Below are 62348 nucleotides of genomic sequence, written 5' to 3' on the forward strand. Positions count from 1 at the left end.
TATGTTCAGTTCTTATGGTGGGACACATGTCAAGTGCCCTCTATCCTGGAGCCCTGCAGCTTGAAGTGCTGCTGCTTCTTGTCCCTGCTTTTCAGGTCCTTCACAACTCACTGCTGCTCCCTTGTCTTCTCTTCTGCTAACTGAGCTTTTACCATGCTCTTTTGTGCAGCCCCTTATATAAAAGCATCTTCTTTTATTACTCATAGGAGAAATAGCCTCTTTTCCTTCAGTTTCTTCACTTCCTCTATGACATCTACGTGTGGTCAGTCAACAGTGATGACTGATGTGTCAGTCAAGAATTATAGCTATTTATTTTCCTGATGGGAAGGAAGGGAGGCTGAAGAAGAATTGCCAAATATTCTGAATGATCTCACTGTATACAAAGGTAGCTTATATCTTACTGAAGTTACACTTATCCTTCCTTCCTTTCCCTTCTATTTTTTTTTTTTTATTTTTTTTTCGTGACTCTTCCTGTTGCCTCTGATTGCAACTCAGGCTATGAGCTCTTCAGGACAGCACAGCTTCCTGTGCATTTGAGTGATGCAGGGGACCACAGTTTGGCACAGAAAATTAGATAAAACGTAATCTAATGTTAGGATACCGTGTTCCCTAATTCGAATTAGTCTTACAAAATGCAACCTATTATCACTACTCCCATTCTTACAGTAAAAGTGTTAGCGCTTAGGAACTGTGAAGTAGGTAGTAACTAAAGGAGTTGCCTTCCAATACTCACATGCACCCATTATTGTCAAGCATTAACATGTATCAGTCATGCATATGAATTTCCAATAAAACAGTAACTTGGATGTATACACCAAGAGAAAAAAAGTTGGTTAAACACATTTCAAATGGAAAGTCATTAACGCAAAAAAAATTAAAACATTGGTCTGTGCTCTATATATTTCTATAGATACTATTAAAAAAAAACACTACTGCAGTATTTGCAGTGGATATTTTTGTTGTTGTTGACTGAGTAGAAAAAAAAAATCTATGGAAAAGATATAAAGGTTTTGAATTTGTAGAGTAGTTTTAGTCCCTGTTTTAGACAGGTACTGTAGGGATGATTGGTTAGGAAGTTTTAGGAGCTGCTGACCAAAGTCCTTGAGTGGCTGAGATCATAAGATGCACAGCACATTACAGAGTTGAAGGGCAAGTGTCAAGTCAGAGGGAAGAACTAAGGGATGACTCAGAGATAAGAGGTAAGTGGATTCCCATGATCTCATGTCTTCTCTGGGAAGATGGGAATTGCAGCCAGGTTTCAGACCACTGGTCCTAGCAGTCCGTATGGACTTCTTTTCTTCTATGGCCGTTGGTTTGGGTTCCCCATCATCTTCTGCAAGGGGAGGCATTTGCTTACCTTACTCCACAGGTTCTGCTTGCTCACTGCCCCAGGCAGGGGTAAGTGCTGTGGTCAAGGACACAGGCCACATGCAGGCTACTCAAAGTTATTTTAAATGTTTTGGCAGCTAGGCGTGTTAGAGATGAAATGAAGAAAAAAAAGACATTAAAGTCCTGAAGTGGAGATGCTGGATGGACTTGATAACTTTGTAGACAGAAAGGTTTTTGTTTATATGCTTTTTTTAAAAGAAAGAAGTAGGGTGTAAACAAAAGCAAGATAACTGCAGAAGAAGGAATGGGAAGAATGGAAAGTGATTTTTCATTGCAGTTCTTCGTGAGAATTGTTATGGTCAGCTGTATCAAGAATATATCAAGTGGGTATAGTTAATGTGAAAAAAGGAGCTGTTCAAATTAGCACCTAGAACTCAAATAGTTAGACAGGTCATGGCAGTTCTTTATTGCTTTTGCAGATCTTCCCTAGATGAGGCAAGCTTGCTCGAAATATGTTCCACAGACACTTTGAAACCTTTATCCTCTCCTTTGTACTGTGTGCAATGAAATAAAGATAACCGTAAAACATATTAGCTGTGTACACAGCCACAAGTCTTTAGAGTATCCCTGCAGAGTGCAGTGACTTATGCCTTTTTTTTTTTTTTTTTTTTGTGAATTCATCAGTCTATTCCTTGAAGCTTGGGAACTGAGTTGAGTGTTGCGCTAAGTCTGATTTCTTAGGGAAGTAAAGCTTATGTGGATTAGATTGTTTGTCTGTCAGTCCCCTTAACAACTTTTCAAGCCAATCACGAGAAAAGGTCATCAGTATTCCATGGCTGTACGTTTTTTGGTAGTGTCCAGTCAGCACACCTGCCTAGTGTATATAGTAGGCTGGCTCATCAGTATGCATGTGGGTCAATATAAATTATAATTTGCACTGCTCCTGATCCAGGAGAATATTGTAAGGACTATCAGGAAGCTGGGGTTATTCCTTTGGTGGTAAAATTCAGGAGTTTAAGGGAGACAAATCCTTAGAAATCAGGATTATCATTAACTTTGCTGCTCACTGAACAATTTTCTTACGTACAAGTTTCGAGCATAAAATCTAATTAATAAATATTTATTCCTGAAGAAAGTCATAGTTTACAATATCTTCTGAATAAGCAAAGGTGTTTACAATGCCTTCTGAATGAGGAAAGCCATTTTCTCATTGACTTTTCTTCTAACACGCCTGAAAACACTCGTACAATAATCAAGCCCTTCACTTTTTTATCTTTAATTTGAAAAGATAAAATTTTGAGCCAAGGTTTTCTAGACCAGTCCAAAGATGCCAAGGAGGCAGCAGAGATCTTATTCATTACTTTGGGGATATTCTAATAGGCCAGAAATCTTAAACATTCATACAATCAAGTAACACAGTTTGGGTGGTCTCAACCAGGTCAAGACTTACTGGCCCATGTGGTTTCCAAGCTTAAAACTTCATAGTATTTGCAGTGCTACATGTTCTGGTTATTGCTGAGTGACAAAGGATTCTTGGGGGCTTGCTCTGGTTGCACCCTAAACTAAAACAACCACCTTGCTTGCTGGACAGATTACCAAAGAGGTGAAGCTGATTCCTGTAATTTTTCTTGCACTGTCACCATTTCCAGGCAGTCTGTACTCCGCTGCACTTAGTGGAAATTAACTGCTGTAGAAAGTCTGTCTATTTTCCTGTAACACGTCCAATTTATTTATTATTCCTACAGTGTTTTTCAGTTCCCTTCTTCCCCTCCTAATTCCATTCACAACAGAAGAAATGACATAATAGATCAACTGTTGGCTTTATGTAAAATATTACATCAAAAATGGTGAGTCACTAGAAGAAGATTTCCTACAGTGAATATACACACAAATATTCACTCAGGTCACAAAAACAAAAACGTTATCAATAAGGACAAAAGAGGTTGTTATGCTGGTTTCCAAACAGTCTTGATTCATGCTTCCTGTCATTCTGCTTGAAGGCAGACAAATTACTATTCCTAAAAGAACATAAAAACAAAAGTGCCAGAAACTCTTCAAATACCTAGAACAGTATAATCAAAGATAAAATTGTAGTGGAAATAAGTTGCTCCCTCCCGCTGTCCCAGATGTTTTCATGTACACACTTTGGATGCTACATGCTACATATCAGGTCATGATACTATATAATGGATAAGAATCCACCATTTGTTTGGCATATTCTGAAGATAACCATATTTCAAAAGGATCTCGGATGGGACTTCTCAGTCCTTACCAAATGGTGCAGGATCATTTCTCTGAGGTTTGCTCAGTAGGAAGCAGCAATTTTGTTCCAGTTCTGTCAACGCAGGGAGGTGCTGCCTGCTGCTTTCACAGCCAAAGCCTGTGGCAGCTGCTCCTTAGGAAACTAGGAGGACGGGGAAACATTTGTCACCGCCAGCAGGGATATGGGGATGCTGCATGGCTATAGTCCCCCCCGAGCTCCCTCTGCATGAGTCCACTGGGAAAAGCGATGGAATGATCTCTGTCACCTTTGCGGGTTTTGTGGCTCAAAAAACCATGAAGCTAGACAATGACTTGAAAGGTTATTTTAAGAGCTGGTGGCAGAAAGGAAAAAAATCAATTAGCAAAATATTTTGCTATTGACATAACACCTTTTTTTTTGGTAGGTTTTCAAGCACTGTTGGAAATACTCTGAAATTGTGTATAATTTTTCCTCCCTTTCTCTTGCTTCTTTTCCATAAAGTAAATGTACTTTATGAGTGAATCAAATGCAGGGAGAGAGACAGGAAACCGTTATGCTCAGTCTTTTCCTGCTGTTCATTTTATAACTAAGGGATTCAAATAGTTTTCCTACCTTTGGCCCTGATTCTCCTTAACCTTCAATTCTTTCATACTTCCTTGGCAGATTGCAAGGTCTTGAAAACTTCTCACTATCTCCTTGTACAGAGAATGGGAGCTGACCTAAGTAACTTCTGTCATATGGAGAGTGAGAAATGTCATAACTTTTTTTTTTTCTTGCCAGTGAATAAGTTGTTTCTTCTTCTCCAGTCTAAATCCTTCTTTTCATCTTCCACAGTGCCTGTGACTGCCCTATAACTTGGGAAATTTCCATTTGTTCAAATTTCCATATTGCAAGTATGTAGACAATTATCCTAAAAATAAGGAAGGGAGAAGATTTCACTGTATGTATTTTCTTCATAAAGCATCGTGTACCGTGGTAACAGAAAGATAAAACTCATGCAATATACATGGATTTAGAGTTCCCATTTCAAAGCTTTGTTTGTAACATATGATGCAAAGTGATTCTCTCTAGGAACAAATCGGTGTTGAACGATGTTGAATCGGTTTATCGGTGTTGAACAAATATATAAATGATTTGGGGTTATTCTTTTGGGACTAATGTTCAATAGAGTTTAAGGGACATGATATGTATATCATGTATATATAAAAATAAAAGTTGGAGGATATACCAAAATCTCTTTAAATTTCTTCCTAAGTACAGATCAAAGACGGTGAATTTTTGAAAATGAAGCATTGTTTAACAGAAAGATGAATTCCTTTGTCCTTTCTTCAATGACTGCACGTAGAAGTGAAGCAGAAAACACTGTTTACGTGGACTTCAGCAGTGTTTGGAAAAGTAAAGCTTTGGTATGCTTCTTGCCCTTTTGCCCTTGCCAGGTCTTATAAAACTTGTCTTCCTTTATCTAGAGCTTCTTTCTGCTGAAAATTTAAATATCTACTTTCTTTGTGTGAGATTTTTAAAAAATAGCAGGTAAAAATACATGTTTTTTAATAATCTTGTCTGGCATCTGAATGTAAGAAACTCAAAAATAAGCAACATGGAGTTAAAAAAAGGAATTTTTTCAGGGCAAATGAAAAATCTATACGTCACTTGCACGCAGCAAGCAATCTGCTTAAATTTGAGCTCCTGCTTTGCTAATTTGGAGATTGTAGAATTTAACAACCGCTTGCTAGGTGGTGTGTGTTAAACATCTCCTTTCAAGGAGATTGTTGTAATTCTGAGAGCTTCTCGGCTGCGAGCTGGGGCAGGGAAATTATTTTTGTCACTGTCTTAGCGAGGGACCTGAGTATGGAGCAGTCCTGGATTTTGTTACTACAGCTGTAGTACGTATCAGATGCCAAAGTACAGCTGGGTACTACATTTGGAGAATTTGCTGTTTGCACATCTGGGAAGTGGCCACATGTCCTCTGGGCTGCTGCAATGGCATAGGTGGCCAGCCTATGATGCCAGGGCAAAACCTAGCATTTCTCAAACAACCCAAATGTTTGAGTGGCATCACTCAAACAACCCTATGGTGTCGTGCTCTATTACATGAGATTATGTAGCCACATTATTAAATTCCATAGGGAGTAGAATGTATCTTACCATATAGAAGTGAGATGCAAATTAGGGTAGCGAAAGGAGACCATAATCGTGAAGGTAACAGAGAAAGAGAGGGAGAAAAACCCCTCCAAGACTCAACCAAGGGGAGGAATGTTGGCAGAAACGGACAAATTCTCAATTTCCCTACGTGGGTGTGTTTCAGTTCCGGAATTTCCAGGCACAATCAGTCCACTGGAGGAACTCCTCCCAGCTTGGATGCCGTTTCCCACCCTCAGTTAATCAACAGGTAAGTCCTTGTTTGGCCTAAAGAGTAAAGAAAGAGGGTGATTTCATGTATGAATCTAAGATGCATTTTAGCTCTGCACTTTGGTGCTGCCTGTCTGTGGCAGCCCCTGCCATTGACTTTAACTGGCATAATATTATGTGCCTTATCTCTGTCACATTTCTGACCTGGTTATCCCACCCATGCCCGCAGATACAGTTAAAGCAATAAGGGCTGGGCTGAAACATATCATTAAGCTGCTTTCCCCTGCACCCCTACCCTCGCAGTTTTTTAAGCCCAAATATATAGAGTCACACTGAGCCAGAGCAATGCCAGCACCTAGGAGGCTGCCTTCAAGTGGAATAAAACTGTCTTCTAATATTTCCAAAAAAGGGCAGTGGAGAGGTTGAGGTAGGACAGAAGAAGCAGTACAAGTGGAGGAGTGAAAACTGCATGCATTTTTTTTTTTCCCAGTACATGAGCAGGTTGGTGACCTGCTCAGTCACAGAAGTTTCCTGTACTGGCTGCCAGGATGTTTTTTCCCCTCTCAGTTTTTTAAATGGATTGTGATTCTGATGCCAGCAGTCACTGCAATTCTAGGTACTTTACCAGAGGAGTTTATTAAAAGTCAACAGATTGTGTCACTTTGGGCACATAGCCGAAAAAGAAAAAAAAAAAAAAAAAATCTGTTCCTAATTTAAAGCCTGTGCCATGTTCTGAAGCTAGTTGTGAGCATAGTTAATAGACAATAAGTTTATTTAACTAAGCCTTAAGTTTTTTCCCATGCAATCTTTCAAAATGCCTGCTTACTTTTAAGAGAGAGCAGAAGAGTAGGAAAGTTTCTAGTCTCCTCTATTTTATATTCAGAGAATATAATTTATGTTATATTTCTATCTCTATATATACCTCTTATGAGGAAAGACTAAGCAAGCTAGGCCTGTTTAGCCTGCAGAAGAGAAGATTGAGATAGGATCTTATCAACATGTATGTGTACCCAAGGGAAGAATGTAGGGAGGAGGGGGCCAAACTCTTCTGGGTGGTGGCCCGTGATAGGACAAGGGGTAATGGGTACAAATTGAAAAACAGAAAGTTTCATCTCCATGTGAGGAGGAACTCCATGTCACATCCTTACTGTGAGGGTGACAGAGCCCTGGCACAGGCTGCCCAGGGATGCTCTGGAGTCTCCTTCTCTGGAGGTCTTCCAAACCTTCCTGGATACCGCCGTGTGCCCCGTGCTCTGGGTGTCCCTGCTGGAGCAGAGGGATTGGACTAGAGGTCTAGAGGTCCCTTCCAACCTGAACCGTTCTGTGGTCCTGTGACATTTAATATAGAATTTATTCTATATTATTTTATAGAATAAAAAAATATAAATTACTCTCTTGAAAGTTTCCTCACCTGTTATCTGATCTGCAGGAGACCTCAGCAGCTCGATACCTGTATATATTATATATAAGTGTGAGAGCAAGGCAAACTGCTGTTCGTTTTTGTCTCTTGTTTTTTTTTTTTCCTTCCTGGCAGTTCATGGTATGGTGCTGCTCTGGGGGAAAGATTTATTTTCAACACCATACCACTATTAGCTACTTCCCCCAGCCAGGAAACTGGACGCATTTGGGCAAGGTGATCTCCATGTGCCTCAAAAGCATCCCACGCTCGCCACTGTCACAGGACTGGATGGTTCTTCTCACGGCTGAGCAGCCCTAGTGATCGGCCAGGATCCAGAGGAATTTAACAATTTCTGTAGAGCTTTGGCAGAGCTGCTTGGTTGCTGGCGGCAAAGACCCTGCTCCTGACAGCACTACCAGTGAAACTCTGCTCTGAACAGGACTTCCAGGGGAGGCAAATATGCTTGCTCTCAATACTTGCAGGATCCAAGAAGCCAAATTACGCTGGAATCCCCCAAATGTGCTGTCAAAGCCATTGGTGTAGGTCTTTAAGCCAAGATCTCCAAGTAAACCAAAGTCAGAGGTCCCTCTGGGGTAACAAGCTGTCTTCTTACTATGTTTTTGGTAAGACTGTTTCTTTCATCTGGCACCCTTGTACATGACAAATGCTAGAGTAGCTCGTTTCCAGCATATCGGGAAATACTTAAAATTATAAACAAAGAGAAAAAATTGTAGAGAAGAAATAGTTTTGTGGAGGCCATATGACTGTGTTTTATTTGGAGATGGTCTGCTGTACCAACAGATTTTAATGAGTATTGTATTTTGCTTTATTCATAGAGTAGGGTGACTGTAAGTTACTTTTCTGCCTTTCTTTTTGTCTGTCAGAAACAAAGCCAAATGTTTTGAGATAATAAGGATTATAAATGTTCAGGAGACAGTGTGCCATCCCACTCACTCTTTTACTGTGGAAAAAAAAGCTCTTTAGACTAGTACCCACTACTCTTTCAAAATAATTTAATGTGATTTATTTCACTTCAAAACACCTTATAATAAAGTTTTTGTGTGTTTTAGTTAAAGGGAATAATTAGAATTTCAAGCCTGGTTTGTCAGGGAATGACTTGCATACCAAATCAGAATTGTAGAACAACAGAGGTACTTAAACAGGAAAATACATGATCTTGATTTTCTTTTAGCTATTCTAGGTAAAGCTTACATGCATGCAGAATATTACATAGCTCTGTATTTTTACACTGATACCTAATTTCTAGCATTCTCTGTGTGATTAAATATACACACACACAATACATTTTTATGTGGGAAAAAGGTAATTTTCATTTACAGTGAGTGAAATGAATATAGACATGTTTTTCTTTGAGTAGGAGTTAGGCTGAGAGTTTAGAAAGTTTGTCACAAAATCTCTTTACGCCAGTAGACAATAATTGTGTGTGTGGGCGCTATTTCACAGAATCACAGAATCATTAAGATTGGAAAGGACCTCTAGAGATCATCTAGTCCAACCCCCCTGCTCAAGCAGAGACACCCAGAGCATGTGGCACAAGGTGGCATCCAGGCGCGTTTGGAAGACCTCTAGAGAAGGAGACTCCACAGCCTCCCTGGGCAGCCTGTGCCAGGGCTCTGTCACCCTCACAGTAAAGAAGTTCTTCCTCACACAGAGATGGAACCTCCTGTGTTTCAACTTATACTCATTGCCCCTTGTCCTATCATGGGCCACCACGGAGAAGAGTTTGGCTCCATCCTTCTCATATTCACCCTTCAGGTGTTTATACATATCGATCAGATGGTGGATGACAAGATGACCACGAGGCATAAGGGTGCCCTGGTGGCCAAGAAGGCCAACGGGATCCTGGGGTTCATTAAGAAGAGCGTCTCCAGCAGGTCTAGGGAGGTGATCATCCCCCTCTACACAGTCCTGATGAGGCCACATCTGGAGACTGTGTCCAGTTCTCGGCTTCCCAGTGCAAGAGAAATGTGGAGCTGTTGGAGAGAGTCCAGCGCAGGGCTACGAGGATGACCAGGGGCCTGGAACATCTGCCCTGTGAGCAAAGGCTGAGGGAGCTGGGCCTGTTCAGCCTGGAGAAGAGAAGGCTGAGGGGGGACCTGACCAGTGTCTATAAATACCTCAAGGGAGGCAGTGAGGAGGATGGGGATGGCCTCTTTTCAGTGGTGGCCATTGATAGAACTAGAGGTAACAGTCACAAATTGAAGCACCAAAAGTTCTGCAGGAACTTAAGGAAAAATTTCTTAACAGTGAGGGTGCAGAGCCCTGGCACAGGCTGCCCAGGGAGGTTGTGGAGGCTCCTTCTCTGGAGATCTTCACAACCCGCTTGGATGCAGCCCTGTGCCACGTGCTCTAGGTAACCCTGTGTGTGCAGTGGGGTTGGACTAGATGATCTCTAGAGGTCTCTTCCAACCTTAAGGATTCTATGATTCTATGACCCCCTCTCAACCTTCTCTTCTCCAGAGAAAACAGGCCCAGCTCACTCAGCCTCTCCTCATACGGGAGATGTTCCATTCCCTTAATCATCTTGGTTGCTCTTCTCTGGACCCTCTCCAGAAGCTCCACGTCCCTCTTATACTGGGGAGCCCAGAACTGCACACAGTACTCCAGGTGCAGCCTCACCAGAGCTGAGGAGAGGGGCAGGATCCCCTCCCTTGACCTGCTGGCAACATCCTCCTGATGCAGCCAGGATCCCACTGACCTTGGCCACGAGGGCACACTGCTCACTCATGGTTAACTTGGTGTCAACCAGGACTCCCAGGTCCCTCTCTGCAGAGCTGCTTTCCAGCAGGTCAGCCCCTATTCTGTCTTGGTGCCTGGGGTTATTCCTCCCCAGGTGCAGGACCCTGCACTTGTCCTTGTTGAACCTCATGAGGTTCCTATCTGCCCAATTCCCCATCCTGTCCAGGTCCCTCTGAATGGCAGCACAGCCCTCTGGAGTGCTGGCCATTTTACTCAGTTTAGCTGTGAATCAGGAGAGTGACAATTTCTCTTTTTCCCTCGGAGGTATTACTAGTTCTTTATGTAGAGTTATAATGAAGCTGTTTGTTAGTTTTACACTAACTCAGTGTATTCATCTGCTGTTAATGGTATTCTCCTTTGAGATGTGAGAGATCTTTTCAGTACTCATGCTATTACTTTTTTACCTAACTACCTCATAAATTAATTAGTAATTTTAGTTAATGCCAGAGTAGCTTAGTCACTTTTTAAGTATTTAGAGTAGCTGCAAAGATGACTCAGTAACTTTAGTAATCAAGATTTACTCTTATTCAGGATATTAACTCAAGTGAAAATTCACTATGACATTGCATTTTGGCTTGTGTTGTCTTAGGTCAGGGATTCCCCCAAACCCAAGTTTATAAGACTGCCAGTTATGAGTGTCCAAAAAATTTAATTGTGCTTTGTATCATTGTGATTGAAGAAAATATTAAGTGGAGAGGGGTTAGTTCGTGACATGACTGTGACATTCTGTACTGGTATTTTTTACTTATTTTATCTGTGGGCTAAAAAGGGAAATCCATCATTTTGGTTTGAGAGATTCGCAGATTTCAGGTGGGTAGTAATTTTATCATGACTCATAATACTTCATAGAAGTAGCTTGCCAAGAAGATGTATTTCCATAAAATTATGAGGTCCCTGAGTTTGAGATATAGCTGGTAAGGAAATCATTTTGACAGAAGAGCTCATAAAAGCCCAGCTCAGGACTTTTGGTGATAGCAATGAAAATCATCACCAATGTCAATGATCTCAAGTGCTTATGGATTCACCTGTGGTAATGCACCATGTCACCTTAGACTCCTCTTTGTTGTGAAGGTCCTGGGCAAGCACAAAGTGAAGGCAGAAGCAGGGGAAAAGCCAGCTGTCCACAGAGTGTCGGTTTTGCCCTGTATGTAAAGCTGGGACCATGGGTTAAGACTTGCTGGTCTGGAGTGAACTGCTTGTAACTTGAACATGTTAACGTGTTCCAGAAGATTAAATGACTGAGAACCATTTGTCATGTTTCTCACCAATTCTGTGATGCTTAAAGGAAATTAGTTTGCTGTGAACTGCTGTGAAAGTAGTTTTGCGTGCTTATGCAGTCAAATTAACACTCTCATGCACAAAGATACATTATAGGATACTGGATAAAATATCATGTCCTGTTTGCCACTGAAGTTTCCAGAATTTATCGGCATTTTAATGATCTCATTTAGCTTTTGTAATGGAAAAGAGCAGGCCCCTTGGAAGCAAGCAGGACTGATCACGTAACCAATGGAAGGATAACTTAGCTTTTATTTGCAGTTGTTTCTCCTGACTGATGGAGGCTCCTGCAGTAAAGCCCCTGTTTTATTTCATTGGGCCAGAAAGGAGAAAATACCAAACCAGGTGCCATTGCAGCCTGTGTTACTGGCTAGGATCCCCTGTACCTGTATGAGTGACTTGACTTCCTTCATCCTCCCTCTCACCCCTCTCCTTCTTAAGATAAATGCATGTTTTCTGTTGAAGCACTGTGCCACTGGACGCAGTGCTTGAGAGCAGGAAGATTTATTCTTGCTGTTTTTCCTGCTGCCTAAGAAGGACCTGTGTGATGGAGGCAAAGACAAAAGTCCCAGAAAGCAGAACTAGCACAGAAGGAGGAAAAAGTGCGAGGAGTTAATGAAAAGGCAGTGACAGAGGCTGAAGATGGCTGGCACTTGGGAAAGAGAGGAAAGATAAAAATCTAGCCATTAAAGGGTATTCCTTCAAATGCAAAATTATACAAAGCACCCAACGTCAAGTAGATTGATAAAATCTCTTCCAAACCATCAGGGGAAGTATGTGATCTTATAAATCAAATAAAGCTGTAATACATAGGTGTAAGGAAGCTGAATTTGACATGAACAAACTTTTTGGTATTTCCCTAAATTCTTCTAATGCAATATAATTTTCTGGAAAAAGCATAAGTTCAGTTATGAGGTTCCATGTACCCCCAAATAAATGCTTATACATCAGTCTCCACAGTAAAGTACTGAAGGCAAAGTGCCAGCAATAATTGCATGAAGTACAAAGTAAACTTACTTCATCATAAAAAGAAAATTATAGATTAGCATCTCTACTTGTTTCTCCCTCTGTATTTCTACACCCACTGCACCCAGATCTATCCGTGCTTCTTATCTGTGGGTGTGCGTATTTCCTATGGCAGGAAGAGAAAAGTTCTTGAGGGGTTAGTGTCATACAGCATATTACCTGCCCCTGCGAATTGCACTATCTCTTCCCGGGCATGGACTATAAAAGTGCAGAATTTCTAACCTGCCTTGCATAAGGTAGGAGTTAAAAACAAGTATTGACAAAATAAGCTAAGCACAGTCAGGCACTCAGATTTGAAATTACACTGATCATCTGTGTGTGAGTTTAGACTTGGACTCTCTTCCAGCATGAAGAAATCTAAAAGTAATCTAATGTGATCTTTTAGATCACATTTTTCACATGTGGAGATAAGCAGAAGTTAACAACATGTCAGGCATCATCTGCTGGCAGGTCAGCTGCTGCACAAGCTGCTATCCTAAAAACAGGTTAGATGGCAATGGAGAGGCTTTTTATGAGTGTCACATCTAGTGCTTTCTCTCTTTCAGTTTTGTTTTCTCAGGGGTCAGCCAGGAGTTAAAATTAAAAGCGGGGTGGCTATCTAAAATAGGCAGGCTAGGGTATGTGTTGGCTGGAATGTGACAGGATTTAAGTAATCACCTGCATTTGAATTGAGAGTCAGATGGGAAGTAGGAAGTGCTGTACTCAAGCTTCCTGTATAAATAAATGCAGCTTTCTCACAGCTACTGCATGCAAGCTGCGACGTGCTTTTAAGATATAATGGCAGCATGCTCTTAATAGCAGGGAGGGGATTCATTTATCAAAGTGGCAAAAGGGTTGGGAGGCAAGTCCTGTCGCAGCCCTAAAGAGTGTGCAGCTGTCAGACACACGGAGAAGAGGGAAAGGGTGTGCGAGAGAAATCTGCCTCTGCTGCTGGTTGTAAGCTACGGTGCTTGTGACATGATTCCTGGGAGCACTGAAGTCTGAGTGAAGCTACTGAAAACTCAAACTGCTGGGAGTGAGTGCCACCCTCCTTTCAAGGTATGTTGGAATATAGCTTTTTGTCTGAGCTTCTTTTACTTAAAAGAAAAAAAATAAAGCAACAGAAAAGCAGCATTTGCTTATAATGGAAGAAAATTGGAAAGGCTTTGTTAACAGCAAAGGTAAGAAATAGTATGATTAAAGAGCTAAAATAAATCTTACATGTCGGTTGGCTAAAATCTTTAACTGTGTGGTGCTTTGCCCTGAGACAAAAATATTGGAATCTAGACTATTAGTGACTTTGAAAATGAAGCAGTCATCTAGTATTTTCCAAAAGGGGGGAAATTATTTTGTCAGTGTAACTTTTAAAGCAGTATCTATATGAAATGTTTGAAAACACTGCAGTATTAAGACCTATCTGTCTGAAAAGCAGTTGCTAAGATGACATACTCTCAGTTATATATATGTTGTAGCTTAAATACAAGAACTCACTTTATACTGAAAACACATTTGATGAAGCTGCGGGGAGTCAGGATTTGAAACGCACAGATTTCCTCCTGCTTTAAAGGCATTTCTTACGGCTCAGTCTTATGCAGCTGATACTGTAAAGCAAAATGCCCTGCTCTGCTGATGTGCACTTAAAAGCCCAAACCTTGAACAGATTAGGAGTTTAAGTAAGCATGTTCAAAAGGTACAATATGTTTGTTTCCTAATCGGGATTATTATTATTATTTTTTTTAACATTAAATAGAACAGAGAATGGCATGTTTACCAGTACATTCATACTACTTTCTCTATATAAGGCTTTCTCAGCACCAGACTACTTCAGTAACAAAGATGTTTCACTCTGGTTTATTATAAGCCTGAATATTTTCTTAATACAAAGGTATTCTGCTTCCTATGATTATATCAAATGTCCCCCTTTATGGGGTAATATAAATAGCAAAATACGTAAAAGGACTACAGCTAAGGAAACGGTGTAGTGTAACTTCCCCTCCTTTTCATAAATAGACACCGAATGCTTTTGAAGTGAATTTTAGTGCAGATATAGGCCATGACTGAAATACTGCTGTGCAGCTTTACAACTGCCTGTGAGTAGGCGCGGTAACGTGATATGCCTGGCTACTCTCAGACTGAAGGGCAAAATGCTCCCAGTTAAGGGCAAGCTTTGGGTCTGGAATACCAATATTTCTGGAAACTGAAGTTTCAAAATCCTGCCCTTAAATGTTTTCCAAAACAAATACATTGGCCCATTTTTCCACCCCCTGCTTAGGACTTGTCTATGCCTGAAATTTGAGTGGGTGTATGGTTTGTTGTCGTAGTATGAAAGTGGCTGAAACGTTTCTCTCTGTGAATGCCAGCTACGTTGAGGGGGAAGAGCACACTGAAAAGGGGATTGCTGTAGTTATGCCGTTGGAAACAGTTCTTTCGGTTATATATTAATAAGAACGTGCTTGCAGAGCATCTAAAGCTGCAGTGAAGTGGGAGATATTCCTCTTAAAAATAAACTGGAGCTATTCCAAGGCCAAGCCAGTGTGACAAGAATCAGACTCCTTTTGTCCCATGAATCTTACTGTATGATGGGAATATTTAACACAAAGTGCTGTCTGCTCTCCCAAGGGCATGGAAACCTGCCTGAGCATCACACAGTAACAGCATTTGGTTGTATGGTTTATGCTCTTCATGTTGAACTGTACTCTGCGTGCTCCTTGCTGCCACTCTCTGCCCTTTCTTATACATGGTGACATTTTAGGGATTTTTGTTTATGTGGTGCTATACTTTAGAGTTCAAGTCAATAATGTAAATAGCCAATCACAGAATCACAGAATGTTCAAGGTTGGAAGGGACCTCTAGAGATCATCTAGTCCAACCCTCCCGCTCAAGCAGGGACACCCAGAGCATGTGGCACAGGAAATATTATGGAGTTGTTCCTCGCTTATGAGGGAGCTTGGGCTGCACTGTTATCTAATGCTTCCTAAGCTGTATAAAAATAAATACCATGAAAGTGGTTACCCAACCTTTCCCTTCTGTTGGTGAAGGAAAGTAATTTGTCCTACCTGTGATCTTAATAAGTTTAAAATGCAAGTGTAGAAAGAAGGAAGACACTTTAAAGGGAAACAAGTAGTGATAATACTTAACCTAGTTCCCACTTCATTAGGCTACCTCTGATATTATCTATGGCATTAGTCTGAGGCATATTCTTCTAATCCACCCTGTCCACACTTTTCAGTGACTTTTAGTGGTGAGTCCCAGTGAAGTATGTTGCTTTGAGTTGCTTAAACTTCTAAAGACTTGCTGTCCCTCTTCTACAGCACAGAGCTTTCTTAGATGTGTCTCGAAGTACACAATGCCTATAGATCTATACATACCATATCCATAAATATCTCCTGGGCTGGTAGTACTGAGAAGCCTGAGACCATAATTACATATTTAGACCTGTGGATGTCACAAGCCCATGTGAACAAAACACTGTGGCAGGCCGCCTGTATCACCACAAACTCAATCCACTGGACCTTGTTGCACTTATCAAAACAGACCTTTATTTTCATGAGGTTGAGAAGGATCCCAAATGTGTTCTCTTTGCCTGTGTGCTCCCCAGGAGGTGGGTACAATCACCCTCTCTCCTGCCAGCTTCACCCTGCCAAGCCAGGCCAAGTGTAATGTGCATCACAAGCTTTCTTTATTACCTAGGACAGCCAAGAATAATCTTATGTTCATTTCATCTCTTACAAATAATAGTCTTTCTGTTTGTGAAGGGGAGCAAAACCAAAAAAAAAAAAAAAAAAAAGAACAAATCCTGAGAGAGAGCAGTGATACTATGCTTGACTTCCCATTTTCTGTTTCTGCTGAAGCACATCTGAGTTCCCGTGCTAGACTATGATCCTCCTCACTCAACAGAGAAGAACGGGTCTGAGGGCCATCAAACACTGCAAATTTACCCAGTCCTGGACAAATATTTACAGAGGTGCTTGTGCCAAATAACTTTGTGCTGATCAGTAAGAAAATAGTATTCAGTAAACTTTCTCTGTGACTCTTGCAAATGCTTTCAGTTCGATGGGAACTGAGTGGGCATTTTCATAAAATAGATCATTGTTAGCAGATATTAAAACACTCAGAAAAAACACGATAAGATATCAAATTACAAAGGATCTTATCCTGCTCTTCCTACTGAAGTGGGACTCCAATTTCTTTCCTTTTTTTGAAGAGCAGATCTGACTGCAACGCCACAGAACGGAAATTTCAAAGCATGAGAGCACAGCTAGGTTAAGTATGTTGTAAGCACACTTTCAAATGAAAAGCGTAGCCACATACGAAATTTTACGAATGCAATTTCTTAGATCTCTCTGCATATACAAATACTTACCCACAATGACATAATTGTTCCCCATTTCTGGTTCCCCTTGTTTTCTTTTTACTAAAGAGACAAGGTTATGGTTTGCCCAAGACCCAGGTGGTTTTTGCTGTGTTTCTAGGGGAATCTGCTCAGGCTCCAAGGGAAAATCCCTTGGTTAAGCACAGGTGTCAAACAAGTACTGTGATTAGAAAAACCATCAACTTACCTGATTTTTTTTTTTTTTTTTTTCAGTTGCACTTGCAGACATCAAAAATTAACTTGAGTGGAGTTTGGGCCAATTGGTGATGGAACCTGAAAGTGTTCTTGTGTCATATATTTCTGGCAGTTAGTGTCTCCCAAGTCCCAAAGACAACCAGCAGTAGGTGCAATAATTTGAGCCATGTGAATCTGGCAGAATTGTTAAGCTCCCTCAAGTAAGGCAGTTTCAGGCATGTTGTATTCAAGGGACTTTTTTTTTTTTTAATCATGTTTATATAAAACCTGGAGAAATGCTTTTTCTTCTAACAGACTTCAAAGGCCTTAAGTAGGGGCAATAGAGTGAGTCAGGGTGGGGCTATGAGGTATGGGGCTCCAGAATTGGGAAAAATCTTTTTTTTTTTTTTTTTTTTTTTTTGATGTTGGTCTGGAGCCGATGCCAGTGAGGATGGTGAAGTCAAGAGGTGCTGTTTATGAAAGCTGTAGCCAGCATACTGCCTTGGGAGAGTCCAGCTTGTATGTGTGGGTTTAGGCGTGCTGGAACACATCAGAGTGGTGCTGCACCCACTCGTGGCAGACACGCCAGGAAAGGAGTTGATCCCCACGCTGCCTCCTTCTCTGAAGGAGAGACGAGAGGTGCTGATTAGGGGACATAAACAGAGCACAGGATTACTTTTTACAAGATGGAGAAAAATACTATTGTACGGTGATGTGCACATTCCTTGCCTTTAATTGGAAAGGTCTGTGTCTGTTGCGAGCTTTTCTACTTTTTCCTTTGTTGTAGTAAGGAGGAGAGGAGGGAAGATGTAAGATGCGAGTCATCACTCAGAGTGCATTCTGTCTGGGTGCCTGATACATGCTTTGATATTTGTGTTTGATTGCACAAGACACTGTGTTTTCAAACCAGCCATGAGTAAATAAGGCAGATCTGAAAATGTGTACTGGATGTAAACTCTCTATGTGTACTGGATGTTTGCAAAAAGGAGAATTTATTGCAGTAGAAGAGTTGTACCCCTATATTCAAGGGATGAAATGGGTCCTTTGAGGCTGCTTTTACTTATGCTTTTATGTAATATACATCACTGTGCCTTAAGGATTAATTACTTGGTCCTCTGTGTGTGTGTAGAGGTACATACACACACACACACACACACACACACACATATATAGCTGAAAAACATTCAAAACTACTTATTCTAAAACTCTATGTACATTGAAAAAAAAATGCAGTTAATGACAGCTGCTATATGGACTCATCACTTGCATGCAAAGAAAATTCCAGGATTAAGCAGAAATCGTGAAGCATGGGCTGATACTGATTACTTCTTAGTCGTGGATTAGATGAACCTTAGAAGGTTCATTAGTTCTGCCCATGTTTAATTTTGGAAGTGCTGCCATGAGTGCTGGTGTGGGGAAGGTAAAGGAAAATGAGATGGTCGTCGTCTTTTCCCTTCTTTTCCTTCCTTCACATCAAAGAAAATTATAAAGATGTAGTCACTATAGTTCTTGGGAAAATGTCATCTTTTAGGGAAATTGATCTGATCCTGTGGGCTGTTTGCTATTGCACTCTGTTGAAGCTCTTTGAGAGCGAAGGACTCGGCTGACCACTGAGCCCTTCCTGGTGGCATTTCCATGGTACAGGGCTAGCATAACACTTGCAGGACCGACAGGAACTTGTTGAAGTTTTGCACAACAGAGATGATGCAACGTTCCACTTTCTTGGTCTATTCAGAGCTCCACCTATGGATCCAGTGGTGGAGAGTCCCCGTCTACACTCTCCAGGGAGCATTTGGGGGAAGGAAGGTCACAGTCTCTGCCAGGAGTGAAGTCAAAGCCATATATATTAAATTTAGCTGATACTGCCATAAGAGCATTTTGTTTTGTTTTGATTGGCCAATGTTTTTATTGCAAATATCCAAGTAGTGTACATGGCTTGACCATTTTCAACCCCCTTGGTGCCTTAGCTTCCCACATCTTGGGATGATGGGCCAAGAAATGAGGGAAACACGCGGTTGTGGGGAGGACAGTAGAAGAGAAGTAAAAAACTCTACCAGAAAACCATGGTTTCTCTAATTTTTTTTCCCTTTACAACTATGAGGTTATTTTTTTCAGTGCAATGTTCTAGATGTTCTATTTTTTTTTTCTCTCTCCTCTCTGCATGCCTAGAGGTAGGGCAGCTTCCTGCAACTATTACTAGTTGCTTATCTTCCATCACATAAGGAAACCCATTGGAGCCATTGGGAGCACTCCCATTGGCAGGGCTTACACTTTGCTGGCTGAGATCCTGCTGGGACGAGCCAATTGTTACAGAGATTAAAGCTCTCAAGGCTGCAGTCTTACATGTTTGTAACTTTCTGTTCTCCTGTGAGATTTTTTTTCTATAATAAAGGTTGAAAACTGGAGCTGGAGAGAAGGAATGATGGGAATTGGGAACCTCCAAATCTGTTTGATGAACACTTTTTATTATGATTATTATTATTTGTCTTGCAATCACATCTGGATTTCTAAGTAGCTGCATAGGATCTTTAGAAACATAGGATGACCCTTATGCTTGATATTGTACTTGATACTGAAAAGCCTTTTTGAGCATGCTCAAAGCCAGAAACGTGGAGACAGCAAGTGGATGCAGAAAATCAGGTGGGAGAGGATGAGGCAGCAATGAGACCTCATTGCTTTGCAGTGCTGTCAGCCCAGGCTTGCCAAGCTGCTGTCAAGCTTTTTGACTTTAAGAAAAGGTTTCTCTCATGCAGTTAATGAGATTCAGAGCAAAAAAAGATCATGCTCTGTTAAGCATGTTTATTTATATAAAATGAGCACATATGGGCTATTTAAAAATACGTAGCTGTTAATCTTAGTCAGGAGTATAAGGCTAATTGCAGTTGAAGCTATTATGTTATTCTAGCACAGTTTGCAGCTTCTGCTAGCAGGGTGCATGCAAAGCCTATTGGAGGCTCGAAGTGCCCAGTACTCCCAGCATCGTGTTTAATGAGGTGGGTACCTTGAGCGCTGCTCCTTGGAGCTGGTGGGGACAAGCTGGGGCAACAGGCAGTGTAAATCGAGGCACATATGCCAGACTGCTCCAAAAGGCTGGGCCCTGACGTGCTGCACTCATTGCTTTTCATGCAGGTAGGCAGCAAAGGAGAAGAGTGAAGGTGTCTATTGAGAGGGTGTGCAGAGAGAAACTTAGAGGACTAGAGTTGACTTGCTTTTTCTTCCAGCTATGTTATTTTTTCAATGTATGGTGTTACATGAAGTATTTGTAATATATCCTATTATTCCGTGGAGAACTTTCACTTGCCCAGGCATTCTTTGGGTTATGGCAAATTCTGTACACTTTTTGGTTCTAAGAAGTTTCTTACTGTTACCTTTGAGGCCTGGCTTTGGCTCAAGTCCCTGCTTTCTTGGGCTGCAGGAGCTGGGCTCCCTGCCTGCCATGCTTTGCATACAGAGCACTGCTCTCTCCAAGCACAGCCTTGGTGGCTCCTGAAAAAGGAGTCATCTCCTTCCAGAGGAACCCACCTGCCTAGTTGATTTGCCCTTAGAAGAAAACATGCTATGAGCAAACAAATAGAAGTGATCCCTCTGTCACATTCAGTTACGCTGCTTTTGCTTTAACAATATGAATTTCAAGAATCATAAAAATCATTGATGTTAGAACAGAGCAGTGTCACAAATCTCTTCCGAAAACAACCTAATCTAAGCTATAAACGTTCCAGCCCAAGGAGCTAAGTTATCTCAAGGTTTTGTTGCCCAGTTAAAAATAAATGTTTCTTTTTTTCTGTATCAAAGCTTCCTATTCCTGTTTCTGCTAGGATGTAGCCAAGTTACCGACTCCCTTGACTTCTCAAGCACTCAGTTCCTTTGACTGTGCTACACCTACAACCTTCATGTGGTCAACAAACAAGACCATTTGTTTTTGTCATTAGTATTGTGAAGAGTGGTTGTTGGTGGTGGTTTTTTTTTTTTTTTTTTGTAGTGTTATGACACCTTTTGTCAACAGGAAGTTACAAGTGAAGTACACCAACGCAGTTTGTATGGAAAATCCCTGTTGCTTATCATTAACAAATGTTACATCAGATCATGTGGAATGATGGTGTTATTTAGATAAGCTTGAGAGTCTAGCTTTTCTCTGGTAACTAGTACTTGAAATTAATCATGGTAAATTCTGTTGTTTCTTCATGTTTTAGAAATGCTTGGAAATCTTTAATGCCAAGATTCTGTTGCAGAGCAGCAGTTTGCCTGTTTCAGTGCATTTTGTGCTGATCAGTGCTCCACAGCTCCATGTCTGTCTGGATAAATATTGAACCTTAGGGGAATTTTTTCAACCATGTGGGAGGTCAGGCACATTATGATAGCCTGCTGTGAGCGGGCTGCCCCATCAGGCTGCTCGGGCATATTAGGTTTGATGCATCTGGGTTGTGGCCACCTTGGTGCTCCTGAGCTTGCCAAAGGCTCATGTGCTGCCGGGTCTGGCGCAAGGAGCATTCGGTCTGTGGATTTCAGGCCTGCCTATGCCAACTGCACTGTATCCTGAATGTAGAAATGTCCTAGGTCAAGTCCAGCTCCAGGTGAACTGGGTGAGGTTGGTGGCTTCTGTGTTATGACCTTATCACCAGCAGAAAGGCTTATTTCTGTCTTGCAGATTCAGTGAATATTGCCATGGTGGTTCATGTTAGGACTGAGAAGGTACACATACCATGCTTTGTTTATGTGCTTTGGGTCACTATCAGGCTGCATTATTTCTTTTTCAGATTTTATGAGAAAGCAACCTGAAAATGCTGCTCCTAGCAGTCTGCTAGCTGAGAGTAACAGCACTTATTTTACCACTAGCAATTGGATTCTCTTTCTTTCAACTCCTCTGCTTTTTAGGAATGGAGGGAAAAAAAAGAACAGAACTCACTTTTTTTCTTCTTTTACTCATTTATTCCAAAGTAGTGTTGCAAGGAAACACATAAAGGATTCCCGCAATTGCAATGAGTCACATCTGGTTGGGGGTGGGGTGGGGGAATTTTGTTATATTCAGATAATATCCATGGTCATCTTGCCATGGTCATCTCCTTGACCTTTAATGCCAAGGAGAAACTGGCGTGGGGTTGCTAGGAGTTGCAGTGAAAGGACTGGTGCTCTGAAGTTTCCAAGTTATTTCTATTTTGCAGCACAGCGGAGAGGCAGGGTTGCCCTACAAGGAGTGTGGAGTGTTGTGGTTTCCATGTACCCTAACAACCTTTTGATTAGAATGTTTTGGAATTGTTCAGTACATGTGAGATTCAGGAAGCTGTTCAATAAGTGCTTTAGGTATCTGAAAATGTTTCTATAAAAATACCTGGCAGGAACCTGGACGATATCCTTAATTAATGCAGTCTAAGCAACTCACTTTTTTTTTTTATTTTTTTCCCCCCAAGGTTCTTCTCACTAACTTCATTTTTTTTTGGTTGCTAGTATGATATGAAAATGGTTCACAAGGCCAGTGCTTCTTGAACAGCAGGTCAAGGACTTATGCTTTTTCCAGGCATTCCAGGGAAAACATGTGAGGAAAAACTGCACCTGTATATTTTCATGTACCAGACATCATGTTTAGGTAGGCTGCTAGTTCTTTAAATAATTTTTCTTAAAAATAAAAAAATACAGTGCAAAAGGCTGTCACGAAAAATTATACATCTGACTTCTGTGAACCCTGCTCAAAGAGAACACATATTGAATGTCTTTTATCCTCTCTAATACTTCAGCTTAGCAAAATTTTATGCTAATCCAAAATTTGTTCTCTTTTATACATACTTGTAATCAGGTCATTGGTTTGCTTGCTGCATTAAGGCATAGATGTAAAACAGTAATTCTGAAGATATTAAAAATGTATTTAAAATTAGACCTTTTATCTATGGATCTCATTGCTTTTTTGAGACCACAGCACTTGTGTAACTTGTTCATGATCCCATTGCAAAATGAAAAAGCATTCAGACTTGGATATAGGCGAGTATTTGAACAAGTGATTAAATGTCCTTTTTGAATATGGAGGGTGTCCTAAATTGGAGCTTTTAATGTATATTTTATCGCCTTACTGAATTGGTGCTTGATACACTGAAGCTGTATGGACTAGATAGGTACCTCTGTGTAGGCAGTACTTATTGCAGGAAAGAGAAATTTATGCATTGTGCTTTAGGGTCCAATTGATTAGACCACAAAAGTACTAGTATGCTTGACTTGGATCAATGCTGTTTGCAGAACTGATGATTTTAGAGAAGCAGCCTTTAAGGTGAATTTTGAAAATGTTGGTTTGAGAGAGAGGAGAGCCAAGGATATGTAATGAAAACTGCTAAGGATGGTAGTTTGGTTAAAATTGTGAGTACTGTGTAGGTTTCTGTTGTCTGTCTTCACATGTCCTAGTTTCATAGCTCAATTTATATCTTCTGTGATCTGACCCCATAATCTGCATACTAATCTGTTTTATATTTTAAATCTTTCTATAATTATTCCTTTTCCCCAAAGTCCTGATTTTATAGCAGCGGTTGTGAATACTTAGATTTTTTCAGGTAGTTTTCACATTAAACTGAGTTTATTTCATAATAAGTTGGAGCTCACAGGATGGCCTTAGGTGCACATCAGCACAAAGGGTAGTTGAGCTAGAGACCTGGCACATCCCTCCCCTTGGGATAGATCCCTGCAGTTTTCTTCCCTGACTTTGCAGTAATGTGAGGGCGTCACATGGATCCCTTCTGTGAAAGCCGCCCGTGTGAGGACAAGCAGGGTCTGAAGGCCACTTGGGCTCTGGTTGCGCTCAGAGCCATGCAGATACATCCTAGGGGATTGCTGGCATGAGAAGCCAAAGTGCTCTGCTTCCAGCGAAGTATCAGAATAACCTGAGCTCCCCTCAGTATTGCAGAGCTGTGTATTCTGCCATGGAAATGCAACTTCTGAGTGGCCCCCTGAAAAACACCTTGCTTCACCTCTCTATTTGGTGTTACTAATGGCTACGTTATAAGGGGGGAAAACACATACAGCAAACTTTTCATCCAGTGAGTATTTCATGGAGCAAAGCAGCAAGCATTTACTGACTTTCTTTAAACTCAGCATGGAGCTAAAAGCATAAACTAAGCTAATTTCAGCAAAAATGTTTGCAAGCACAAGGCTTGCATTAGCTTCTCTAAGACTGTTCTCCAAGACTGTTATTAAAGCAGTATGTGAAAAATGAAGACACCTATGATGCTGAATATAGTCTGTTCATTCTCTTCCAGCAGCAATGCAGAAGGCTTTCATGGCTTTTCATGATGCTTCTAAGCAGTGAAGGTCACGTCTATACACATCTGTTTAAGCCAAGTACAAGGACTTGATTGCAAAAACAGGCAGTGTCCTTCAGATGCTGTAGTTCTGGGTACATGTGGCTTGTTTGCTGCGTTACACATAGAGAGAAACTTGCTCTTTGAGCCTCATAATGTTGGTTTGAGGCACCAAGGCAGACTTAGGTGAATCTTAAGTTTCTTCATCTGATTGTGCCAAGGATGCTACATTGAGGTGCATGTTCACAAGGGAAGCTTTAGCCCTAGGTTACATGAATTATTAACATCTAGCTATAAAGCATGTGAGGATGCAGTCTGAAACATCTGTCCTGTACATGTGAATAGTGAGTACCTTGAAGAGGTTTTCAAGGGTATAGACACTGGAAACCCTTCCCAGGGGAGATGTATACAGAGGTGAGTCTGTCTCACCTCTTGATGTGGAGTGGCTGTACTATAACGTGTTCTTTCTTGTACCCACAGGAATAAATGTAGTTCATTTGGCATATTTGTGGCGATTAATAGTCTCCACTTTAGGACACTGGTATCAAAATTTGCCACAGGTGACTCCTTGGGAGCAGGCATAGGGGATAGTTGCTGTCAGGCAGCATTTTCTGAAACAAGATGTTGGATAGCGTGGTGTCATGATGGAAGCCATTGAGGTGAAGAAATTCTGTCCCCCTTATCTTTTTCTCCAGTATTTTTTTTCTTTTGCTCTCAAAAACTCTGCTATTTTCCCGCTAGCGTTTCTATGTTTTGAGTATGCTTTTACGTTTTCTTGCATATGGTTATTGTTGGGACATTTAAGTGCTACGTGAAAGCATGAAGCTTTCCCACCTCCCAGAGACACAGCAAAAGCATCTGCAGGCAGTTGACTAAAGCAGAAACGTTGATAGCATTGAGCACTCAGCTGATTGCGTTCTTAGTGACTATGCAGTTGATGCTCTTCTTGTAGATTAAGTTTAGCTTTGCTCCCATTCTCATCCTCACTGCTTCTAGTTCATGACTCCATCTAGTTCATCCACACCCATTCAAATTGCCTCTCACACCTTATCCTATAGCACCAACATTGTTAATATCAGGGACATGGAAAGAAAAGAATTATTCTTACAGGGCTTTTCCTTATAAGGTGGGAGGCATACAATTTGAGGAAACTTGTCCCATTTCCTGGAAGTCATGTGCAATGTAAAAGGAATGTCATCTGTGTATGTGTGTGCATGTCCATAGTTCAGAGAAGGATGGGAACATTCAGATCTTTGGGGTTTTTACAAGTCAGGAGTGGTTACACAGCCAGTGGGGCCAGTTTGTCACTTCATTCCCATTGTTTTATTTTTTTTACGGATGCAGAATTTAGTTTAGTATATTACTCCAGATTAAAGCATCCCTGAGATATGTTTATCCTTATTCCATAGTATTTTATGAGACTTTACTGTCATTCAGTGGAGCTTTTTTGAGGAGTTTTGCAGTACATTCCATTTTGCACAACTTTTAATGGTACATTTATTGTTTTATTGGGGATTCTGCCCTAAATAAACTATTTTTTGTGTGAATACTAAGCATGAATGGGAAGATACTAGTGATTAGAAATATATTTCATGTATATTAGGGTCCATTTTTTTTTTCTAGAGACTTTCCATTTACTTCTATTTTAAGTCTTTTTTTATTAATAAAATCTAAATATGAGATACTCTTTTTCTTCTGTCAAATGATTCTTCATTGTCCCCATCTTGCCTTGCAAAACAGATGTATTCAAGGTGTTTTGTTTACAACAAACTCTTGGCAACTCATCTGTAATTACAGTAGGAATTTTAATCCACTGTAAAGACAGCTGATAGGTGTATAATTAACTAATGATAGCCTGTGGGACTAGGCCTAGCAAAGTGAAAGCTATAAAACTGCATCAACTGAGATTCATGTCTTCCCTGCAGTGTATGGAAAACTTAGTTTTGCTTGTGTAGGAAAGTTTGGACTGATGGTTTAGGAGCCCTGTGACAGAGCAAAGCGCCCTGAGGTGCTGGGAAACAGGAGGAGCAGTGGGTGAGAACTGGAGAAAAGACAGGCTAGGTATGCTCTTATTTTTTTTTTCCCCACTCCCCATCATTTCCGCTGTCTGTTATGATCACAGGGTATGAATGTGGTTCTGTAGGTGTGATTTCTCTTCAGAGAAGATGTTGCTGTGGGATAGAGGCTGTTCTTTTCCATAACCTTTGCTTGCAAACTTCCCTTATCAGTAGCGTCAGCAGCAGTTCTCATAGACTGAAGCAGGCACCACTTTGGGCTGCTCTGGGGAAAGGAGTAGGCAAGTAGGTCATGCATCTACTATATCTTTGACAGACAGATTTTCATTTGCAAACAAAAAGGCTTTGCCTATGCCAGCCTCTCCTGGAGAACTGTTTATGGACAAGCTGGCTCCTTAGGGATCATGGGAAGGGTGCTCTTGGTGGTGGCATCATGTGACCAGCAGGTCTTGTGTAGGAGGTGGCTTGGCTGTTCAGGGGCTCTAACCCTGAACTCTAACTGGGGTGATGAAGGCTGTGCTGAGGTCAGCCAGGCCGGGCCTTTTGGGTGACTGGATTCTCTGGTCCAGCATGTTTGTTTTGTGTTACCTGCTGCAGGTTTCCACAGGATGATTTCCACAGGGAGCACTTCTGCCTCTCTCCCACATCCTGGTGGGAGAGAGAAGGACGGGTGAGGTCCTTCTGCAAGCACTGACCTTAATCTGCAAGCACTCTTCGGGGCTTGGGCTGCCAGAGGGTATTAAAAACAAGTCCCTGTAGCTGTCACACTGTCACATCTGGTCACTACTTGGGCACTCGTATTGAGTGCCATGTTTAGACCATCTTAAATAGTCCCCACACCCAAACTTGAGTCACACACACTAATCTTTCAGCTGCTTCCTTAATAGAACTGTGCAGGGTAAACCTTTAACTTATAAAAATAAGGGAGTTGGGAGTTGTAAGCAGCTCTGTGTGTTGTACAGTCTCAAATCCTGAAATATTCCCACTTGTTCTGTTTTCCATCAATCCTCTTAATGCTGCTACCTTTTATCATATAAATGAAGAAATGACAGATCTGTAGTGTATTGGTGAGCAGCCCTATGGATGTAGCTGCACAATTTTCCTAAATATTAAGATACCGTCTAGCACCTAGTTCAAAACAACAGGTAGTTCTTGATCTGCTGTAGCATTTCCACTGACTCACTGATTTTTTTCCCCCCTCCTCTGTTGCAGTAATTACAGAACAGTATTGCAGTTTCTGACTCAGAGAGAGGCTTCGTTCCAAGGGCTTCTGGCAACAGTGTAATTCCAGCTCCATGGTTGCTTGGAAGGAGCCCTGGGGGACAGCGTGGTAGCAGGCGGGGACCAAGCCAAGAATAACGTGGGTGTGATGTGTGTCTTGAGCTAGCGATAGCAAACGATTAAAGGCAGAAGGTGCTCTGGATAAGCAGCCAGAGATCTGGTTGTCAGAGTCTTGGCCTCTAAAACTGGGCGCTTACCAGAGACATCTCGAGGGAGGCGTCTGAGGGCTTCTCTGTCAGCCTAAGCTGGGAAACTAATGGGTGTCGAAATGAAAATCAGGCGGGTGTGCCCCACACGTTTGCTGTGGTTTCACAGCTTTTGGAGGACATCTGTCCTAGCCCCATGGGGAACGAGGCTTCTGGGTAGCCCTGGGGAAGGGACCTGTTGCATGGAGTTGCTCTCATGCTCAGGCAGCCTCTGTTCAGCCTCTTGGGCCAGCAGAGCCGCTCTCTGGTTTTGCACTGGCTGAAGCAGCTGCGTGCACAGGGCTGCCAGGTCTCCCTCTGCATGTCAGAAATGTGCGTGTGAGGGTCTCCTTGCCCTCAGCATGGTGTATTCAGAAACAAGCCCAAGAAGTTGGGCCAAGTTTCTCACAGATGGAAATCACTTCTCCTGTGTAGCCACCCCACTGCCTGTGCTGAAATCTCTAAAATCTCTAAGTTTTCTTCCTGTTGTCTCAGCATGTTAAGCATGAGAATGTTCTTTTTTAATTTCTCTTTCAGTGCAACTGGGTGAGAATGAGGATCTTGAAACCTTTCATGGTTATGGTGCGGTGTTTTTTAAATATCTCAAGTGGAAAACAAGCATCACCACCACAAAAGAGAATTAGAAGAGGGGAATATATGTGAAATATGCTTTCTTTTCTGGATTAAGTTCCCACCCCACACAGAAGTAGTGGATGCAGTCTCCCTTTTTGGGTGCTTTTGCTACCGCTCTCCAGATGACCTGCTAACTCACTGTCTCAATCACAGCTCAGAGAGAATATGTAGCTTATACTTTACATAACAGACTAAATGTTTGGTGTACGAATGTTCTGGTGTTAGGGAGTGCAAAGCCGCCTGTCTCTGCTTACTGGTCTTGCACTGCCCAGAGCAGCTCTCTAGCTGGCAGGCTGGCTGTAAAGGGAAGGTGGAAATGCTTATTGCAACTATGCAGGTGCAGCAAACCCCAAAGGATTTATAGAACTGGGAAGGGTATGAAAATAAGTCAGTGCGGAAGGGACAGTGATACTCTTTTGAGAAGAGAGTGATTTACATCTTATCCTAGCTCTGCATATATATGCACACATCTTATGTAGCCTTTTTATTTTTTAAAACTAGTACTTTATCAGCCCAAGTAATACCCTTGCTCTGGGGATTTTGTTGCATGCAATACTGGGAGTGTGTCATCTGTGTAAGTTCCATTTTTTTTTTCCCTATTATTATGTGTAATTTGAGGAAATGGTCTGTCTTACGTACTTTGTGCCAGGGAATTAAATATTCTTTGAGAATCAACCCAGACTGGGCCTTCTAGGGTTCTCAGACACCTTCTTAGTAAATCATAAATGATCAGGAGTATAAGACTGGCACCAAGATTTCAAAGTAATACCTTTGGATGGGCAGGTGCTGAGCAGTAGGCTCTCAGATCAATGAAGTCACTACACAGCTTGCATGAAATTTCAGCTGCTGATTTCTCTTTTCAGGTTGAGCAGACCATTAATGACCAGATGGGCTCTACTGGGAAGACTTGCACTCACACCATGACAGCTGATGAGTCAAAAGCTGGAGAGTTAGCTCTGGAGCCCTTGCTCACATGCAAGCTGTGTCTCTGTGAATATTCTCTGGATAAGATGACCACTCTTCAGGAATGCAGCTGCATCTTTTGCACATCGGTAAGAACCAGAATGCCTTTAGGTTATAGGAATAGGAAAAAAAAACCCCAGAGATCTGAGAGATGATGTTGATCATGCCTTGCTAGGGATGCATTATCTGTGCTGATAGTGCTTTTTTGGAGAACATTTGGTGCTAATCTGTCTCGCCTTGTTTAAAAGAACTCTGTCATTCTGCTTTCAATAATTTAGTATCATTAATTGCACTTTAACCTCAGTGTTAGCTGAGCAGAGGAACCTGTTCCCCTCTGTGGGAGGGAAGAAGACAAGTGAAGACTGTGCCACGCAGAGCTGGGCTTTGCTCCTCTTGGGCAGTGGCTAAAGGGAGATGTCAGTGATGGCTAGGTAGCATTGCTGTCCTTGCTTGTCCCTTGTCTATGCTTTAATTGTCATCCCATGTGTACACCTCAGCCCTGTCTAGTAGTAGGAAGACTGGGAAATGGTCTGGCTGGCTTTTCCCTATAGGCAACCATAGGTGATGACTGAATACAGCTGAGAAGTGTTTAGACATGTACTACTATTTTTTGATTATGAGTATTTTGATGTGTCTATTGTATCCTGGCTGAGCTTACGCTTAGTGTCCATCTTTTGAGGGTTATCATTGCTTGTTCACCTCTGTCTTTCAGTGTTGCTTCCCATTTGCCCTGCGAGTGCCTTCATCCCAGAAATGTATAGGGAAGGAACAGTTCCTCCTTGGTCAGGCTTTCAGTGTCAAGCAGCCGCTATCTCCTTGTTTCTGAGACTGCTGGTGCCAAGATTGAACAGGGGGCTGAGTCACTGCCTGCATGACATGTTCTGTTCTTTCCTGCATCCTTTCCTGTAGCTTATTGCATGTGCTGGAATGGATGTGAACAGAGGTGGGCTGGCAGCAGCATGTATTCTAGCTGGCCCTGACTCCCTGCGGTTCCTTGGCACCCATGAAGAAACATCACACTATGTGATGCCAGGGCACAGTGAGCACTCCTCTGTAGGTCACAGGCCTTGAAAAGCACCAAGATGTTTTACAGCTGTCATCAAGAGAAAGGGAGATATGAGGCACTCAAAAACGAGATGGAGAAGCGAGGAAGCACAGTTGGCACTTGTAGCACAGGTCTGGTTGACAAGCTGCATCTGAACATCCTCCCAAGGCATGTGAGAGGTGTAGTAAGCTCTTGCATCTTATAAAGAGAGAACTTCTGGAAACTTGTAGTCTACCTAAATGCCTTTCCATCTTGAACCCAGAGCAGCTCGTGGGAGGCAGTGCTAGGCTGTCACCAGTAGCTTTGGGCAGTGTTGAGATTGCTGCATGCTGCAGCACGCTGGTGAAGCGTGTGGCTGCTGAGTGCCTTGGTGCCAAAGTCTGCATTGGGGTCAGCTCGGGGCACAGCCTTGCAGTAGCTGCCTTGATGCTCAGGGATTTTCTTCTCACCTATTCCAGAGCTTTCAGTTACCTTCATGCTGCCCTTAAGAAGGTTACTGGGGTGATAGGTTAATTTTGAGCTACAGGATCAAGTCCATCTTAACTCTTGAGCTAGCAGTGCTTTCAGCTTGACTAGCTTATTTTTATTTATTTTTTAATCACTAAGACTGTTTCTATACACCCTGGAGAGATATTCGATCTGAAATAGTGACTTGACATAGGGACATTGTGTTCTGCTGTGCTAAGGTGAAGCCATTAGTTTTGTTTAATTTTGTTCTGACTCGCATGTGAGGTCTATGAGGTCTTTTTTTTGAATGCTAACCATTAAGAGTAGAGCTGTACCTGTGCCTGGCTTTCACTACAGCATTTTTGACAGTGGAGATAATTGGAAATCATTACTGTTTGGACATATCATGGGGAATATCTCCTTTTTGCTTGTAGTTTATAAACCTAAAGAATTTAAATGAGTTAGAATTGTGTACAGATAGTTTTCCAGCTTAGAAACTCTTGTAATAAACATTTTACCTCATAAAATCTGTATTCTAGCCAAAGTAAGTAAACTGCATTTAAGTATGTGTATATTTGCCTTTTGGTGGAATGTTGCTATTAAGACAGGAGATTTTTCAACTAGCTATAAATATCTTTACTCTCTCTCTTCAGAGAAGAAAAATCAGCTGACTTTGCAGGACACGTTTGCCATCTCAATTGGTAGCCCGATCAAATCTGAAGAAAGATCAGGGTTGCATTTCAGCAGCATTTGTTGCTGTTGGTGTAGGACTCCACTGACTGTGAGACAAAGCAAAAAAAATTACACATCCCAAGAATCTGGAAATGGCTATAATGTACATCATGGCTTGCTTGGGTTTGGGTTATCTTTGGTTCAAAGGAAAGTACATAGACAAGTTTAGTATTTCTGAAGAGGATGGTACAGGGATGCTGTGAGGTACACTTTTTTCTGCAGAAACCTTGGATAGATGCACTTCATATTATTCAACTCGTTTCCTGTATCCATGAAACCTTTTTGGAGTGCCAAGGTGTGGTACGCATCAATCACATCGATGAGAGGGCTTGAGATTGCTGTGATGGGAGAGTTTGAACACTGATATCATTTTCAAATTGTAAATCCAAACTACCAAATTCATTCATTAGCTAGTAATTAGTTCTTGCACGTTATTAATCTTTGTTACTACATATGTGAAACAGTTAGTCTTTAACCTTTATACTGTAGGTAAGTGGTGAGTAGGCAGCCCGTGGTGGTTTTTGTCAAGGGGGCTGAGGCCAAGGCCCTGTGTCCCAGTGCTCCTTGGCGAGAGAAGCCAGCTTGCCTCCTTTTTTTTCTCCAGTTACTGCTTTATGCCTTCTGTTTTTATGCTACTTGCTCCATTCTCAGAAAGGAAGTCTCATCTGTTCCTGACACAGCTTATCTTGTTTCTTTTTCATTTTTTTTTTTGGCCAGTCATCCTTCTTGCCTGTTTGACAGCATGGCCTTCCTATTTGCAATCCCTCGTGCTTATCTTGTCTCGAAACTTTTTGTTCCTTCAGAGTCTCCTATGTTCAGGGACATAAGTCTTTGCCCTTTGGTTGTCACATTCCTCACGTATGTACGTAAAAAACTATACAGTGTGTTTGGCTATGTCCTGACAATGATATAAAATGCAATATTTTATAACACTTATCTCTGTATCCAAAGCAAATGAATCAGAATTATATTCTTGTGATTTGTGAGTGTCAGAGGCCTCTACTTTGTCTATGGCATGCTAAATGAACCATATACAGTAAGCAAAGCTACCTCTAGATATGTTTTTAGGTGTCTTGGAAAAATGTCACTGGAAGGTTATTTGCCTCCCAAACAAGCAAACTCCTCATGACCAAATATCCAAATGCATTGAGCCTAGGGGAGCAATTGAATACAAATGAGCAGTTCTGGATGTAGAATTATTTGTCTTCAAGTACAGGGACAAGCTAGCAGATTGTTCTTTCCAGGGCTGTAAAGGTCCCAGAGTAGCCCTGGGGGATACTCAGTACTGAACCTGAAAGTGGCCTTTCCCGTGTCTGATGTGGGGAGGCTGCTTGCAGACAGGCATCACTAAAACTGTGGGCTACCTGCTTAGGCAGGGAAAGTGTATTATGGAGTTGTCACATTAAAACATGTAAAACTCAGTGGTACAGAAGGCTCTTCTGTCTTGGTGAAAAGAATGAAGAAAACAGAAGCTTGCCCAGTCTAGCTTTTTATGGTGAAACTATGACAAATTTCCTATATATTTGTGTCCATTGCTCCCTCTGCATATTCTCCCAGACATCACGCACTGCCCCTTCCTTGGAGAAGAGGTGGGGTTGGAGTGAGATGGTGCTGCCTGGCTGCTCCCTGCAATGGACCTGCCAGCTCTTCCCTGCTTGGCTTTGATGGGGACACTGCCTGGAGTCTCTCTGCTCTGCCTGGGCTTTGGGGCTGTGAAACAGGCAGGAAAACATGCATCCTCTGAGACTCCAGCTTTTCCAAAGCTGTCTGAGACTGGAAATAACTGGGAGACCCAATGAGCCATACGATCACGTAAACCTCCCTTCCTCATGCTAGAAATGGCCTGGGAGCTGGAACACTATAAAATACCTTATGAACAGACAACGTCTGGAACTATGAAAGGCTGTACAGAAAACACAGGGTGAGTCTATAGCCTGTAAGTCCTCAACAAGGTGAAATATTTCCACCTCTGGTAGGACTGTTCTGGATGAGATGAAATAGTGCAGTGCTGTTGCAGACAACAGGCTTTGGTGGGCTAGTAAATGTGTCAGCATGCCACTTTCAGCCTCCCTTCACATGCCAGTTCTGTCTTTGCTCTTTTTCCCTCCCATCCTGACCATTTCAGATTCCTAACATGAGCCAGGTGAGCAATAAATGATATTGCTGCTATTGGTGTTAAGCAGCAGCTTATTTCCCTTTTTGTGTTATTTGCTAGAACATGGTTTGAATTTCCTAAGACAACATCTAACAAGCTATGAGAACAGAAGATGAGTTTATATATTTTGCTTCTGTATTGTTAGTACATGTTTGTGCAGCATTAACATGATTCATCCTTTTTTTTTTTTCACAAGCTAATTCTTTGTTAGGTCTTGTATTTCTGAGAAGAGTATGAGGTAACTGAGTTACAAAACATGCAAAACAAATACAATGATGATCCACCTGTTTGTCATTATTGGTGCACACAGTCCAGTCTCAATAAGATTAAGCTTCATGCAAACTCAAAAGGAGAAGTCTAAGTGTAAGATTGAATAGAAGCACAGGTAACTTCTGGGCTGCCCTGAATATTCTGAAAGTAGAGTTTTATGATCAATTTTGACTTTTCTAGTGACTCGTTTATTGTTTGCTGGCAGTTCTGAAAAAAATAAATCAGAGAGGGAGTCAATCAAGATAAAATTAGATGATTTTTTTTCCTTTTCAATTGATTACAACTACAAAATTTTCAAAAGAAAGTTTTGAACTAAAACATCTGCTTCTGAGCTTATCTATATTTGTTTGGGATTTTATTCTGTTTCAAAAAATCAGTGCATTAAACAACTTCAAATTGAATCTGCCTTGAGGCAGAGGCATAGAAAAATTCCACTTTGTCTTTCTTCAGACCTTGGTTGCTTCCCTTGCTCTTCCATATGCCACTAAAGTGTGCAATAATTAGTGATCTTTCCGTTTCCAGCAAAGGTTTTATTTAGTCTCTTCACTCGGATGCAAATCTTGACACAAAGCAGTTGAAATGCTTCTGATTTCCGAAATACTCTGTGCAACTGCTTCTAGCTTCAAAGGTTTGGGAGAACAAGGTGCTCTGCTATAGCTATGCATGTGACAGCAGAGCTACAGCTAGATATTGGGGAAGAATTTCTCAGTTGCTGCTCTTGCATGTGCTCAGCAGCCCCCTGCTTGGCTAGGCTGGGGCGCTGGGGAGCTGCAGCCAGTGAGGGATGACCTTGTGTGCTTGACAGCTACTTTTCCAGCAGGGGAAGGGAAAACCCCCCTAGAAATGGGAATTTCTATGCTGCACTTCCCAGCAGCACTCTCCAAGGCTCTTTCTCTTCCTTTCAGGAGCAGCTGTGGCCTGTCCTTCCCCCTTCAATGGCAAATTGTTGTTCATTTTTGTTCGTCACTCACAAATGTTCATGTTTTTGTCCATAGTGCTGTGAAGCCTCAGACTGCTTTTTCAGAAAAGCACTGGGCAAACTGGAGACAGTGATTTAAAGATCAGCTTCATCAGCAAAACAGCGTGGAAAGGAAAGCCTGAGAGCAGAGGAGACTCTGGATCAAAGACACAGGGAGGTGGATCACACAGAGCGTGGGATGTCTGCTAAGTGGAACAAATGTACTTGCATGCTCCAATGAAAGACTACTTAGTGAAACTTATGAGTAAGGGAAAATTTGGATTCACTTTCATCTGCAGAGCGCTAGCTTTTGGCAGCTGCTTCAGCACTGTTTTTTGAGAAAGGGTTCAGTCCCCTCTTCTCCCTCCTCTCTTCCCTGTCCAAGGAGGCACCTGCATGTGCCCGTGGCTGAACACTGTGTTCTCCTATTCCAAAATAGCCGTTGTGCTGCAGTGCCCCACTTACTTAATATAAAGCTCACCTCAGATTGTTTTCCATTTCCACCCACAGGTACCAAGCTGTCATGTTCTGACATTTTGGATTTTTTTTTTTCCCCAGCTTGACTTTTGAAATGTCTCAGAATAGCTTTGTTTTAAACTTATAAAAAAGAAAAAAATCCCCACGCTTGCTAATTCAGGCACCAAACCCCTAGCACTTTCATAGTATTTTAGATGGTTTCAGAACTTCTTGCATGCATTTCTGGACAGGGTCACACCATGGGCAGAGTTAGGGACAGTACAAAAGGATGTCAATGCTGCCTTTTGAGAAATGCTTCTCCTCAGGAAAAAATGCTGCAAGGCTTTGAAGTGAGCAGAGGTGGCAGCGCAGGGGTGGTGGCTGTAGGAGAGAGTGACGAGGCAGGCAGGTGGAGAAGAGGCAACCAAAATACCTCGTGACAGCAGCGCCGATGTGAAGCAGAAGTCGCCTCCACTTCGCTGATGAAGAAGCAGATGTGAAATAATTGTCACTGCTTCGGAGAAGAGCTGCAATTGAGCCAGCCCAGTGACAAGCCTTGTGGCCCTATATTCACATCTAGTTTGGTTTGGGAGTGGTGAGCTTCCCTCCTCTCCTTAGTGCCGCTTCATGGCATAGATTGCCAGGGACCTACCCGTTCTTTACTCTGACTCTTCTGAAAGGATGTAGGGATGTGGAGGATCATGTGTTAACCGGCTTTAGAGTGTGCATCTGAGCAGAGTCTGACAGCACGAGGGGTAGAGGTAAAACTGATGACAGGGCGTTTCTCGGGCACGCTTGCAGGTTGACACTGGGAAACAAAAACAGGCTTGCAGGAGGGTTGCCACTATCATGTTCCTGTGTTGATGCTGTCAGTTGGTCGTGACACAAGGAGATGCTTGTCACTCCTGTTGCACCTCTCCTCCTACTTAGCTAAAAGATGCCAATATCACATTTGAGACTAAAAGGACATTTCTTCACTTTTTTTCCTAGACATCTCCCTTGGTAAGACTCTTGTGAGGCCTGATATGCCAGCTGTTTGAAGACAACTTTATTTGTCACTGCACCTGGTCCTTAGCAGTTGAAAATACAGATTGAGCAATACAAATGTGTACATTTTTTTTTTTTTTTTTTGCTTTAAGCTATGTCTCTCTCTAATAGATTCATAAGTGGCTATTTCTGTAATGTATTTTTTAAACTTTTTGAAATGTCAAAGCCCCCCCCCAATTTTTCCAAAGTGAAGAGCAAATGCCTCTAAGTCAACTTAAGCCAACTGATGACAGGCTTGATTTCTCTATTTTTAAGACCTGCTGAGAAATACTTGGGAGATTTTAGGAGGTCATATTTAGGGCTAGATTGAAATAGGCTGGTCTGTTTTATAGACTGAACATATGAAAACAGAGATATGGCAATGTTGCGCATACTAGGAACATCAGATAGGTGTATGAGAAACACTAGGAAAGCTGTTTTGGTTTGGGGGCTTTTAAAAAAAGAAACATTTAATTGAGTACACAGTACTATTGATTAAGTGCTGGTTGGATCAGGCAAATACTGTGGTGAATCTTTAAAGTTTTGACAATAACAGTGTCAGTAAGTCATAATACTACATATTAAAGTGTATATTATCAGATATGTGCACTGAGTAGTTGACATTTGTAAATGGTAAGAAAGAAATAAGAGCTCTTTCTTACTTGATTAATAAAACCCACATGAACACTGCACATAACCCAAATGAAAACTAAAGGTCTGTATGTTTGGCTCTTCTGAGACATGCACATGGTCTCTGGAGTGCCAATTGAAAAATGATGCCTTCTCTTTCTAGCCTCTTCCTTCCAAGTTTTTGAGATTGCAGAAAGACCAAGGCTAAAATACTCCAGCCCAAAACCTACACAGCTTTGAAGACCTAAATATGAAAGAGAGATTAAACATTTTAAATCAGAATTGCGGATATTAAAATGGAAATGTGAGGTTTTCTTAAATTTTTTGAAATTGAAATTTCTTCAAGATATACACTAATTAGAAAGTCTTTTTATCAGAATGCTATCATTTCTTGCATTTTCAAGTTTAATATTGATCATGCTATAATATTGCTTAAGAAATATTGTAGATTGTAGATTTTTTCCTCTTTTTAACAGTAATCACAATGTTTAAACAACAAAAAAAGCAATTTCTATTGCTTTTTCTACTGCTATACCACGGTCACGGCATATTTGTAGCATTTGGTAGGAAAACAGGCCATACCTTTCAGTTTTTATTAGTCATCCTTCTGTCTCTCTTAAAATACCTGGTTGATTTTTGTCATGTCACATACTTGATTTCACTTCATGTGTTTATATTCAAACCAAAGAGCTGGCATTTAGGAAGCTGAGCTGCTGCATACAGATGAGAGAAGAACAAAGTAATGGAGCATGTCAACATACTTGCAAAAAGTGGTATGCAGGAATGACTGAGATCCATTTTTTTGTCTCTGTTGTACAGAAGGTTATTGGAAAATGGTTTTGAATAGAAACACAAGATTTTGCAGTGAGAAGGATATAGTGCACTTCTCACTTACCTTAGCAATATAACACTTAGGAATTAGTTCAAAGTATAACTTACAAGGCAGAATTGTTGTGGTCTCTTTTCAGATTAAATACATTGCCAAAGATATTTCTATTTTTTGGTCAGAATTTTAAAAATCCCTTCCATACAATTTGCTTTTGGGTGTGTGGGTGAAAGGGAGAGGAGAAGTGAAAGCTACAGCAGCATGTGGGTATGTGGGTTAAGTGTTGAAGTGAAGAATCTGTGAGTAGCCTAAACAGAATTTTATATTGCTAAAGTTTACAGGTGACCATTGCAAACACTCTTGAAGCATATAGGAAGTGAGAAAGGAATTCTTGCTATTAGTTTGTTTACTGCTGCACTGGGCTTCTAGGTGCTTTTTGCTCTTTTTCTTTTTCAAGTTTATTTCCTCCTGTTATAATGCATACTTTCTACAGCCTGCTAGTTCCAGGAGAGAACCGTATACTTTGGATATACATAAATAGTTGACTTCTACAAGTCCTGTAAGGTAAAAATACATGCACATATGTTGCATGTACTGTTACATTTTGATCCAAGTACTTGACAGGCCTTATCTGATTTGATATTCATGAACAGCATTTTGTGATGTAGGTAATGTATATTAATCTTAATTTATTAAACATGGGGAGCTAAAGGAGTGAAAGACAAAAACATTGGAGGGGGGCAGTGTAATTTTTGCCCCAAAATGCAACTTGCCCCAAATGGCAAAATATTTGAATTCATTACACATTCTGAATCTCTGATGAGCAGGTAAAAAGATTCATAGCACAATTTCCACTGAAGTTGACAGAAGTCCTGCAGAAGCAAAACTTGGCTGATGAAGCTAGATTAGCACCTAAGACCTTCTGTCCAATACACTGATTTTTGTTGATGAGATTATACTACCTCTGACTTCATGTCATATATAGAATACAAAGCAGTATGCATGTGGTGTAGTTGCTTGGCGAGTAACATCTGAGGCAAGAAGAAAGCACATTCATGAAGGTGCATTTGTGGGTTTGGGAGTTATAATTTCTCAGGCTCACCTGTAGTTAGCCAGTTTCAAACCTCTTCAGTGGGACTCCAGTAACTTTTAATCCTGTTGCCTCAACCACTCTGCTGTGGCTACATGAAGCTTTCTTGGAAACCTTGTTTTTCCAGTAGGAAGGTAGCTACAGGTGACCTGCTCTGGCCCAGCAAAGCTGCAGGTCCTGCACTGCAGCCACCACCTCATCTGTGGGCTTGGGAATTGCTGTCCTGTGGGAATCTGATCATGGACAGGGATGTGGAGCCCAGGGATGCCGAGAACTGGACATTCCTTGGGTGTCTGCCTTAAGATCCTTCTAAGGAACTCTGAGGGTTGAGTTCCTTGAGCTTGCCTTCATTTTTCCAGACCAAATAAAAAGTGCATGTAGATTGTGCATAGTTTTTCTAACTGGGATATTTGGCAGACAAAAAGCACTAAGAGTTTTACTGTTTTATATCTACAGAATGTATTTTTCTCTGTGGTGTAGGAGAACCTACTGCTGAGAAAGTGAATCACGATTCATTGGATAAACATTGAATCCTCTTTGCATCCCATTTACAGCTTTACAACTGCTTTTATTTGCCAGTTTTCAAGTGAGATGATAAAGTTGCAGCTGAAGTTTAAATAATAAAACATTTCAAAAAAAAAAAAAAAAACCAACTATTTAAGTGAAGACGTGTTTTAAAGCTTTAAGGTTTTTGTTGTTGTTTTTAAATTTCTCTCCTTAGCTGCTACCTTGTGAAGGGTGGGGGGAAGACGAGAAGCTCAATTCTTAGTTCATGTACAAACTTGGTTGAGGATTTAGGGAAAAGCTGAATCTTTCACTGATAAATGCTGCATGTTTCCTTCAAGTTTCCCAGCACCTTTAAGTCCTTTCGTAAGCTTCCTATATTTCACCCATAGTTTCATTCTCCAAGGCCAGAAAATTAAGGCAAAATTTTAAATATCTATAGACACTGTTTAATTGGGGGGTGAAACATTTGAAGGCCTGCTATAAAATATCTTTAAAAGCACAGTACTCTAAAAGTGTCACAGAAGCCCCAATTTGTTAACTTTCCTAGAAGAGAATAGGAATCCAGATACGTTAGCAAAATTCAGAAACCTCTGCTCTTCTGGCTTGCTACACCTAATGGTCTAGGTATTGCATGTAGAAATTAAATCCAAAATTCCTGCTAGGGAGAGAAGCTGCTTAAGAGCTTCATGCCCGTCCTTTTGTGGAAGGATAATTGTCGGTGCTCTGAGCTTCTGTCCTAGAAGTCTAAATTAAGAACAAGCCTTTGGGCTGCTTCTGGGCCTGCAGGAGCTTCTCGGGCTTTGTTCTTGCTTCGTAACTGGTTGACCTAAGCTGCCCCGACAACGCGAGTCCTCTGCATCGTGCTGTCAGAACAAATTACTAAATATTATCCGGTGTCCCAGAAGAGACAGAAGCCAGGATCTCGCTTAAAGTAAAATGCTGTTCTCCTGGGCTTGCTGGTGAATTAGGGCAAGCCAAATGATTTGGAGGGGATCATGCCCCATCCCCCAAATGCTGCTGTGAGATTTGATCCAGAAAATAACCAGGTTTCCCCTGTGTGGTGGAAACAAGATGCAAAGAGCATGTAATGGGACATCACCCACATAACTAGGAAAGATATCTAGTGGGGGGGTATTGGGGACAGGAGCTGGAGGGCAGTGTTTTCTGTGGGTGTTAAGCCTGGTGGGTGGTGGTGCAGGCATAGACTAGGGAGTGACTTGGTGCAGGGATGTGACAGTGCCCTGGGGGCCCCAGGGTAATTAGACTACAGCTATTTACAAATCAAAAGTAAACTCAATTTAAAATGCCAATAAGCTAAGCAGATTCTACTTGCTTTGAAGTAATTTCTCTACAAGGTTCATCAGAATTAAACAGAAAGGTGTGGACAGTGACATTTAAGTGGAAAGCTAGACAGAATAATAAGGAAACCTCATTTCTTTTTGGAAAATTCCTAAACAGTCTGACATTTAAGAGCGCACCAACCTTCCAATAAAAATACAAATGAGGATTTTTTTTTAATCAGAGCACATTATGCAAGGCCTTATCTGAATGGTCCAAATTCATATAGGCTTGAATGCCTATTAATGTTGAAAAAAGCCCACTGTCCTGAAGAATTCCAAAGCTTTACCAGTTTGGCAGGCAGGCAGAGGTCTCGAAGACCTTGCAATAGAAAGAGTTTACAAGACCTTAGAAAAATGACAGGTGACTGGAAAGAGATCCAAATTAGCTGCCCTAGGGAGAGACAATCAGGTAGTGCTCAACTCATTAGCTGTCCTCAGAGGCAGAAGAGGGGTGGGGACTTTTTTCTTTTTAAAGTCTGTATGAATTGTGTGAAATAGGCAGGAGTTGTGGGCCCCTATCATGCAAACTGGGGATACTGGAAGCTGGCAGGCCAAGCAAAATGTAGGAGAAGGAGGAAAGGCCTGTGATGCTTGTGCAGTGAGGCAGTGTGGAAACATTTGGAAGAAGGTCTCCATGCTGGAAGAGGATTTTGAACTCTTGCTCAATAGACCACAAGGGGATGGCAGATCATGGAAATTGCCTGATTACTTCAGTGACCTGCAGTGGGAAGAGGGAACTGACCCTTTCACATCTAGTGTGGGTTAGCTTTCCAGGCAGTGTCCTCTTCCCCCTTTTACTTATCTGAGAACAGGAGTTGTCTCCTTGTAGTTGAGGACTCCCACAATGGAGTCTGAACTAAGAACAGGGAAGGAAAAACAAAGCCTCTTTAATTAGGATGAAATCCCCCCCCATCTCCCAACCCTGGTTTAGCAGAGTCTAGATATTAGCGCTGATGGATCAGACTTGCTGACTTGGGTAAACGCAATGCTCGGCAGATGAAGTCATACATAATTAAGTGTTCTTTGTTGCATTCTTTCCAACGCAATGGCCTGTAGCATTCAGACTTGTGATAATTGATGTTTTCTGTGTGCTGGAGCTTCAGGACAGCCAATTAAGGAAGTGGAGGTAGTAGCTGCGCAGTATCTCTAGCATCTCTGTTTTACCAACATGTGGATTGTAACTATCATTTCCTTTTATTCTTCCTAGTGCCTAAAACAGTACATGCAGCTGGCCATTCAAGAAGGTTGTGGCTCTCCTATCACTTGTCCAGATGTGGTGTGCTTGAACCATGGGACCCTACAAGAAGCAGAGGTATCAACTATCAGCACTTCTCTCTCTCTCTCTCTTTTTTCTTTTTTTTTTTTTATACAAGCCCCCAAACTGCTTTTCTTTATCTGTGTAATAACTACGATAATATACTTTTTTCCTCCCTTTAATTACCTTTAATGAGCTTCTGGCAGGAAACCTGACTGACAAGAGAAACTAGAAGCAAACAGATGTTTTCAAGGGTTTTGCTCTTTTTTTTTTTTTTTTTTCTTTTCCCCTGTGTCTTGAGGAAAGTCTTACTTGGCATCCAGACAGCCCCTGAATTACTCATGCAGGTGACTTAACCAGGGTACCCTGTATCCCAGAACTGCTGAATCTCCATTAATGCTGTCAATTAAATCAGATTTGGTTTGACTACGAACACTGAAATTCCGTCAGTTCTCAAAAGCCAAGGGCAGGGGCTCATACTGATTGTAATCAGGGCCAGGATTTCATCCTGCGTGTCGGACTGCAACAGAAAAACATTAAGACTGTGTATAATTGTACTGAGAGAAAGGTTATTGCACAGTACTGGGTAGAAGTTGGAGTTAAGAGGTGAAAAAAGTGTCTTAAGTCCCAAGGCAGAGATGAGAGAGGACTTAGTGAAATGTGCAGCTGTTTGGCATGTGCACTATCCCCTGGAGCAACACGAAAGCTCCATTTGAAGGCTCCATATAGAGAAGCTTAGGAGAAAATGTGCTCCGTAGGCCTTCCTACAACACTCAGTGTAAAGGTATTCAAGGGGCCTGTAAATACCCTTAAGCTGCTGCCTAAAGCCTCTCAGAAATGCTCCAACAGCATCCTGGCTCATTCAGAGATGGTATAAAGTTTCTAGAATGGGCTTAGCACCAAAGCCATGGCATGGGGAGGAGCTGTTGGCAGTGTGGCTGGAACCCTTATAGGTGCCAGCTATTCTGTGCATCTAGACAGCCATGGAAAATGGAGGGAAAATCTGATGTAGTCATGCAGCTATTGCCTGCTCTGAGACCCAGATAGGCCCCTGCTGAGCCTGGAAATACAGGCAGAGAAAAGTGGCTGAAGGACTTTGTCTGGTTTTATGCATTCTGTCTGTGCCTGTGTGCAGGGGAAAATCAAGGAGAATTATATCTCCATCCCTAAACTACAGAAAAGCAATTTATTACCTTTTGGGTATCCTTCAGCCCAATGTATTCAACGGATATAATTTTTACTACATGAATCTAATCCTATTCAAATGCAATTGTTGGCAGTGGAATTCCCTACTAAATGTGAACTGTAGTTGTTTCCTTCAAAAATCTTTTTGCTTTTCTGTAAAATCCATGGGAGTGGATCCTAATAACCCAATTATTTCTCACAAGTATCTTAGGTTATTTTCTACTGGGGATGCGGCATTAAGGGACAGACTCAATTCCATCCATTTTAGAATGGAATTTTCCCTTCAAGTAGGCATACCAGTGATAGACCCGTAGAAGGGCAAAAAGGCTTCAGTTTAGAGTCTTCATTTTTTCTGGTGAGGCTGGTGGTTGTGCTCTCCCTCTCTGCTCTGCCGCAGAGCCAGGAAGATCTCAGCCGTGGCAGATGTGGGGAATCACTAGGGAATTGCTTGTGGCCAGGGAAGGAGTACAGAGGAGCTGTGCAGAAGACAACCCCAGCTGCTGTGGCTTTGCTGATATGAGGGAATGGGGATAATACCTTCTCCCACTGAGATGGAGAGGGTTACCAGAAATACTTTTTTTCTGGAGAAGCACACAGCCTCCTCACCAGCAAGCATGGAAGGTGTAGTGGTTAGCTGAATCAGGCCCTGGGAGTCACATCTGGTACAGCGTGCAGGCATACGGAGGGGATTTGCTTTGGCTGAATCCAATTCTCATGAGAATCAGTTGGCTGTTTCCTTTCCTCCTTTCTTCCATGCAGGAGCAGACGGGGCCTACCCATGTCCCACCTGCCACACCAGACTGAAGGCAACTAGCCTTAATTGCAAATACTGGTTTCAAAAACACATGCCAAATACTAGGAAGAATTCTACTCTGTTAAGCCAGAGTTGTGAAGATGTAGGAACTGTAAAGATGTATTTCCTCATAGCAAGCAGGAGCACATTCCAGGACATGTGTTAATGGACCATTAGCTTATTCCTTGGGTGCTTCTGGGAGCCAGAGGCTGAACGACTGAACAACCCAAGATGTGCATTAATGGCCCATGAATGAGTGAACGCTCTGGAGCTCCCTTTTGGCAACACACCTGCAGCATGAGCCTTCTGCTTAAAAAGCAAGCAAGCAAACAAGCCCGCAGGCTGGTGGAAATGAACAGCTTATGTATTTCACTAGTGTTTTTTCTTTAATGAAGAATACCTAAAAAAAAAGTATTAATTTAAAAGTTTAGTATGTGAGCTATAGATTTTATGAGCTCTCTGTATTCTTTTTTATTATTGTTATTATCTATAAAGATGATTCTCTGAGAAAATATAGCCTTTTGAAGCCATTGCCTAAAGAGTAGAGCTGCATTCAGATAGTAAACAATAATACAAAACAAGATGGTAAACAATAATTATTTGGCATGGAAATACTGTTTACAAATACAGGTAGGTAGAATTCATTACGGGATCTGAAACCTGAGACATAAATGTATGAGCCTTCTTGCCTCCAAAGGGTCTGCATTTTTGGTTTCCAACTTCTGGGAGGAAAAAATTCCTCACCAGAACTGTGCCATGAAGAATATCATACCTGTGATAGCCATCCTTTTGTAGTTAAAGTTTTCTTTTTTTGATCTCAATAAAACATATTAATGTTTTATTGGCTTCATTTTCTGTTTTTTTTTTTTTTAACCATTGCCTGTAATGGGGGTGGAAATAGTTGTGTGGCTCCCCCCATCTCCCCTCTTGTCTCTTGTTAATATGAGGGTTTAGAAAAGGTGCATTTTTCAGGCCGTGTCCATTTCAGCCTCTGCTGTGAATGAAGTTAATCAGATACGGTTGTAGTTTGAAGAAAAAAATAGCAGATGAAACCATCTTTCTCGTGGGAACCGTGTTAAATTGGTTTCTATACTTTGGGCTAAATTGTGTCTAATTGCGTTAGCTAACACAATTGTCTTGTTTGCTTTTTAAATGCCTTTTGCCCTAGCCTGCACAAAGGAGATAAGGTGAACTTAAGACATAATTTAAAGTGAAGAAAAGTATTTACATTGACTCAAATGCATTTTGGATTTGAGCCCTCTTCACTGAGGAAACAGAGCGATTAATAATATACCTTGCAATACATATTATATTTATGATAGCTCCTCTGTTTCCCTTTTTGAGGTCCTCATGCAAAGTGTGCAACACTTTTTTGGTGCTTTCCAGTGACCTCTCTGACTTCACTGTAACCAAAGTACGTTGTAGCTTCTCGGTAAAATGAATGTTTCTTGTTCAGTATTGAATTATTAGAGCCTTTTCTCTGTGCTTGACTTGATTCTGACATCTATGCAGCCTTCTGTTGCTTTTTGTTTGGGCAAAACATAAATTTTAAGCAGTAGAATGTGTTCTCATATATGTCACCAAATACTAAGAACTATGAGAAGTAGGAAAGTATCTCCGCTGCTTATATGCAGCATGTAGGAAGTTGGGGGAGTTCAGTCTTAACTCTTTTTGTAGAGATAGAACATTTTGTTTCTTTGGAACAGAAGAAACTGTTCAAGGTTTCTATTCTTAATATAATGAGGAATCACTGAAACAAAAAAAAGTATATCTTTAAAATGTTTTTTAAAAAGCTCCTATATATATTATATATATATATATTTTTTTTCTGTAACAAAATCTAGCTGAAACTGGTATGTTCCTTGGCAGTTTGTGTTTTGGACAAACAGTGCATTCAAACAGAAGGAATTGTTCCACTGGAGCACGTGAAATCAAATGCAATCCTAGGTCAGATCTTGACCTGTTACGTTAAGACAGCAGCTGCTTGTAGCATAGCTTGTTTTAAAGCAGAATTAATGGGTGTTGTTCATGGGGAGGCAGTGCTTTTGGCTACAGGCTCTATTTCAAATAGCTGCTTATGCAAAGAAGGAAAGTTTAAAAGCAATCTCATTAAACAAGCTGTTTGTCCATTTGAGATCTAATAGTACAATAAACAAAACTGATTTGGATTCCTTCCTGGAAGCAGGAGGTAGAAGGAACATCTTAGGTTATGCAGCTTGCTTCCATCTCGAATATTCCAGTCTCCGCTGGGAATTTGCTCCATTGGTTTAATTGGGCCTAATCTAAATCAGGGGTAATTTATCGTGGTTTGGAATGGTTCTTCTTGGCATGAAGCAGGATATATCTCTAGTGCATGCAGGGCTTTCTGACGTGCAGCTCACGCAGGTGGTGTCTGGGGGCTTGCGTTTCTCTGCCGCTTCTGACTCCTGCACTGTCCTGCAGCTTGCAGAGCTGATGCCCATGACCCATGTAATCTGATTAATACTGTGCAGTGGGTCCAAAGAGAGAGCCTGCTTCAGGCCCTCCTTTTGCCTGTGAGTCTGCAGGCAGCATCTCCCCTTTGCATTGAGGGCAGCTGCTGCTGAGCGTCCCTGGGCCCGTGGAGGTGCCTGACCTGCACCAGCCTAACCTCGCCCAGGGCTGCCAGGGCCTTGCAAAGACATGCTGAAATGGGACAGTGACCCAGATCTTACAGTTCTGAGTGGCGCAATATTCTGTATATAGCTGAGCAAAAAAAAAAAAAACCCAAAAAAAAATCAAAAAAATGGGATTCGGTTTATTTCTAAATTGAAAATTGGTCCTGCAGTGAGACCTCTCTTTTTTTCAGGGTCGAAATTAAAACTTTTCTTCTTCATATTTGCCAGTTCTTAAATAAATCCCAAAGCAAGTTATATGCTGCCTCTCTTTTTGTTTCAAATGAGTAGTGCAACCCTTTGGGGCAGCCCAAGTGATGCTGCTAGTGCCCGATCTGTCCTTGCTGTGCATCTGCTAAGGAGAGAAGCACTAGTCCTCATGAACTACTATGTCTAGGCAGAATTGAGGCTTGATTCATACGGGTGTGAAAGGAAGTAGGATCTATTCATTTTTCTCCTGATGGCCTCTTTGCATCTCCCTTGAAAGCCTGAGCATAGGTGGAGCAATGATTTTCCCTTTCCACTGTGGTAGCCAGTGTTTAAAAACAGGCCAGTTGTTCTTCCTTGGCTCCTAGTTACTGCACTGCTTGAGTGATGAGGAGCAGTCTGGCTCTGTGTAAACTAAACCAAATTATTTCAAACCTCTTCATTTGCCTTTCTTTGCTCTTTTGTCTCATGGAGTAATAACATCCCCAGTTATTGCACCATATTGGGCAAATTGTTGGACACTTAGCAAGGGTCCAGTTGGTGCCTTTTATGATAATGAACCTGCAAATTTTTGCCTTTTTTTTATCAGTATATTTACTACAGGTGAAAGCTGCTGTTCTTAAGTACAACTGTGCTCTGTACAGCAGCACTGTATAACTGCAGAAGTTGCTTAAGATGTATAGGAAAACTGAAAGTTTATATCAACTCTCAAAAGTCTGGTAAGCTTCAAATCAGCATCTTTCCAGAAGAGAAGAGTCCTGTTGTTTAACGAAGTTGTAGTGAGAACAGACAAAACTACTTTCTCCAGACAAACTACTGATAGGACAGGAGGAAATGGCCTCAAGTTGTTCCAGGGGAGGTGCAGGTTAGATGTTAGGAAAAATTTCTACATGGAAAGAGTGGTGAAGCCCAGGGAAGTGGTGGAATCACTGTCCCTGGCAAGTGTTCAAAAAAACCGTATAGATGAGGCACTTTAGGGACATGGTTTAATAGGCATGATGTTGAAGGTTTACTTTTGGTCTTGATAATCGTGAAAGTCCTTTTCAACCTTAATGATTCTATAATTCTGTCATTTTCTTCAGAGGTCTTTATTGCAGCTTTAACTTCCCATTAAACAACCCAAAAACTTATCTTGTGACATTTCTCAGATGACCTTGTTACACTGAGTGATTTCTTAACCTAAAGTAAGAATAAGCAGTATCTTGTTATGTGTTATATATATATATATATATTTTTTTTTTTTCTTCCTCTTTTGGTCCTTTGCCACCAACTGTGTTGCTGGTTTGGTTCTTGCCCCAGATCTCCTTCGTCTGTTGAGCCCTTAGGTGTGTGGAGCTTTGCAGGAGAGGAGGTGTTTGGGATGGACTCTCGGGTGGAGTTGGAGAAATGTTATGAATGTGAAAATCAAGGATCTGATGTTGTGTAGGAGGACCAAAAGAGAAAACAAACAAAACAAACAAACAAAGAAAAAAACTTTTGCTTCATTATTAAGTGTAAATGAAGTTAAAGTTTCCCTGAAGAAAGGATTTGCTGGATTTTTTTTTTTTTTGATCTCTCTCCTTTTTAGGACTAGAGTCCTGCTACTAACACATTTCTTTCTTTCTACACATTTCTTTCTTTCTTTCGTTCTTTTCTTTTCTTTTTTTTTTTTTTTTTTTAAGTGAGTTTTGCATAACAGGTGTGCCATTTCTCTGAATTCAGGCAGTCACAGATTGTGCCTTCCCTACCTCAGGCATAAAGATACTAAATCTGTTAGGGGCTTCAGTTTGCCATCTTTCAGATTGCTTTCCACGTGGATGATATCAGGAGTTGGTCTTTGGAAGCTCGGGAAAGTCCATGGCAGAAGAGATGGGCTGTGCTAGACCAATGCTGGAAGCGGTGTGTGGGGAAGGGGAGTCTGAGCTGAGATGAGGACATAGGATATCCTCAGTGTGGGGCTAGATGAAACCAGAGGGAAAGACTGGCATGGTAAGTCCAGGCTTTAAATAGATGAAAAGGAAACCCTCTATATGGACTATACAGTCTGTTGAATTCCACATTAGAACTGTGCTCTGACTGAATTTAAAAAGGCTGATTTTTAATACATGGGAAATCCTGGGCTCAGTAAAAATAATCCTGAAACTATTTGAAACTCTTTGTAAAAACAAGAGCAAGAAGAAAAACACTCCAATCAACTAAACTATCCACTCAAGTGGCTGTTAATCTTACAGTATTGACACTCACTGTTTTAATTTAGTCATGATAGAGAAATTTTTTAAAGTAGCTGCCAATGCACACCAAGCTACAGGAAAACAGATGCCTGCTTCTTGTTTTTCCGAACTCTATTTAGATTTCCAGCTGCCCTGGGGAGAGTGGGCAATACTGCAATGATGGGTTTTGTGTATTTTATATAATTTTATTGGTTGGCGTCTTTCTTTGCTGAAGCTGCTAAATTTCACTCTTTGTTTTTCCCCATGATTGATTAAGATTTCATTGTTTGTGTGTTTGTTTTTTCAAGAATGCTTCAGCCAACTTCTAATTAACAGGTGAGGAATTTCTCAGGAAGTTCACTGTGCCCTAGAGCTGCATTGGAGGAATATGGTTTATCCCATAAAAATACTTTGATAATATAATATTTTATACTGTACTTAAAATTCAGAATGAAAGCTATATTTTGACCTTTAGGACTCTGCTAAGCTAAAGCCATGTTTTTTAAAGATTTGTTAAAGTTTCCTATTTTGCTGTCAAATTCTCTGCTTACTTCAGTTATAGATCTTTTAAGCACATTTGAACACTTAAATCTTGACATCAATGGCATTTTTTTGACATGATCTTGGTTTAGTCACATAAATGATCCATATATCTGCCTTTGAAATGCTATTTGAATTCCAACTTATTTGAGATCTTAGAGTGATTTCAGGTCATGTAATATACAAATGAAAATATTCTTTACTTTTTTCATCCAAAGAAGCAAAATGTATTCACAGCATGACAGCAGCTTTTTTGTGTGTATGTGCTCTTTGTATTTTTTCTCATGTGAATGCCTTGCAACACAACCCTGGAGGATAGCAATGCCCATTTTCATTTCTCTGAGGGCAACATTTTGCCTTTTACAGTAGCCTGAAGGATTCTAGTGGGCTACTGATCAGGAGCCCTTCATGATGAGCTTCACTGTGAGCTCACCATGCTTCAAAAGATCAGGTCTTATTTTGGTATCAGTCTAGATTTTGTATTATTAGAAGAGAAGGATATTGAGGTAGCTGGAGAGAAATTTTTGGTGTTGATAGAAAATGTACCATGTTATGAGTGGATCAAATAGAACAATGTTAGATATTGAATCTGCTAAACTAAACTCGTGAGAAACCATGAAGTTTTATTTGAACACCTCCTTACACCATATACATGTGTATTAGTCTTAAAGAGGGTCATAAATCTTAGCTAAAACTATTGGAAACCACACTAGCTTCTGTGTTCCTGAGAGGTAACTCACCTCTCTGCCATTAAAGTTTTAATGAGGAACCTTCCTTTTGTCTGTATTCTTGAGTATAAACAACAGACTTCAATCTCTAGGACTGGCAGTCTGTCACTGCTTGTTATATTATACCAACATGAAACACAATGGGAAACTTGAGATAGATACAGAATGCACAAAGATGACTTTCCTGTGGATAGTAAAAAACAAATAAACAGAAAAACCATGTGGTCAGACTAAAAGGCTATTCCCTGTGCCACGTGCTCTAGGTGACCCTGCGTGAGCAGGGGTGTTGGACTAGATGACCTCTGAGGTCCCTTCCAACCCTAAGCATTCTGTGATTCTATGATTCTATGTGGCTTAAATAAGAGAGGTCAATAACTGCTGTATGCTTTGGAGAAGGAAAGACAGTTACAGAGGAATTGGGAGATGGAAAATGGACAGGAAAAGAATATGGGTTTGAGATCTAGCTCAGGAATGTAGGCATGTAGATCAAAAGGTGCTTGCTCTTTTTTTCTTTTTCTTTTTTTTTTTTTTTAAAAGTCTCTTCTGTTTTTAACATTTTTCCCTCTCCATTTGTTTCTCATTTCAGATTGCCTGTTTGGTACCTGTTGACCAGTTTCAATTATACAAGAGACTGAAATTTGAACGAGGTGCGAACCTTTATTATTTTTTTTTCCCTCGAATTTTAAAGTGTCAACATAGGCAGCAATATTAAATAGTGCAGTGCTCTCTGCCTTAAGAAAAAGCCTGTCCGGTGAGTAGGGGAAGAGACTGTGGTGAAATCTGTGTTCTGAAATAGTTTAACTATAATCATGGGTTGTAACTCTGCTCGGCAGCCAAGACTGATTTCAATGGAACAGAATCAACAACGCTTTGCATGAAATACAGCACTTCTACTCCGACTTGAGGGAAACACTCTCAGGCTCCATGTGTGAGGCTACGTCATCCTCCTTGCAGCATGCTTCTCCCGGATTCTTGAGGCTATGATGGTAGAGGAAGAATTAGAGAAGGTACCAGAGGCTTCCTTTGGGGTGTAGGGGTCATGTAGCCCTTTCCTAAGTCCAAAGGGATCTTCAGAACTTCAGAGGGAGACAGACCCTATTGCCTGATGGGGATTTTGTCTGATGCAAGCATCCCTACAAAAGAAGCCTTGTATATGTTCTTCTAGTATATTTAAAAATTGAGTGAGGGGTCATCTGTCTCCTCATTACTGACCTAGGGCTTTTTAGTAAATAGGCTTGAAACTGAGGGTCTTACTGGGTCTAAGCTTCAGTGTGACAGAAGTCAGCATTCTGCCTCAGGAGACTTTCTTGTCAAGGCTGAACAAGAAACTTAACATACTAGTCAGCAAGTTGAAGTTCCACATTGGTGATAAAGACTGAGAGCAAATTGAAAGCTCCAACTGAAAGTTGTAGGATTTTCCCAAATAGTCACGCTACAGTAGTTTCCAAGGCGTGTGTCTGGGACTGATCTGGCCTAATGAAAGATTGGCTTCTTCCAAGCTTTCCTCTAAAGACCGTATTTGTGCCCATGTTCCACCTGCATGCCTAGAAGCAGGTAAATTGTGAACATGCATAAAGATGCAGAGGTTCATGACGAATGACCATGAAGTACCAAAACAACAAAACGTGTATCCAAGTATATCCCAGAGTTCTTAAACAAATGCAGATTATAGCTGTAGTTGCAAGCACACAGGAAGTACACAATTTCCCCCTCACCCTCCTTCCCCCCAAAAATGCAAAATGAACCAGACAAACCCCACTTTCTGGTTTAATTTCTCTCATTTTACTTTCTTCTAGTTTGCCCTTAATTTCTTCCTTCCAGTTTGTGAGTCAAGCAGTGACTTGTTCACAGCAATAGACTGTGAAAAAAAAGAGCTTGTTAAATCAATATATTAAAGGGTTAAGGAAGAGAGGCATTCTTATAACACATTAGTCTGTTTTATATAAGAATTTTTTTTTAAACTGAAGACTGGGAAGCTAATGATTTCCTGGTATCTCCTCTATAACTAGCCAAAGATGAACTCATGAACTTTTGTTCAATTTCCTGTTGTATCTTTTATTTTTTTAACTCTCTCCCACTCATCATATAACTTGTCTATTTTTTAAATCCTTCCCTTTCCTTTGTGCTTTAAATATCCAAGTCTGATGAATCCTCCTCCACCTCCACTACACTCTTTATAAGATCTAGCCTTTCTCCTCTATTTTAACTGGCATCCAAGTAGCAGCCTTAAACTAAGCCTTTTGGCCTTGCCTGCTCCCAGGAATAAATTTAGCTTTCTGATGCCTGGGAACAAACCTTCCTGCTAACCCGAGTTCTGACCTGGGCAGCTGCACTGAACCCAATCTCAGCCTTAGTGCAATTGAGCCTGTTTCAAACCTAGCGTTCTGCAAAGCCTGGGTCACTGGGGCCTCTCTCAAGGGCAACCACAGCCAATGTGGAGCCTCCTGATCCGTTCTCAAATCAGTCTGAAATCACACTTGGCCTCTGCTCCTGGATCTAGCAACAAAAGCAGTTCACCCAGCTCTGTGTTGACCCACAGACCGGTCCCTCAAGGCCTGTGAGCTCTAGTCAAGATGCAGGTGAGTGGGCAGAGCTGGAGTGAGCCAGAGGCCTAGCCAAGCGGCACCTTCTAAAGACCAGGAATTCATTTGAATTACTTAATTAGGGATGAAATTTCAAAGAAATGAAATACAATATAATAGTATCATTTCAGGGATTATTTAAAAATTAAGACAAACTTTGTATATGAAATACTTCTGTCTTCCTTTTCATCTTATTTTTTAGGACTTTTTCCAGAACAGGTACTAGATAAGAGTATCATTTTTTTGGGTTAGCTACTTTTTGATGGTGGGGAGAAAAAAAGTAAGTGTGGTAAACAGGAAGAGATGGAGATGGAAAGCAATGAGGTTTCCAGATCTTTGGCTACAGGCCAAATTCTGCTTTTTAAAGTAGGCAAGTGCTAGGGAATCCTTTATTACTTTTGTTCTGTTCAACAAAACTCTGTATTCAGACTCTTCCACTTCCTGTATTTCACGTTCTTTTTTTCTCAGTTTTATTCTGTTGAGATATTTTCCTTCTCAGTCTCCTTATTTTCCTTCTCAATTTTCATTTCTATCAGTCTATTTTACTTTTTTTGGTATCTATCTTGCTTCAGCATCCCCTTTGCTTTACCAGAAATGTTAGTCATCAACTTCATAGCTAATTCTTTTCACTATTGTCCCGTAGTCTTTCCTCACCAGTCCTCAAGTAAAGCCTATGCTTCTCATCCTTAGAGAAAATCTCAATCAAAAGGTGATTTTTAAAATTCTAAAGACCTGAAGAAGGACTTGTATACCTGTAAGCTCATCTGTTTTCCCAAGTCTCTCTTAGCTCATTTCATAAAATATCCTTCTTCTCTATGTCCCCGTTTTTAAGATATTTGACAGTCAATATTTGGTTAAAATATTGTAAAAATGAAATCACATATGTTTTCATTACTTGCATAGTTTAGTTAGGAATACAGTGAAAATATTCTATGGTCTTTTGTTTCCTACGTTCTCAGAACATGAATGTTTTCAGGCTTAAGAAGGCTTTCTTACATATAATGTAACCAGTCAGTACCTGGTCACAAGGCTTTTTTTAATCTATTTTAATAGCAGACACAGAAATTGCTATGTGTCTGTCTAGGACAAGGATGATGTGGCCATCTGAAACAAGGATGATGTGGCCATCCGAAACAACCAAGTAAAGAAAGAGGAGTAGGATGTGGTTAGGATGTCTGTGTTATACTTCTGCTCTGGTAGCAATTGCCTAGTAATCCTACTGATAAATGATGAGAAATTGGTGAATGATGTATGCCAGACCCAAGAGCATGAAAGAAAGAGGTGCTCTTAATACTCTATAAAGTGCATGGGCTTCTTATCCTTTCAGTGGGTACCTCTCCTGAGCCATAGATTCTCCTTTATTCGGGATGCTGCATTTCCACAGTCTGCCTAATGCCTCCTGTCTCACCTGCTCCCGTGCTTGTGAAAATGGGCCAGATGGGTCAACCTGGCCTCCCTGGTTACTAGATTACTTGGGAAGACCCTCTTCCTTAGAGCAACGTGAATATGGCTGAGCCAGCTGTGGGAAGGCTGGGGAGAGAAATGGTCCTAACCAAAAGATTGAACAGCTTGTTGGAGTAATCTTCTGATTTCTCTCTCTTTATTTATTTATTTTTTGGCTCCTTTTTAGCTTTCTGGTTTCATTTGTGCTCCATGGTAAAGCAAACAGTATGAGACAGCATGGGTTGCAAAACACCATCTGTAGGTTCTTTGTAAAATGGAGGAAGTGGGAGAGGAAAGAGTTTTTTTTCTCATGCATCACTTACATCTTGCTGCAACAAATTTGTAAAAATCAGTAAGATTTATAAGCCTGCTCCCCTCCTTCCAGTGAATGTCAAAACCAGACATCTTGTCCTTCATCCAAAACCAGGATATGAGAACTTAGGTTTCCAAAACTGAGTATGCTAAACAGCTATCTGCAGGAACTGCACTTTGACTTGTTTAAACCTTGTTTATGAACATAAATTGCATTTCTGTTTGCATTTTGGCACATTATGTGATGGCTTTAATGCAATAGCTATTACCAGGACATGGTGTTACCTGGTTCAGCACATTTTTGGAGAGATACTGAGTATAAGTTGGGGAAAAAAAAAAAAAAGCTAACTGTCCTTAGTTAGGACACTACTCTTAAAACAGTTGAGGTGGATTTTACAGACCATCCTTTTTCCCCTCTGTCCACACATGTGAAAATACAAACTCTTTTGTTTTGTCTTTCATTCAGTCTTGGAAAAATGATTCTTTTTTTGTTGTTGGTGGTGTTTTTGTAGGAGAAGGGGGAGGGAAGGACAAGTAAGAGAATGGGGAAAATAAGGAGATTAGATTCCTGGAGTGGCCAGAGGAGACCACCAGTACAGGTATTTTGTTGGCACTGCTTGAATTACAGATTAAAGCCTTTTTCATGGATGTGGAAAACAGCTCCATCTCTGCCAGAACACTTTGACCCAGAGTTAAATACTACCTGTGACTACCTAAAGCCACAACAAGTTGACTGCATGTCTTGCAGCCACCAAAGCAGACAGTCATCTTCACCTGTTTCCTCTTTCTTTTTTTTTTTTTTTTTTTTTTTTTTCTAGCACGTTTTTAGTTGTATATTTTCTAGTTTCTGGGTAACTGGGAGCTGAACTGATTTCACTGTGTGTCAAGCTGACTGGAGCATCCTCTAGGCATCGCTCCACCAGCCACCTTCCCTATGGGCTACTAGTGACCTCCTGCAGAGCATCAGTGCAGACAGTGGGTGCACATGGGAGGAAACACCTTAAACTGCTTCAGCAAAATTTATCAGAGGTCATTTTCAAGGACCCTTTTATGCCCTTTCTTGTAAATGGGTTGATATTTTATGTGCTGGAGATAGAAGAGGAGCTTGTCTCTATCACAGTCAGTGCATCCCTGTTTCTTGAGACATCCCCTCCATCAAGTTTTAGTGGTGGTACCAAAGGGCTTCTAGGGAAGAAGGAAGTTCAGGTAGGTCCTACAGTCCTTTTCTAGGCAGGATCTGTAGGTGCACAGTTTTCTGACTGCAACTCATGGAAAAGAACAGCATAATGTTCACATACAGTGGAACCTCTTAGAGCAAGAGGGTTGAACCCAGGATATCTGGGTTTCTGCTGCAAGTCCAAGTTTCTTGAATAAAGGATAGGGAGTGAAGGAAAGTGTCAACATTTACCATACACTATTGTGCAATAATTTCTGTAATTTAGTGTCTACAGCCATAATTTTATCTTGGTTGTTTTAATAATCTGATGTCTGACAAATAATGATCATTTAATGATGTGACTATTGATCTGAGTTTATAGATAGAGGGTAAGGGAAAAGCACAAAAACCAACTTTATGTTCATTTCATGACCTTCCCACTGTTTACAGGAAAAACAAGAAAAGTTTTTCGTTGTCCTCACTTTATAAAGGGAACATTCTTCTTAGCAAGCAGCAGTTACGTTCATCCTTTATACAACTTCTTGAGGTCACAGACAAGCAGCTTTGGAGTAATGATTATTCTCATCTTCCAGATACAGCCCACTGTACCAATGGATCTCTGCTAGCTGTGCTTTTGGATCTAAAAGGTGGAGGCTACCTGATGTATCCCGATTAACTAACACTAACATCTGATAGAAAAAAAGATGAAGAATGTGCCTGTTGTAGTGTATTGCATTCTTGAGATGCTTCCAGTACAGCTGCCTTTGCAGCACAGAATTCCAGGCCTGCATAAAGAAGAGGAATAGACTGGGACACCCACAGAAGTAGGCACGGAGGGATTCCACTTCCCTCCACAAGCACCAAATTGGGTCTTAAGTGCTTAAGTAAAACGCCACTGGAATGCGAAGGGGACCGTATAAACAGCTTCATCCCTCTCTGTTATGTTTCAAAAGTCCATTTGAGAACTGCATAAACATTTTTTTTCCTCACTTCCATTCCAGAAGTCCACCTGGACCCTCGGAGGACGTGGTGCCCTGCGGTGGACTGCCAGGCGGTATGCCACATTGAACCGAGTGAGTCGGGGCAGCCCGTGCCCGTGGAGTGCCCGGCTTGCCGCCTCAGGTTCTGCTCCTCTTGCGAGGAGCCATGGCACCCGGAGCGCCTCTGCCAGGGCAACCAGGCTGCTGTAATATCCACTGAACAGGGGTAAGGGGAAAGCCCGCGGAGGCCTCGTCGTCTCCCGGTTCTGTTTGGCGCTGGGTGCTAATTCAGTACCTCACATAAGTTTCATGGATTGCCTCTCTTTCAGCTTCCTTGGTTGCATCCCTAATGCTGTCCATCTCTGCTGGTGTTTCCTAAATATAATTCCAGTGTAATTCTTATTGTTTTTAATGATATATTTAATTATTTTTACTATTATTTGGAGAGTTACCAAATTTGGGGGTTCGCTGACACTTCAGAAAGGCCTAGCCCGCCAAATCTTGTTTGCAAGTTAAAATCATGCCTTTTACCAGTACACAATACCTAGCTTACTATATAACTGGACCCACACAGTGCTCTTACTGTGATTAGCTCCTGCTAAGTATTTATAGGATCTCTGCATAGACAAAGCCGAGCTCTTTTGCAAAGTGAATGTGACACGTCTCACTTGGTGTGCCTGAGATGTTTTTTTGTGATTATTTTTTGTAAGTGTAACTAACCCACAGCTAAGGATGCAGAGGTCTATAGTCTACAGAAATAAACAACTTTTTTTTTCAAAGTTATATAATGCCTATGACTATCCATCCTTGTTTTCAGAATCCATTTGAATTCAGTTAGGTGTATTAAAAAGCTTCTCTTATTTTTTTCAACAAATAAAAGACTTAAAATATAAGCATTTTGTTTCTGGTATATGTTTTCAAGCAGGAGTTGCCAAAGAGTTTTCCCTACCATGTTTTCTTCTCCAGGTTTTATCTTTGGCTTTAGTGGAGTTTAAGTTTGTTCTGTTTGAGCAACAGCAGTGCTATGAGTCTCATAACCCAGTCCTTTAATGAACTATGCAAACTCTCTTAAAAAGTGCTATATTTAATGCTATATGTGGTAAGATCCTGGCTGTAATCAGTGGTGATTGTGGGTCTCTGCTATTATGTTGTATGAATAGTCTGACACCTGCAAGTGAGTGTACTTGAGCATAGTCTACTGCCAAGCTTCACGCTTTCAGCACATTAAGACTACAAAATTAGGCACTCTGGAAAATAAGTGCTGCACATACTGGACAGTGGAGCTGAGTATGAACAGTAATTGCATTCATATTTAACATTATGTTTCTGTAACCCTTCTAGGTCACTTATCAGGATGGAAATCGAGTCACCGATAAAGCAGTGTCCTGTTTGTCGGATCTATATTGAACGAAACGAAGGCTGCGCTCAGATGATGTGCAAGAACTGCAAGCACACCTTTTGCTGGTACTGTCTACAGAACTTGGATGTAAGTGCCACAGGAAAATGCTTTCAGATTAGCAGGAGGTTTGAGTTAGAGCCTCAGGCCCTGTACAAGCTCTCCTCCAACTTATCGATATCCTAGTGAGTGATTTAGCTTGTTTCAGACTCTAGCTTCATTTTCTTCTAATTTATCTGCTGCTTTTAGCTATATTGGTATCCGTTTTTCCATAAAGGATTAGAGGCATGTCCGTGGATTCGGTGATAGTTCTGTGAAACACATGGGACAGACTGGTTGCCTTCTGGTGGCCCATAGCAGCCATACGTTTTTCCTGAGTCCCTCTTTCGGTGCAGGATACAGAAAAAGTTTGGTTGAAAGTCAAAGAAATATTTTTTCCCACCCGTTCCAACCCTAATAATGATAGCCTGCCTGGAAAAGGGGTATGTTACTAGATGAAGGAGCTGATTTCAAACGAGGATACATTAAGAGCTTTGTAAACCAAGTCTCTCCTTTTCTAGTACTACTGTTGTGCAGTGTTTGCTGAAGAGAATAATTAGTTAGTAGGTTTGAGAAGAAAAATGGTGAATTATGAATGCAAGTTATGAAGTATAGGTTGCTAGGCATTTCTCAAAAGACACTAAATAAAACTGATTCTGTTGGACTTTGAGTTTCCTAACAGGATTAAAACTAGAACATGTAATGTACTTGTGTTTATGACAGCTTTTCTTTTTGGTATGGTCATCAGTAACAACTGTGGGAGTGCGAAAAGAACTTTACCAGCACTTGACGTAAAACGGTGTTAAATGGTACATGGATTTTCATTTTTTCTTTCAGGCCATAGCTAGCAAATGATAAGATTTCCTCATTCTTCGTCCTTCCTTTCCTCAGCATGCTAAGCAGGTTTTGCTTAGCGTTGTGTCTCATTTTTGTATGTGTGAGCATGTGTTTTCAACATCAGTCTTATGGCTTGCCTGAGAGTACATAGTGTACACAGTGATTGCTCAACACGACGCTGAACTGGAAGACTGTCAGATTTTCACAGATTCTGTAGACATGCCTTTATCAAGTTTTAATCAGTTCAAGAGGGAAAACGAATGGGACTGTAGATGTGTGTCGCTTTTCTAAATGAGCATGGTTAAAGAGAATGTAGGTTTAAATGAATGTAGTGATACGAAATGGAAGAGGAAGGATGAAGAATGAAGGAGAAAGCAGTGCCTATGCTACAGTTCAACTGTCCAGGGGAGAGTAATGCAAAGCATAGGCCACCTTTTTAGGATAAACTGTAGTTTAATAAATATCACTGGGAAAAGAAAAAAGAAACATAATCTTCCAATTAAATCTAGAAAGAAAATGACCGGAAAGTATAGAGATAGCAGGACAACGGGAGGTACAAGTACCTCAAGAAGTTGATGTCCCTGGTTGCTAGCTTGCAGAAATGCCTGAAGTTTACAGGCCTCTTCATCATCAACACTTACAGTGCAGGGCCAGATTAGCTATTTGTAAAATGCATATATGTAAGCTTATGCTTTTTAAAAGAGAGGAAGAGAAGACACTATATAGTAACTCAGAACTCCAAAAGACTACATCTTTTGGAACTGCAAGAAGTTTGTTTAAAAAGTTATTTGGAAGACAGATGAATGTGTCTGCAGCACATGATTTTACAGTCGTGTCAAGAAAGTTTTGTTTCAGCTCCAGTGCTGAATACCTCCCCAAGTTACTGAAATCTGCTCTTACAACTTGTCCTTTTGTTTTCAGAACGATATCTTCTTAAGACATTACGACAAAGGCCCTTGCAGGAACAAACTAGGCCACTCGCGTGCCTCAGTGATGTGGAACAGAACGCAGGTGGGTTCGGAGCAGCCAAGCAGAGCCATCACACATGCCTAAAGAAAAGAGATTTTCCCCTTCAGCAGAAGGCTGTGATGATTTGATTATTTCCAGGCTTTTCATGCATATTTTGTTTTCCAAGTTAGCTAAATAGGTGTTTTCCCCCTCTATGTCTTTCAGGTTGTGGGGATCCTCGTCGGGTTAGGTATCATAGCACTGGTGACCTCTCCCCTGCTGCTCGTGGCGTCTCCATGCATCATTTGCTGCATTTGCAAATCTTGCCGAAGCAAAAAGAAAAAACACAATCCACCAACAACCTAAAACTTTGTGTCTGTTTGAGCCTTCATCTGTACAGCATATGTATGTGAGAAAGCACAATGTTTGGATTTTGGTGCCATACCAAATAATGTTCCTTTTTTTTTTTTAATTTTATTTTTATTTTTGCCAATTCTTGAGATAAGTGCCTATTCTCGACAGGCTACTCTATCACTAGCAAGTCCCTCTGTGGGAAAAGCCAATGTATTTGTGCAGGGCATCTGGTGTATATTTATGCTTTTTAAAAAGAAAACAGGACACCATTCAGTAGTTCATACCTTAAATATGAGCTATTTTGGGGACTGCTAGAAGCTTTAGCTCTTCCGTCCGCCGCACATGAGTTGATCCTGCAGTGTTACTCTGCCTTTGCAGACCCAGTCGTTACTGCTGTGCTTTCTCCTGCTCTTGGTGACACTCAGATCCCTCAGAAAGTTTGAGGTACTTTATAAAAGGAAGGAGAGAAAAAGAAAGGTTTTATTTTATTGCTTCTGCCTGCTCATTTGTGTCCTGTTAAAAGTAACAAACTGTTAAGAAAATACATTTGATAGTTTCCTGTCACATGTCTGCCACAGCTTTCCTTTCACACCTACCTGAAAGAATTGGAGAATACTGTACGAATTTTGAAGGAAACCTATTGCCATGACAAGAATTATGATAATTTGCATTTCCAAAGTAAGCTTATTGTATGGAATAGTTTGAAATGGTTTTCTGTAAAAATATATACATGTACACAGGTACTGAATTACATTCAAAAAAAAAAAAAAAGAAAAAGAAAAAAAAAAAAAAAGTATATGCATCCTTGGCATGAAATGCTCTGTGTCACTACCAATAATTCATACTACAACATGAACTTTATTTAATTATATTAGTTAGGAGGTTCAGTTAACAGCAGTGAAAACATTTTCATCTTGCTAGTGGTAGTATCAAAATTATTGTTATTAGAAGGATTTTCCAACAGTATTCTGTGCTTACAACATTGTTATCAGTGGGATTTATGCTATTCATGTGAATTACGGAAGAAAAGGGTATCGGAACTATTTCGAAGCTAGAGCTTTCTTTTCAGAGCCTGGGCTGCCTTGGAAAAGCTGGTATCCCTTTCAGATCAAAGATGGCCTGTCTTCCTGGAAATAATGGGTGTACACATATTGCCTTGCCCTTTGGCAGAACTTTCGTCATGAGTGTGGGTGTAGTAGGCTTAACATGAATCTAATATTTTAGGAAAGATATTGGTACATCTCCTGTTTTGTACACAGTGTATGGATGTTTGTGTACATGATTCTGTGTGTAGGTACAGACACAGAGTGAATAATGCAGTTTGTTTTCTGTATTAGTATATTATTAACAGTTTACACAGGGCAGCAGGAAGGACCTTAAAAATGCTTCTCAGAGCAGGCTAAGCCACTCTCTCATTTTAGCCCTATGGTATGAAGCAAGCACTTCAGAAGTGCCATGCATACATAAGCTGCATCCATTGGTAGATATTTCTCCTGTCCCACTCAGTGCTAGCAAACTGTTACTCAATTCTTTTTAGTTTGGATGGTTTATTTTGATTTTAGATCAATCTCTGCCCCATGGAGACTATAATCCTGCTTATAACCCTGCCCCGCAGTGGCTGTTGTTCAGGTTTCCTGCCGGTGCGCTTACATCTGTGGGATATTCCTAAGGAGGGTCGCAATGCCAGCCCCGCTCAACGAGGGCTGCAAGGAGATTCGGAGGTGATGCCCGGAGCGCGCTGTGGGAAACGGCTGCTCCGTGCCCCGTGGCCAGCACTCCGGAGCTTGGCCTTCTTGGCAGCCCTAACCGTGACCCTGCTTTGTCTAGCTCCGCTCTCTGGTGACTCTACCAGAAGGGGTAAATGTTCTCATTTTAAGAGAGAGCAGTCTCTGAGCAAGCTAGCAGAGATGAAGGCCTTAAATGATAATGTCTGCTTTTCCTTTCCTTTCCTTTCCTTTCCTTTCCTTTCCTTTCCTTTCCTTTCCTTTCCTTTCCTTTCCTTTCCTTTCCTTTCCTTTCCTTTCCTTTCC

At 41.1% G+C, this 62348-nt stretch overlaps 1 protein-coding gene across 1 annotated transcript; it reads left to right on the forward strand.

Moving 5' to 3' along the window:
- Nucleotides 1-13158: 13158 nt before the first annotated feature.
- RNF144B (ring finger protein 144B) lies at nt 13159-60360 on the forward strand. Its single transcript, XM_026047062.1, has 8 exons — nt 13159-13421; nt 29160-29348; nt 41949-42053; nt 50858-50918; nt 56766-56970; nt 58086-58230; nt 59938-60027; nt 60190-60360. The coding sequence occupies exons 2-8, from the start codon at nt 29184-29186 to the stop codon at nt 60328-60330; spliced, it is 912 nt and encodes a 303-aa protein (XP_025902847.1). The 5' UTR covers nt 13159-13421; nt 29160-29183; the 3' UTR covers nt 60331-60360.
- The last annotated feature ends 1988 nt before the right edge of the window (nt 60361-62348 follow it).

Source organism: Nothoprocta perdicaria, unplaced genomic scaffold (genome assembly GCF_003342845.1).
Source record: "Nothoprocta perdicaria isolate Ctin4 unplaced genomic scaffold, notPer1 scaffold_47, whole genome shotgun sequence".
Taxonomy (NCBI): Eukaryota; Metazoa; Chordata; class Aves; order Tinamiformes; family Tinamidae; genus Nothoprocta; species Nothoprocta perdicaria.

Coding starts and splice junctions, on each gene's coding strand:
- RNF144B (XM_026047062.1), top strand. CDS start 29,184: ATGGGCTCTACTGGGAAGACTTGCACTCACACCATGACAGCTGATGAG. Junction 42,054..50,857: donor GGACCCTACAAGAAGCAGAG/GTATCAACTATC, acceptor TTCTCATTTCAG/ATTGCCTGTTTGGTACCTGT. Junction 58,231..59,937: donor ACTGTCTACAGAACTTGGAT/GTAAGTGCCACA, acceptor TTTTGTTTTCAG/AACGATATCTTCTTAAGACA.